This window comes from Ptychodera flava, chromosome 11 (genome assembly GCF_041260155.1).
Source record: "Ptychodera flava strain L36383 chromosome 11, AS_Pfla_20210202, whole genome shotgun sequence".
Lineage (NCBI taxonomy): Eukaryota > Metazoa > Hemichordata > Enteropneusta > Ptychoderidae > Ptychodera > Ptychodera flava.
Window position 1 is genome coordinate 15,632,805 of NC_091938.1, and position 61,914 is coordinate 15,694,718.

Sequence of the window (61,914 nt, forward strand, 5' to 3'; positions counted from 1 at the left end):
CTGTTTCAGGAAATCTTAGTGTAATTCTTGGGATATCACTTTGTGGTGTAATCATGCAAACTGCCTCTACTTTTTCGACCTAATGTTATGGGTTACGGATGGGTATGATTGCGATTATTTTCATCACCCATCTGTTGATAGACCACCAAAATGCCTATTTAAGTCCAGAAAGCCTTAGTTATTCCTATTCAGACTCATAAAGACAAATACATATGGTGTACAAATAGGTTCATGTACTCCACATCAATATAGGTTGTCTCGTCAAATGTATCCTTCGGCACTTCGATTGAAACATCTTTATTTGTACGAGATCTGAGAGTGCCTCCCTGTTTGTAAACTTTGAAAGTATCCTGGTAGGGTTTTGAAACAGCGAGGAACAATGACAGGTTGCTCACTTCAACTACAACATACCCGTCCTCCTGAGAAAAAAGAAGAAAACTGTAAAGAGTCTTGTATTATTGTATATCATACAAACTCAAAGAGCTGTCCATACCAGGAGATTTGATATTCATGTATATTTAAAATTTGAATGCAAGATTCATTTTCGCTTTTGCCATAATCTGATTGAATTTAGCTTTACATAAATCATTCGTTTCCCTTCATCTGACCGTCTACTGCAGGCGGTCTTGTTGACATATTTGGTATATTTGAAACTATCCTCGAAAAGGTTAAGCTCCGCTTCAATGTATTGCTTTTGCCTTGCAGCGATGAAAAAGAGCAAGCGGCACAGTCCTGTCCTTTTTGTTTTGCAAGTTAGCGACAGAAAAATGGTTGTCGTTACCCTGGAACAGCTGTTACAGACACCCATACATTGTTGCTTCATAGCAGAGATTTGTTTCTTTCATCAATATCGATCTACACCATTATTTGAAAGGACAATGATTTGTATTGCAAAACAATCTTCTCCAAAACCCTCTTGCACGTCGACACACTGTAGTCAGTATGAGTTAGAAAGTCTGAAATTTCACCTGGTCGTACCTTAATTGCGGAAAAATTGTCACACACCTCATTAAAGTCTGAAATAAGGCATCATTTCGTTCATTTTAATGTTCTGACATCGAGGGAAGATTTACTTGAGTTTAAAGATTTGAATTCAAACCGTCAAGCTGGACCTTATTTGAACAAGCAACGGGTCCGGGTGTCATAGCACTAAACTCTCACATATTTAAAGTACAGGATGAGCAATGATCAGTCGTAGCACCGGACAAAAGTATTTTTGACCGAGGCTTCTTGGCTGGATACCTCTTTTAAACGTTATCATATTATTAACGTAGTATGTAAAGTGGTGTTTAAAAACTTACCACTGCCATTTCTAGCTCATCCCAAATTTCACCATCGTCACTTTCTAAGATTTGAAGTATTCTATCAAAGGGCCCTACATTTAGGCACTTCATCATCAGGCGTATTGGTTTCTTTGAATTGACGATTTTGTGGTGTGAATTCAATTACATCGGATTGATAGCACTGATACTCTTGGAGAGACGGCCGATTGATATTTTTCCCGCTGATGATGACATTAAAGTCAATGTCTTCTAGAGACCCAGGTGGAACTTGGAGGACAAATCCACATGGCAGTTGATAGCGTTGGGGTATCTAGGTCAAGAAAATTCGAATATATTATGTCGTTTCGTTTTGCTAAAACAATATTTTTCGGAACTACAGGTGTAACAGTATTGGTAGGTTCCTAAGGGTACTTTAACTTTAACCTGTAAAAATTGTTGTCACAGTGACTCATTTTTGAGCTTTTTTCTCTTTCTTATTCAGGACATCATATTTTTCAAAAAATGCTATATAGTTCAACAGTTTTTCAATTTAGTTTACAGGTTGCTAAGTATGTCTGCGTTGTGCTTTGTGAAATTTACAATGAACTTGCATGCATGCTTTTCTACTTTTATTTGGAAAAAGTCCAGATATTCCTGATTAAGTTATTTCCATATTCTTATTCGTTTTTCACCACCAAAAATCATATGACACAGAAGGCATAAAAGTCTTACTTAGATTTCCACTACTCTTGCTTCTTATACTAACATTACTTTCCGTTTCTACTTCCGACAGCAAATTCAATACTCAGCATTTAGCTTTGTCAATGAATGCGCACAACATGAGAGATCAGATCAGTAAAAGTAAAAATGAAGCTTGTACTTGGTACTCAGAAAAGAAATTTCAAGGGCAATAAAATTCTCACACATTAGTCGAAAATATCGGGCTTTTTAAAGTTACGAGTAACCCTTCAAGAGTGCTTTTTATTGTATGATACTCATGGCTTTAAAGTGATTAAACTATTAAAAGGTATACGCTACGCAATTCACCACATACCATTTTGCGGATATATGATTATTTCACTCACAATAAGCAGTATGCACACTCTTTGAGAAGTCTCACTTGGCATAATATGTAAAATGTTGGCAAGGCAAGTACAAACTGATGAAATATCCATACCACGTTATTCCGTTGCCGATCATCTTCTTTTCCTGGTGAAGTGTCTAAAATAAGGTAGCGATCTCGTTCCTTTTCTCTTTCTATTTTCTCACGACGATAAGCGGGGCTTCCCTCCGCTCAGCCCACTTAAGCTCGCTGTGCATGTCTGTGTACTCACCGTGTTGAAACGACTTCGGCTGTTTTAATCCCCTGTAAGTTAAGAAGTACGGCGACTTGTATGTGAAACAAGTGATACTAACAATGAAACAATTTGAAATGCAATGTTAATCTTAACAGACTTTGAGAAAACCAGCAAACAACATGCACCATAAATCACATTATAGGGAACTTTTACGTTCATTTACATTGATGTATAAATGAACAATTTCCTGCATCCGTAAAAGCTACAGTCAGAAAATATCTTCGTACTTTGACATTATTTAAATGCTTAAAAGTAGTACTGCAGCGACATTATGTGAAAACAATGCTGAAGTTCTCAATCGTCCATACTTATTCAAAATATTTGAAGACTCTACAAAATAAAATCGATGGAAGTTACTTTCCGCTCAACTCATACATGCAAACGCATTTTACTGCAAGACAACTGAAAACGACAGATAACATGTCGTGGGCTCGATCTTACTCGAAAGATATTATGGTAACATCAAGTAAGTTAGCGCCACCAAACGATGCAATGACTCACTACGTACAGCTGTTGTTATGTGTCATTTGTCAACGATTAAGGGAACAAGCATTCTAAACGGCAAAGGGCACCGGAAGAGAAAATGGGGGCGAAAAAAAAACAGAATGTAAGGGGGGCGTAAATGGGAGCCTCCAACTTTTTCTCTCCATACAAATCATACCAATAATCCACTCTAACTGGGCAGAAAAACAAATCTTTCATAAATCTGTATTCTGGTGCTATCAATGAAACAGCTGTGTGTCATTGCCTGATTATCATTTATAGTTTGAACTTGTCAACAGTGAAATGCTGACTGTCAAAGTGTAGTAATGAGAATACCAAAGTCTAATTTCCTGTACACATTTCCAACTCAAACACTATTTTCTACTGAAATACATTCATATCAGTTTTCAAAGATTCATAAATGCACAGATATTGCCAGTTTTGATTGGGAAAAAATGATAGCACCATATGATAGACAACCATGTATACTGAAATGACACTTTAGGGTGAAATTCCAAAGGATACTTTCTTGTAAACAATTGCCCTCTAGATAATCATATTCTGGTGAAGTACATTCATATCAGTTTTCAAAAATACATAAATGCACAGATATCATCAGTTTTGTATTGGAAGACATTGCTCATATTTTGCGCCATAGACAACCATTTTACTGAAATGAATTTTTGGCATAATTCCAAAATCGAGTTTCTTGCATACATATACACTTCTAATAACCATATCTTAGTGAAGTACATTCCTGTCAATCGTCAAACAAAAATAAATGCACAGATACATTAAGATTTGTGTGGAAATAATATTGTTCATAGTTTGCACCATAGACAATCACATATAGTGAAAGCCGACTTTCAGGTGAAAATTCAGTGATATTTGATTTGATTTGATTTTTTAGCACTTTAAAGAAAACCATTCAATACAACAAGAAAAACGACAAACACACATACGGACAAGTTAAAAAACTTATTAACATTGTGGTCCCTCAAAAAACCTCTTGTATAAATTGCGCTTTAAGGTAGAACCACAGAGTAACATACACAGAGTGGCAACACCTATTGTTTAAGGCGTGAAGCGGTTACGTAAGCAATCCATGTTTGCCTCGCCTCACGAAGCTCTTGGCTCTCTTTTCCGAAGAGTGCCGACCATGCACCCTTCGGTAATTTTCGGATTTTCACCAATTGTTAAGCGAAAGTATGTTCGACAAAGTTTGTGTTGTTGTTGTCGTGTGGTGCTGATCGGAATTGATGTGCTGGCAAAAACGGGAGTGTTTTGAGCTTCAGGAAAGTGGGTTTTACCGTTTTAAAAATTCCTCTCATATTTTTATGAATATATAATGAGTGTGTTTGAACAAAATTTGAAAGTCTTTTATCGATACTGTCTGGTTTTACTCAATGGCTTACGGTCAGTCATACCGTCTTTTACACGTGCGTCAAGAAAGGACATGTTTATGAAACTGCTGGCGTGTTATGTTTTGATTGGCGTGAAGCAGTGTTTCTGGCCTGAGAGCTCACAAAGTAACTATGGTTGCTACGCGACTGGCAGTACGATGCCATCTCGTCGTATGTTTCGCATAATCTCGTGTAATTATCAACCACAAACAAAGCCTCCAAAAAGTTTAACACCTTTGAAGCTCATTTTAATATGAAAAGCCAATAGTCTACCGAGACGACCATGGAACAAAAGGCATGCAAGTGTTGCCACTCTGTTTATGTTACTCTGTGGTAGAACGCACCTCGGGGACAGACATTCGGACTCTCAAACTTTTACAATTCTCTTCTGATATACCACATGTGGGGGTTCATTTTAAAGCTCTTGGTGAAAGAAAACTTTTCACCGGCTTACTTTTTCGAAATTCGAAAATTTTTATTTTTCTCCATAGAGTTAACACAGGGATGGCGGCCATTTTGAATTTCTAATATCGGTAAATCTTGGGTAATTGTTTTCTCTAGTACCAAAATTTGCACGGTGACCCCCTATTTGTATTCTTGATTTTGAAAGAGAATGATTAAAAGATTCCTTGAGGAAAGTTATAGCAAAAGTTTAAGTCTTTCACTTTCGAGGTGCATATTACCCTAAATCACTGTTATTGGATAAGTTGGTACTCTTAAAATTAGAACATTTTGCTAACGTCTCTTCCGGCCCCCTGCCCTGCTCGTTTCCAAAAGTAAATAGTAACGGGTGTTTTTCCGACAGCTGTCTTAAGAAACTATACAACGACCTTATCGACCGAACGAGGACAGCTTGAAATTGATGAAGGTTTACTTGACATCCCAACAATTTTCTAAAACTTACATATACGTTGATTATCAGTCGTAGTTTATTTGTTATAGTACTTTTTAAATTTGTGCTCGATCTGATACTTTCATTCTAAAGTGAGAGATAGTGTGCGGTTGAGAAACATTTTATGTAATACTTGTTTGAAGTTATAACGACTGTCATTCTCGGACAAGCTAGAAGTCAGGACATTGTTGAAATGTAAATTGCTCTCTCAGCAGTTTCAAGAAATATTAAAACGTCTTAGCCGTCTGAACGGCGAATGGTCATAGTTTCAGTAACCTGTTTCCACAACAAATCACATAACTTACTGGTACATGGGCAACTTTAAAAACTCCCGTGCTGATACGACGCAGTTATTCTCCTCATAAGTTTGCAGTAAGTGATTCCACATTTTATGAGTTTGAAGCAGTTTCTTGTTTCCTGTAGTGCGATATGAAAAAGAGACAATGGGGTATATAAGATAAGGAACATGTCAAATACAGTGCAATTTATGGTATAGCAAACTAAGATTGCTGAGATAATGCCTTTACTTTTATTTGTCTATATTGCTTTATGAGGACTACATCCTTGTAGATATCGAAATAAAAATATAGTGATCAGAAGAAAAAAACATGGAACTGCTAGTAAATATACATTTAACACGATTGGAACTAATTTGGGATAATTGGATCTTTACATTTTTCAAATTTCTTAAAAATGTTAGGTGCCCTATAGCTGAATGTTGCAATATTACAAATAACTCATAAAAACAAGTGTATAACTTAACAAGAAAAGCAGATGAGCTTACATTTGCAGATTAAACCGACATTACTTCACCATCCAATTATCCCAAATTAGTTCCAATCGTGTTATTTTTAAACATTTCTGCAAATAAAGTGAACATGGACTTAACAGTGTTATTGAAATGACTCCTTAAGAAGCAACCTTAAAATTAGGCCACTGTTCAGTATAATCTATATGGATTGTATTTGACATGGTGTCAGATGAGTATAGTTAAACATTGGTGATACAGCAGGATTTCAACGTACAAAAATGTATTTACCAAAATATACAAAAGAGATTTTTGAGTATAAACTATGATCTCTATACGCTTAGGTCTGGAAATGATGTTTTTTGTTTTTAAGTGCCAATAATCTGTAATGGGGCTAGTATGCGGTACGGTGAGAGACAAATGAATATGGCGTGGGTCGTCTCCTGCGATCGAAGTATAAAAAAACGCTTTTCGTGCTGTTTCGAAGCACGTGAGTAGAAGAGTAATTGTCATTTCGATTATTGACCATGGTCTTGTAACACAAAAGAAGAATACAATCTCATATATTTCAAATCTTTTGTGGTAGCAGGCGGTTTTAAGGTCAGAGCAAACCAGTGCAGGTCTGCATCAAGCTGGACTGATGGAGGTAGAATTCTATGGTTCAACACCCCTGTACTGTGATTGCTATGGTGCAAAGCCGAGTTTCTGTGCTTTGTTTGTGCATTCATGGCACTGTTAAATATGAATAGCAAAACCATCGTTTACAGAGATAAGTGTGAGCATTTCTTTGAAATTCGCCAGTTGCTTCAGAGTTGTGACAAAATACTCAAATGTCATGTAATCTGTACGTGTGCCCACAGTGGCCAAGAATTAAAATAACACCAGGGCACATACAAAATCATTAGTTCCTTGTGGAAATATGCAGCTAAATATGCATGTATTTGTCTTTATCGTCAATGTATTCTGCGTGTAAGCTTTTTTAAATTATTATTCAAGGGAGCCGCCATAATTTACAGTCGGGGGATCGAGGTTCAGCTTTGTCCTACATCCTGTGAAAAATTTGAGTAACTGATGTGTGCAATAGTGAAGTCTGGTGCAATCTGAGAGGTGTTTTCAATTTGTTTTTTACTAGTAAATCTGTTAGAACCCCAAAGGGGAGAACACGAGAGGGGAAGTCCCCTCTCGCATCAAAAATTTTGAGAAGTTGATGTGCAATGGTGCAATATTAGAGGTGTTTCAATTTATTTTGCACCACAAAAATTGAGCAACCCCCCTCCCTTGAAGTTTTACATTTTTGAGTGACCCCAGGCCGTAAATAATGACGGCTCCCTCATGGTAATCGCATTGTGCATGTGTTTGATAAAGCAGTTAACAAAGTAAGTAGAACAAAAGAAGTCTATTCAACACCATGTTGGACACTACTTGCAAACAATCTACAGAATTTCATATTTGTTAATTGTATTAATTGCTATTATCAAACTGTTTCAGTGCTTTATCACAATTTTTGGCATAAACCTGCATTATGCTTGAATTAGAAAGATGCCATTTTGGTGTTGGAAGACATGTCTTCATTTCACTAACCTTCAATATTCATTGATTTTATTCTTTGTCGGTTTTTCAAAAAGATCGTGTCACTTGAGTGCACGGAGACGTCACGCTGCATTACCCTTACCCTAATAAGGCTCCAACTTCTCCGTTTCTCATTGGTTTTAATCTTTGTATGCTATCACCAAGTGATTAACGTTTTCAAATCAAAATGTTATCCAGTCATGTGCAGTTGGAGCATACTGAGTCAGAATTGTGTCACCTGGGTGCACTGAGACTTCATGTTGCACTTCTCTTACCCTCATAAATCTTCGACTTCTAAGTTTTCTCATTGGTTTTAATCTTTGTATGCTATCACAAACTTATTATAGTTGTCAAATCAAAATTTATGCAGTCATCTGCATTTTGAGCATGCTGAGTCAGAATTGCGTCACCTAGGTACACGGAGACTTAATGCTACCCTCATAAAGCTTCAACTTCTAAGTTTCCTCATTGGTTTTAATCTTTGTAGGCTATCACAAAGTGATAAAAGTTTTCAAATCAAAATTTATGCAGTCATCTGCATTTTGAGCATGCTGAGTCAGAATTGTGTCACCTAGGTACACAGAGACTTCATGCTGCATTTCCCTACACTAAAAAAGCTGTGACTTCTCCGTTTTCTTACTGGTTTTAATTTTAGTATGCGATTACGAACTGATTATAATTTTCAAATCAAAATTTATGCAGTCATCTGCATTTTGAGCATGCTGAGTCAGAATTGCGTCACCTAGGTACACGGAGACTTAATGCTACCCTCATAAAGCTTCAACTTCTAAGTTTCCTCATTGGTTTTAATCTTTGTAGGCTATCACAAAGTGATAAAGTTTTTCAAATCAAAATTTTATGCAGTCATCTGCATTTGGATCATGCTGAGTCAGAATGTGTCACCTGAGTACACGGAGACTTATCTTTAGCATTTCTCTGACAAACATTAAGTTTTGACCCCTAAATTTCCTGATTGGTTTTATTCTTTGCATACTATCACCAACTGGTTCAGGTTACAAATCTGAATTCCATCAATCTGTCTGCATTTGGAGCATGCCAAACAGGCACACATCAATCTTGTACAACTACAAGCCTTTGGGCCCTTGCAAAACTAACGCCCAACTTAACATGATCACGTGGGCGGGATTCTAGAATGCAACAGTTTCAATATGATCGTCTTACTCGTTCCAAACATCGGCTTTAAATTCTCGCAGATAGGCAGGCAGTATATCAGCTTTTCGTAGCCTATTGGCAAGGGCAACATGGTCGAATTCTTTTAGGAAAGTTTGAAGAAAGTCTTCCGTAAGTTACAACAGTCTTCCGGGTTACAACAGTTCGTACTTCCTTATAGTCATTTAAGAATATACTCTGCTCCATGGAACCAACTTCCCATAGCACTTGGTCTGCTCCAACACTGGAAAGCGTCAAGTCGAAACTGAAAACATACTGCTTTCAGAGAGCTTTCCCAGATTAACATTCTTACGCGCCAGTGAGCTTCCCTGAGGAATACTAGTTGCTTAAAAAATGCAATGTTATGTTATGTATATTATGTTCAAGTTCCAAAAAATAAACAAGGAGATATCATTCTAATGATGCATCACGTGTAGGGTTACTGTCAGTCAGAGCTATTGTCAGTCTGTAAACTAGATTCAAAGGACTGAAATTCTAAACAATTAAAAGACTGATATTCCAAACAGTCGTTTAGTGATGTTACACGATAATGAGAGGAAAAGATTAATTTATATATTGCAGCAAGGCTACAGCAACTAATACGTCAAGCATACGTACTATTAAACGTTGTTTTACATACAGCTAAAAGAGCGAACCCAAAATGCATGATTGAGCGGGTGATAATATTATTGTTGAAGTATAACATGAACTATGATCATATACCATGCCCACATTGCCTCATCCTAGTGACATTTACCGTAAAATATCAGCCGCAATATTTCACGGTAAACGTCGACATATGCACGATAAACGTCATCAGTTTTTGAGTATTCCCAAACTACATTTGCAATGCGATGGTTAACAACGTTAAGAAAATGGCTGCCGCTCTCCGCCTGCGAAGCGATGTCGCCGACGTAAAAATTTGAAGGGCTTTGAGAACACGGATATTTTGGGTTGCTAAATACGGAAATAACATGTTGAGTCTTGTAATATTTTCCCATGATTTTTCTGTTAAAGTTCTTGTATTTTTTTAGACAAGCTCTAGCAAACATTCTGCCGTTCGCACGGCACGGCCTACCTCCGAACAGGTAGTGAGCGTGTGGCGTGACAGCGATGTCGCGCGCGCGACACCTGTTGACATGGCAACTCTCAGTGTAAACAAGCAAAAAGGCGGCCCATCTCAGTGCCTTAAGATGACCAAGCGCGATCGAACTTAGTTTAATTTAAAGCAAATGAGATTTTGATCGGTTACAACTGTAACAGCATATTGCACCTTTAAAAAATCCCCCTTGTACGACAATTCTTGAATACCGGTGTATTTTTCTTGGGTTCATTGAGATATTGAGGACTCGCACGATGTCGTGCGTGATGTTGACTTCTTGGTATAGTTTATGAATGAAACCTGTTCACACAAATATGTTGATATTTATGCGCAAAGCATAATAAAGTAAAGCCAGGAAAATTTAAGGTTTTTCATAAGTATTAGTAAAATTCGGGGCATGGGTAGGCCTATATGATAAATCGGTTATTACCCAATATCGCCTGTTCCTTGTGTCGTATCAGCATTCGTGTCATTTGTGCTGCATCAGACACTTGACTTCGTCTCATGTGTGACGCAGCACAAATGACACTCATGCTGATACGACACAGGAACAGACGATATTGGGTATTATATAATACCAGTATATTGATGGCGCAAATACAGCGATCTGATTGGTCGAGACGCGAAAAGAACCGTGGTATATTGGCGATATACCACGGCTGGCATACGCACGAGCTCTCAGCTTGAGCAAAAATATGTTTTTTGTCGTTCCTCGCCAGAATTTCAACATACTGTTATGATATAATAGCAATAAATCACACCCAGCAACGGTATACCACTCGAGTTTGACCAGTTCTTAATATCACTCAAGTCCTACCAAGTGAACAAAGTTTTTATTATGAGATATACATACCTGCTTTTCAAGTGCCAAAAATCGATGTGACTTACCGACAATGATTAACCCAAGTTTGGCTCGGGTTATTGCCACATTGATTTGGTGTTCGTCGGTGATAACCCCAGGTTGCTAAGTAGCCATCCCTGCGATGGCTTCTCTTCGATCTCTACTCTCGGAAGTGATCTCACAGTTGAGAAGAGGACGTAATCCCACTCACTTCCTATAAGAATGTATGAATATTATATTGCTGAGACACAAATTGACTGCAATTACCCACTTGATAAATCATAGATGTTATGGTTTCAAGAAAAGTTTTCCAAAGACAATGCGACATAGACGAACGTTTGATGAGGTCCATTCGTGGACAAACATTAATATGTCCGTGTTTGATTTTTTCCTATTTTCAAACTCAGGGGAACATTACTTTGTACTTATTAATGGTATTTACTGAAGATTAATGTTACGCATGATGTTAGTTTGCCTGTCCTTCTATGTCTGCCAGCATTTCTGTCTTTACCAAATTATTAGTTCTGTTTTGCAAATCATACAAAAATATAATGTATAGTACCTAGCACCGACAGGATTGATGCCTAAACGTCAACCGCCATCAACATCAATTCATTTTTAATGTACGAATTTTACGATCGATTTTGTATTTGTCAGAGAGCCCTGCATTATGTCTTCGTTTTCAAAATATGGTGACGGTGAGAGAAAAGAACATAGAACAATTCAACGTAACTGCTGGAAAGTGTTAGAGATGTTAGAGAGCGACTGCATTTACTTTTGATATGCTATAGAAAACCTCAACAGTGTCAGTTTAAGCCTGTCATCAACTAACCAACATAGTGCTATGACAGAACTCGAAACAAACAGCATGCTGCTATTATTACCTTGACTTACTATAACTGTACTGACAGTTATATTTGAATGACCTTTGTCCTTTAAACTCTTGGTTATTTCTGAACATTGTGCCCTATACTGAGAAATGATGAGGATGGACGCTGGGTTCACCAGGTGTCGGACCACTAACGTTATAGCCATTCGCACCTGGGAAAAATAGCAAATCAATAGTCTTTGATTGAGTGCTCAACATATCTATCTCAGGTTCCTGAATAAATAGCGAGAGAAGACGGTGATGGAAGGAAGTTGACACAAACACCAAGTTAGGTTCATACGCACCAGTGATAAACAAAAAAAACAACTTACCCTCTTTTATCGCAATGTAAAAGCACGTCCTTTCCCATGTATTTTTTACAAATGTTCGCTTCGTCATTGTTTACAGCTAATATACATACGGTTGTTGTGGCCTCATTACAAAAAAACTGAAATATGTTAATAAAATTCTTGACGGGGCCGAATAGCTGCAGCCAGTCATTTCTGATTTATAAGCGATCTCCTGTATTAGATCCCGTATTGACATCCTAGTACATGTTTAACCATACGAAAGAAATTCCATGTTAAAATAAGAAAATCTATGAATGATAGGCATGACTCACGACTTGTTCGACTTCGTCCAAGTTGCTCCTAGACTGTTCACCTCCTTCTGCTGTTGACACCGTTTGCCGTTCCTCCGTACCCACTATGTGGCAAAACACAACTGGTTTCTCTTCACTACCCGGCCAAATATTCAGACCATGAGGTCGCTCCAAGACATTTTGAGCCGTTTCAAGCCTCTTCTGATAGAATTGGTCTGATGGAAATTGACAAATGCCAGGATGCTGTATGGATCAAGTAATATCGACTCGATAAGAAAACTCCTTTTTCAAAGTAGTATTACAACTTAACACCTTCACTGTTGAGTGGGCCATGAACTATATAGTAGGATCAAAGTCAAACGTTCATGAATATCGTCAATTTAGCAGTTCAGTCAGGTATATACGAGTCACAAATTTTTAAAGAAAATGTATTTGTTAAATAGTGTTGAAAATGCTGAAGGAGTCTTTTTGGCAATATAGAGCATATCCACAAACATCATCTTACCATTCTGTACTGTAATGTCAGCATCATAGCTTTCTTCTCGTATCGTTCTAGAAGTGATATCTCCATACCCAATTTCTTTGCCATATCTTCTGTGACGATTGGGCGCAGTTGTTTATGGTCACCGACAAGGACAACTTGCTGTGGCTGGTTCGTTACGAGTGGCAGTACATTCTCTGGCTCAGTGCACATGCCACACTCATCAACGATGCACTGTCTAATTCGGGTTCCAGCAGCTATGCGTTCGGTTCCACTGTGAGCGCATGTGCATAAAATGACATCACTTCGTCCAAGTTCTATTTTCTCTGCTTCACTAATGAGACGCAGATACTCTGATTTGTCGTCGTGGTATATGGGTGCCTTGATTTTTGGAATGACCTATCAAACTCTTTTATCTTTGCATGGTATTTGTTTGATGGTTGTCGTATCAAAAAGTGTAGAGCTACATCTTTGTGCTCCTCTGACATGGTAATTCTGTTACCTCCAGCCCTCAATGGATAAACCACCATCCATGGAACTGGGAAACTTTGATGTTCGATACTCTCACCATATACTCTCAGAATTTTTATCGCAGGAACGATCTTTTTCAAGTACGCTGCAAGGAAGGAAAAATCCAATATAAGCGACAGTGAATTTCCAGTGATTTTATTTTCTTCGAGTGCTGATCGAACGTCCGTCTTATTTGCACGGCAATGGCTAATGGTACTGTCAATTTTTATTGAAATGGCCATTAAGGTAGTACGTACCTCAAAACTGAAAGACTTTAACGTTTGTTCAAATTTTCTCAAGGAAATTTTAAACCATTCTTTTTGAAAATCAAAGTTACAGTGCTTGTCATTTGAGTTTGGCGTTTTGGTATTTGGCACACGGATTTCTCGACTGTAGCATACAAGTTGTTTTACTCTAACACACAACATCAAAGGATGTGTCGATTGTCGTACGTTCTCTTACCATACAAAACAAATAAACAAATTTTTCCTCTCGAAAAAGTCATTCTTTCTCAATTCAGGTGTATGGGGCGCCACGTACACACATACATTCGCCAAAACATGCATAAAAACACACACACTACACATACATACATATGATCTCTTGCAACCTCTGTGTAGTCTTCAATGAATCTCATATACTCTGTCGGCTGAGTGTCGCTGATTGACTGGTGAATTGGAATTTCTGATCATTTCTAATTCTCGTAAACACAACCATTGTATTAGCTCCATGCTCTTGTGTACCTCCATGCTCCTTGCGTCGAATGCCCCGAGGAAAGCCCAAGACCAAGAATTGCTGTCTTTTTACCCAAATTGACCTTCATCCATCATTGTGCATGGGTTTATTGCACCAATATTTCAGTATTAATTTTTTGTCTTTATTCGCTTAACTCTGTAGACCGCAAAAGTTGGTTGCACAGCTTACTGCAGCAGCCTCAGTGAACGAGTGTTGTATGGTCGACGCTTGTCCTGGGGCTATAGGCCCACTGCCTCCCGTCCACCACCGTATAACAAAAGGAGCACACAGCATCGTACACTGGGCTACTAGGGTCCTTCTATGGTCTATAAAACACACAAGCCTTGCTGTTCCAGTATGCAGCAGTGTGAGCGCGATGTCTTGTATGTAAATCCAGTTGTGACCAACATGACATGAACATTTGGAAGTCACTATCTTGTTTAGAAAACGAGGATGTATAAGAAATAAATATACGAGTCTGCATATAAACGTTTGTAGGTGTATCAGAACGAGGCCCTATATATAACTTTTGGCAGCAGTATCAGAACGAGGCCCTATATAAATAAACTTTTGTAGGTGTATCAGAACGAGGCCCAATGTATGTATGTATGTATGTATGTATGTATGTATGTATGTATGTAGTCATGTATGTAGTCATGTATGTAGTCATGTATGTGTATGTATATATATATATATATATATATATATATATATATATATATATATATATATATATATATATATATATATATATTCCATCTGTTCTATCTCTGAAATAAGCATGATGGTGTAAGTTAATTTTTTTTACATTTGGCGCCACATACGATGCATATGATTGGCTGAAAACATCGCAGTCTTGGTCAGCCATTGCATATTGTCTCTGAGTGTCTCTGCGCAAGTCTCAGAGGAAATGAAAACATGTGCATGTGGACGTTTGAGCAACGGTTGATCTTCATACCTCTCATATTTATTGCCTTACAGTAAGGCATCAAAAAAGGCACAATACACAGGGAACAAGTCATTGACAATGACATAGTCCCCACTTGTAATAGGAGTATTAGTCTTGATGGGGCAGGGAAATGTGGTCATTAAGAAGTATCACTGGAGTGTATATGTTGAGATCTATGGGCACATAGGTCTATGTCGTTGATCCCAATTTGAAACACATGAGGCATGTCTAAGTTATGGTTCTAAATCGGGAAAAAAGATAAGACCTCCATCTGTAATGGCAAGCCATGAAATACATATGCGCATAATAAATGAGGTACAAGATGTGACATCTTAAGGTCTAATATCCTATCAAAATTGGAGGGTATAGAACTTGTGGTTACTGAGTTATGCATATATATGTATAATCAAGGTCATCGAGGTCATCGGGTCACGTGACATTTGAAAAAACAAATTGTATTGCTAATTAATCCTATATGCCAAAAATCAGACCTCTAGCTCAATTCGCTTGCCCAGAATTAGTTGTGTGCATAATTAATGAGGCAAAGCATGTGCTGTCATAAGGTCTCCCATCCTACTAAATATAAAGGACATAGCACTTGTGGTTATTTATTTATTGACATAAACGTATATTTTAGGTAAAAGGTCATCGAGGTCACATGACATTTTGTCAAAAAACTTCTATCCTATAGTTTTCCCTATATACCAAAAATCAGACATCCAGCTCTATTGGCTTGCTCAGAATTAGATATGCGCATAATTAATGAGGTACAGTATGTGGCGTCATAAGGTCTCCATCATACCAAATATGAAGGGTGTACCACTTGTGGTTACTGAGTTATGGACAAATATGTATATTTCAGGTCAAAGGTGATTGAGGTCACGTGACATTTTGTCAAAAACATTGTATTGCTAAGTTATCCCTATATACCAAAAATCAGACCTCTCTATAGCTCTTTTGGCTCGCTCAAAATTAGATATGCGCATAACTAATGAGGTACAATATGTGGCTTCATAAGGTGTCCCATCATACCATACATGAAGGGTGTAGCACTTGTGGTTACTGAGTAATGGACAAATATGTATATTTCAGGTCAAAGGTCAATCAGACCTCTAGCTCTATTGGCTCGCTCAAAATTAGATATGCGCATAATTAACGAGGTACAACATTGGCGGCATAAGGTGTCCCATCATACCATATATGAAGGGTGTAGCACTTGTGGTTACTGAGTTATGGACAAATATGTATATTTGAGGTCAAAGGTCACCAAGGTCACGTGACATGTCAAAATATCTGAGATATCTGTGTGAACTGATGGACGAACGGATGGACGAACGGACGGACATGACCCAATCTATAAGCCCCCTGGACTTCATCCGTGGGGACTAAAAACTGTGTCACTGCATCCTTTTTGCAATATGAATACGATGAGAAACTAAATTTTTATTTTTCTTGGCCTTATACATGGGAGTCTATGGAGAACTGCCTTATACATGGGAGTCTATGGAGGTGTAAACTAAAAAGTCCTCTAACACGGCCAAATTTGATCGCATTGTGAAACAAATCGATGTGCATCTGTATTGGGTAGGGTACTATCCTTGTGCAAAGTTTGAAAGAAATTGACCAGGGCATGTTTGAGATATTTGCGTGAACAGATGGACGCATGGACGGACGCACGCACGCACTGGCGCAAGGACATGACCAAACCTATAAGTCCCCCCGGACGGTGTCCATGGGGACTAAAAACGTACATCTATGAAAAGGCAACAAGCATTGATCTCCGGTAATTAATAGCTTGCGAAGTAAAAAGACATTGGTGGTGATAAGGCAATTGGTTTAGTAGATCACATGTACAAACAGCAAATAGGGATATTTTGATTGTCAGCATCGACAGTAATAACTTTCAGTATTTTTTGCAAGACCAGTTCAGTAGCTCACCCTGAGAAACTACTACTACATTGCAGTGGTCCACAATGAGTATCACTCGTTGTTGACGTTGAGTTCATACACAGTCTCTACATCATGGGAATTGGTCACAACTAACAAATTAGAAGCACGCCGTGAGCTACGCTTCTATACATATGTAATTTTGGTGATTTCCATCACAATAGCTCCATTTCATTTTTTTTCATATCCCAAATAAAATAATGACTTATTGCTGCAAATAAAGCCCCTTGTTGTTAAAATGGTCGAACCCGGTGTGGTTGACCATTGAGGTAGCACACTGACACTCTGTAAGCTACCTCTATGGGTTGATCGGACTCAAGCCAATCTAACGCCTGAGAAAAAATGATTGCAACTGTCACTTCTGTAAAAGAGGTAAAAGCTCTGCCACAGTGTATTTATTTTGAAACATTCAGGATGATAAGAGAACGTGCGGTAATCTTCTCATCCTTTGGTGTTGTGTGTCAGAGTAAAAATCCTGTACGTTACAGTCAAGAAATCTGTGTGTGGCAAATAGTGAAACTCCAAACTCAAATGACAAGCGCAACTTTGATACAAGAGAGTCTAACATTTACAGACATTTGAAATTCAAAATTGCCGCCATCCTAGCATGTTCTCTGTTGGGAAAAATTAAATTTTCGATTTAAAACTTCATTTATTCCAAGTGCTCCAAAAGGAGCCAATGAAAGCAGTAGACTCGACAAGAGATGTAAAAACTATTAGAGTCTGAGTATCTGTCCCCGAGGAGGATCCAACCTTAAACAGGTTTTAGAATGATGTATATACATCATGGATCTTATGCAAATAAGCCATACTTACCAGTAACAACATCAACTGCTTTGTTTGAAGGACCACAGTATAGAACTTGATCTTTATCAGACAATCTAGATTGCTGATTCATTTTAACAAACCAATACGCTATATGTACACCAGTGACTGTTTTGCCAGTACCTGAAACAAAGGAATGAATAAGTATATATGTTGATTAGTAAATTTCTGCTTTAAAATGTTGAACACAAATGGACCAATTATAGAAGCACATGTCCATAGTTTGGTTATATAGTTTTAGGAAGGAAGAGAGAAAACCATCGACTATCTTCTGATTATAAATTTGCTGGTTTTCCTTCGTTTAATAAAGAATGGCCGTCCATCCATCCATCCATCCATCCATTCATCCATCCATCTATTCATCCATCCATCCATCTGTCTGTCTGTCTTTCTGTCTATCTATCTATCTATCTATCTATCTATCTATCTATCTATCTATCTATCTATCTATCTATCTATTTATCTATCTATCTATCTATCTATCTCTATCTATCTATCTATCGATCGATCGATCAGTCGGTCGATCGATCGACCGACCTACCTACCTGCCTACCTATCCATCTATCCATCCATCCATCCACCCAAATATATATATATATATATATATATATATATATATATATATATATATATATATTATATATACATACATATATATATATATATATATATATATATATATATATATATATATATATATATATATATATATATATATATATATATATATATATATATATATATATACATGGCAATGATAAATTCGACAGAGTTTAATTACCTGGCGGACCTTGGATAAGTGTAAATGGTTTGCACAACGCAGTTTTCACTGCTTGATCCTGGACAGGTTTAGTTTGTAGAATGGCCGGCGAGGTGATCGTATCTCAGTATCTGTAACTGCAAGGGCGGCTCTATTGTCTGTAAAAGAAGTACAAAATACTTGCATTTTTGAATCTGATAGAACGGGATATGTACAAGACATTTCTATTCAACTCAGTCTTTCTAATTTACATGGTAGAAGTCTCAAAATGTGTCATCGGATTTCAAATATATACAGGTTACCAATCAGCAATCTACTTTGACACAATATCGTACATTTCTTACCTTCTACAGTTATCTTTCGTCCGAGGCAAATGTCTTGTACTAAGTTAGATACCATTGGCAACTTTTCTATTGCTTTTGTGATACACCTGTAAGAGAAAAGCATACATGTATGCTTACTTCTCACTTACATATTCTACCAATTTGACACGGATCCGTGTCCATATACGTTGTCATTTGTTGGTTATGATACCTTTTAATAACTGTTAAAAATGAACTGAGGTTTTGACATCGTAAGCAATTTGATTTTTTTTCGATGCTCTTGAACGCATGCGTTATCGGAAGACAAAGAATATGTTAAAGTATCTGAAGTATATCCCTGACTAACAGTGCAACGTCACATACCTATCAGTCGCTCCTATAGGAATCCATTCTATGGTACATGGTGGTAATTTTTTGACATCCTGCTTTAGGAGCTTCTCAGGCATTGGGGTTTTGCTTTGATGTAGTATCACACGAACCTTAGTGCAATTTTTATCTCGTTCGACAGTTTTGTTTGTTCTTTTCTTGTAATTGTTTAAGCTTTCCACATCAGTACACACACAATGTGCTGTCCAACAGAATACACCCTCTTGAGCGGACACTGTAGTATTAACTCTCGATGGTTTGGCTGTTTCATCATCATCATCATCATCATCATCATCATCATCATCATCATCATCACCATCGTTCATATGATATCTTACGCATGCAAAGTCATTACAATAGAACTGTATGTGTCTATTTATACAAAAAGTAGCTGGCAAACTGAAAATTCCCTCGTAAGTATTGCTGTGGTCGTCACGTTTCGACCATTTGACTTTGACATCATGAATTGTCACAGTTTCACCAGCTGCAACACCACCATTGGCTGACACCATGCCAAGCAGATTTCGCCAAACCCTTTTGTAGTCCACAATATTTCGTCTGCTTCTCAAGATGGCTGTTCTTTCATTCGCAACTTTTGAAAAACAATGAATAGGATCATTGCGGTGTTCAAGACAGATATCCAACTTAGGTGTCATGTTAAAAAGTTGAACAACTGGTGCTAATATTCCTTTCTTCATGCTCGTAGACAATTGGATCTGTACGACATCGCCACAAGAATAAGTATGTTTAAACCTACAGAATTGTTTTCGATTTTCTGGCTCATCTGAAGACATTCCTTCTGACGTCACTTCGGTGCAATAATTAACTTTTGTCTAAGTCTCGGCTGTGCCCTGACTGAAGGATTGTTAAGAATTACACTTATCCGATGAAGGACTGTACGAAGGGTCGATCGTCTCTCCCTGACAATGCTTGCCATCATTTCTCGCCACATACTACCGGGGATGTGTTTAACATATCGTTCTGGTGACAAAATAGGAATACCATATAGCCTAGTATGAAGATAATCTCGCTTGGCTTGAAGATCATCATGTTGTAGATCTCCCCTATAGGTATATATCCGTTGTTTCCACTCCAATGTTACTGGGGTATTCTCACTCTTGATAACTGGTTTCTGACAAGGTTGCAGTGTACTGAAATTAATAGTACGCTGTGCAGCAGGAATTTGCCTGTTGTACTCCGGAACATGCAATGTAAGACCTTCATCAGTTGTTGATGAAATGAATGCCAACGTTTGAATTGGGTTCTCTCTCAATGTTGTCGCAACATGCAACACCATGGTAGCTTGTTCAAATTCTTTGGCAAAAGAAGCCTGTTGATTACAGCTGTCACAGATCTCTTTTATTTCTGCCTCACTGTATGGTGAATTCTTTGAGGCCAGATATGCAATCACCAGTCTATGAACGACGATATCAATATATCTTCTTATTGGTGAAGTAAAATGGGTATATTCTGGTACATTCAGTGAGAAATGCGATCTTTCATCCCTTGTATTATTGGAAGCTATGTAGATAGCCCTTTCCTGTATTTCCCAGTAATTGGTCGACATTATAGCCAACTGTGGGTGATTCAGGTCATTGAGAAGCAGTTTTCTTAGCTCAACCGTATCATCAACCTGAATAGCCGCCACTATCTTCTCCCATGTAGTATTTAATACATCAACATCGCCCGCTTGTTCAGATTGAAGGAATTCCTGTAATTGCAACAACTCTGATTTTGCAACAATGTCCAAACTGTTAGGAATCTGGCTTCTGTGCTTCGTCTTCCAATCAGTCAATTTGTTTTCCCTTGGCGATTTCTGTCTCCGAAGTGGTGTACAATTAGGAAAAGCTGAAACGAGCAGATTTGCCACCTGCATGTTCGCAAGCAGCAATAATTCTTCTACCATGGAATGTGATTGTGGTGATACAGCCACATCATCGGTTTCATATCTGCAACAAAACTGTCCATCACCAAGACGTTTCGCTTGAAGTTTACATGTCAACCTGTGTAAAATGCCTATACTTTCCTGAACGCTCTGAGGTATGGCATTTGTACCTTGGACACCATTTATGACATTTTCTGCATCTTTGTATGATAGGTTTGCCCTCGATTTGATGATCGAACGGCACATGCGTGGTGGCTCACATATTACAGCATCGTCTGACAAAGTCAAGAAAAGAGTCAGTGCTAGTCTATCTTCGTCAGGAATCAAACTACACAGTTTGGTGCTCAGCTGTGATGGTAACATATGAATTGGATTCTGCTTCCAAGGATAATGAGAAGTTGCCCTCCGAAAGGCATCTTTATCCAACTCACTGTTACAATGCACAAAGAATGACACATCAGCTATGTGGATGCCTACTCTGTATCTGTTCTCACCCAGAGGCTCCATGCTTAAGGCATCATCAAGATCAGTTGATTCTGCGGGGTCTACTGTAAACACATCTAAGTGCTGTAGGTTTTCACGATGACGGTATTCAAGTGGAGGAACGGACCACTTGTCAGGATATAGCCGTGCCAGCTCTTGTTTTGCTGCTGTCTTGTAAGATGCTTTGACACCATAAGCCATCTTGAGTATTTCAGTTCCAGTCGCTAAAGTGTCCCCATATGGAAGAACATCTATAACTACACATACGGGAAACCGATATCGTGGATGCCATCGAAGATATCGCACCAGGAACACTTTATTTGGTCGATCTCTGTTACTCACTTTCTCATAGCGTTTCACATTTAACTTCCTTGCCTTTGTGAAGGTGCAAATCGGAATGCTATTTCTGGGTTTTGCACGTTGATCACTGCGAGGAGTGACCCATATCATTTTGGGAAGGGTTCTATTTAGAGGTGCCATGAGCCTGGGTGAGTGTTCATCAATAATACAGGCTATCTTTTGTAATGTAGGATCCATCGCTCGCTCTAAAATGCCAACAACTTTGCCATAGATCTTTGATTTTCTTTCATCACCATCTGTAAAGTCATTTGGCAATTCAGAATTTCAACGGCAACTTTGTCATTGTTCAGAGCACGTCCACGTTTCAACCGGGTTGTGATTTCAATCTCAATGTACTCAGATTCATTAATAGTGACAGCAAACGTTCTGGAAGGTTCAACATACAGTTTGCATCGTTTATATGTAAATGAATCCAATGACAGTTTTTCCTTAAGTTCGTCGTCACTAAATTCCGTTATGAGTGTAGCGTCATCTGCTTCAAGTGTTTCATTTTCGTATGGATACCATACAGGATCATCACAATCAGAGTCTAACCATCATCATAATCAGCACCATATAACTGTCGTCGTGTTCTGTTTTGTGTTGTACTTGGTAGAAAACCACCCTCAGATGGCCTATTCTCTAGACCAGCAAACACTCCTCGTGACTCTCCACTGACTTCTTCTTCATCACTATCAATGACATCTTCAAAAGCCCTTCCTTCACTGTACCTTTGTCTGGTTTCATCTAATTGCCTATCTAACTCTTTCAATATCTCATCCATACCGATGGCTCAAGAAAGTCTTCTTCAACATCAGACGCCCACTCATCGTCGTCTAAAGCACTGTCTGTGAAGAAGCTGATATCATCAGCTACACTGCTGGTGTCAGGATTTTCTGCTTGGTTCGAATCATTATTCCAGACGATAGTGTCTAGGTTTGGTTTTGTCTTGTTGGTCATAAAGATGCTTGAATTGCCTCCAGTGGTTTCTGCTGTGTTAGGTAGGCTCGTACTCATTGACACAGGCAATGAAGTTTTGTATGGCAGTCTCTCTTCGGCAACGAGTCTTACACCAGGCATATTAGTATGTGACGTTCGATGATTTGTTCCAAGGTGTCCATATTTTACTGTTTGTGTCCTTGTATTGGTTGCCCTCTGCTGTTGTGACACTTGCTTGTCATTTTTGTTTCTGGGAATAAACTCTACAGCTTTGGGGTTCAGTTTGACGCGATTGGACATCACCTGATGATCGATGCTTTGAAGAGTTACTGTGTCAGGATGTATGCTCTGGTTCTTCTCACACACCCGATATGAACTTTCTCCAGTAATTTGAACATTTACCAATAGAACACAATGCCACAGGATCACCGACTACTGCAACCAACGACTGAGCACGGGTGAAGGCGGTATTGAACATTTTACGATCAGATAAAAATCCTAGGTTCAAACTTCTTACATCAATATCATCAGTCTGGGTGACTTTGCGGGTTCGAACTGTACTTATGAACAAAGCACGGTATTGTTTACCTGTCAAATATATCCAAGTAAGTGAAAATAGGGGCAAGGGTGTAATTATTAAAAAGTGTCTGAGAATGAATACTAAGAGGTAGTACAAAACAACATTATCCTTGGGAATATATTGGTTGGTAGTCATTTACTATTAAAAGCACCTTCAGACAGGCATGATAGCTAATTACAACAAGGAGGATGTGATCCAAAGTCCTTTAGGTGTTCCAGTATCTTTTCAGTGGCGAATAATGTCTGAAATATGTGCGCATCATAGCTTTCATGACATGGACTGAAATGTGGGCTGATAATTTATTGTAGCTTGAACAAAGGCAAACACTAATTTGCGGACACATAATTGTGATATGAAGCATGTCTAATTGTAAATTAAATCTCATACATGTCAATCTTGAGAGTGATCGGAAAGCAGACCAGTTTACTAATAATGAGTATTTATGATGTATTGGACAAAGCATCAATGGAAAAAATAAAGACAAATTAAACATGGATAGAGAAAGTACCTTGAATGTTGTTGATACTTTCGACTGTCACTTCCTGTAGACCTAAATTTCGCAGACTCTTTCGAACTTGTTTAACCTGCAAAGATTATTTAGTACATCAGACGGTATTGAACATTACTCGTCCATGTTGTTTGTTATATATTTCTCCTTTTTGCAATTCTCTTGCAACCTTGAGAACGGCTCAGCAACTGGGTGTTGCACTCCGATGTTAGAATATATCAAATCAGTAGATCTCAATTTGTATATTTTGTGAGTACTGGCTGCGGAAACTATAGGATTTGTATTGCAACTGTACTTGGTACAGAGTGACTTGTCTGCTCTCTTCCCGAAGATACGTTTGTGGACATTACCTCTTTTCCCTATATTTCATGATGCATTGAAGAAGTAAAATTGCACAAAAGTTTTAGAAGGTAATGAGATATCTGGACTTGTGTACCCTAACATTGATTATTTTGACACAGCTGATATCGACCAGACGTAGATGCAAGGTATCAAGACTTTCAGTACCTGAGCTGGATATGATGACACAACACCTATGCGGTTCAGTTCTGGCAGGGCCCCATTCTCTTGGCCAATTCCGACACAACCATTTAACTCTTTCTACGAGCTCCTGTGCCTGGAATAGAGTGACAAAATAGGTGCATCGAAAATAACAGAGACACAATATATTACTAGTACAAGCAAAATATACATCTCTGAACTCCATTACACTTGACGACTCAGTTTACATTTTTTGAAAGAATTCTTACGTCAAATCATGTTTACAATGTTCAAACACCTATTATCTCTACTGGTTGATTTGGTACTTTATGTCATAGCGTCTAATTCACTAAGAGTACTAAAATTTCTACCCTCTTGTGGCTGGCTTTACTTATTGCCAACATGTTATAGCGGCTATCAAGCAACGAATGTGTGCGACCTTTACATTGTATTGCGTGACTGTGATCTTTGGGAATGTGTTTTTCTTTGTACTAATTTGAATGGTTCAGGTGCAAAAGATTTCGATAAATTAGAGAAGGGTGCAGGATGTTGAGAGTATGAAATCCTTATTTTTTCAATAGTTACTCCCCATAGCATTTCACCATGACTGGACATTCACAAGGAACTGAGTAGGTTTGTAAGGTCGAGTATACTTGTAATATTTCTAGGTATTGATTTTGTCAATTATGCACGTTTTAGTGGGAGTTGTTTGAACATAACTATTGCGCCTGTGACTCACTAACTGCACAATCCATTTACGCATACCTCGGCAACATTATGATATGAAGTCCCCAACAATTCCTCTTTACCATAGCACTATAAAACACCAATGGATAAATCTCAGGATGACGTTTCTGGGGCGGATTTGACGATGCAATCAACTCTTTCCCGTAAAATAGCGGAGATATAAATGCAAGGATGTTTTCATGACACCTGTAATTTTCATCCAACATAACACGGCAAGTTTCCCCCTGTTTGCCTTCTTCGCGGTATATGTCAAAAAGCCGCTTGAGTAAGGAGTGGTGGAATTTGTTTTCTCTGGCATATTCTGAATACACCTGTTAAATATATAGAGAGAAAACATAACATGAACATTATATATGGAATACTTATGATACACCAATTGTTGCTTTGGCCAGTTCTGGTTAGATTTCATGGATAGTGCAGAATGTTATCATTGTCGTTTGTCCACAGCGTTTTGCTATAACCAATGTTGACTAGACTTTGGGAAAATTCTAATAATTACTCTTATTTTATTACGAAACATTGTTCACTTGATTAGTCGACAGCAGAATAGTACTACACATGACTGAAGTGGCATTTCAAGTTTCCATACCAAAAACTGTCGAAGAACATTCACATTTTCGTTGTTTCCATGCATTTATAGTCCGAATTGACGTATAAAGTAATGTAAATATTAAACTATTAGCGCAATGTTTAAACAAAAGATATAAAAAATATAATCAGGTCGATTGAACAAAAATCCTCTGCAGTTTCAGGCAATTAGCATAAGATGATTTTGCACATCTATTATGATAGAATTTCACTATAAATATATTAGACTATTTATGTGATAAAAATTGGCATACGTGAAACAATAAACCTAGTAGATTTTATACCAACCACTGGGCTCATCTGCCTGTGATCTCCTGCGAGTATTATCTTTGTGTTTTCCCCTGCAAGAGTTAATGGCATAATAGCCTCGGTCTCAAGTGCTTGGCCAGCCTCATCGATAAATATGTGAGTGAAATGACCTTCTAACCCAATCCTTTTCAATATCATAGAACTCGATAGTGTAGTGACAACAACGGAGTAATCCTTTATTTGGTTGACGTCATCTGTAGTTGGCATGCGTACTTCCTTATATCCTCCAGTCACCTCTTGTAATTGGCAGTACTTGGCAACAACCGGTGGAATTGTTTGAACACGACGATGTCTAGCATAAATTCGTAGTGGCCGTAAAAGTGTACACCCATCACTAACCATTTTGTCGATGTACTCTGTTATGTACAAGTCAGCAGCACTGTGGAAGACAAGTAGTCGTAAACAAAAGAAGCATTATCCCCACTCAGAAACATGCCCCTTGTGAAATATTTAATTTTATGGGTCATTAATAGGATTTATTAAACGTTAACCTTTGTCTCTATTGCCACTAGAAAACTTCATTTGTTCATGTTTAACTTGCGGCTGGCTGTAAAACTGTAGTGTAATATTGTTGTATTCCATTTACCTGTTTGACACTGTACAGACCAACATTCTTGCATCGGGTTGTGCATTCACCAGTTGCTGTATTGACATGGCGATGGTGAACGTTTTACCCGTTCCAAATGGTCCATAGATGATCAATGGATTCGAGATACCTGGGGTTCTTTCAATGACCAACCTCGCAGCCAGCAATTGATGTCTATTCATCTCAACACCTTTTATCTTCTTAAGTTTTCGTTGGGTGACTTCTGGTTTAGGATGAAACTGAGGGAAGATAACATTCAACTGATGTGAAATTATGGCATCGATTGCAAAGTGTTGACGACAGAATGGTAGACGATTTATGCGAAACTGAATTTAACTTCGATCTTCTGGTTATCTTGAAGCTCCATGGCCTTGCAGGATTGCTCGCTTAGTTGTATGAACACACTTTGTTTGTTGATGCCACTGAAATCCTGATCGCTGACGACAGTCGCCTCGTACACGACTCTAGACTCCGAGTTACATGGCTTTATGAGCACTGCGTTAACACTTCGTAGCATGATTCTACCAGCTTCGTAGTCATCAGATAATTCTTGGCCAACTTGAATAATACTGAAGAGTTGACCGCCTTGTGCAAAACGAGTTGCGGTTCCAAATCTGGTCTCTTGCTAATGGAGCGGCATGCTGTTATCAATGTTTTGCAACTGAACCTAGAAATAGAACGGATGGAAAAACGATATTGGCAAAGTCCCCCTTTAGTGTCACAACATGACATCAAGACTAGTCCAATGGTCAAACCTATTCAAGGTAAAACATAATCGGTTTGACATAATTTAACAGTGTATAGTTTGACCGTTCTGAACCACTGATAATAAGCAGTCTATCTATACAAGGACACACCGTTATTTCTATGTATTCTACATTTGTATTACATGTGTCTATTCATACTTTACGTAACATGTAATGACTATAACGATCACCCAGCAGGTTTCACTCGCGGATTCAAGGATATTTAGCCTTTGCAGTTACCGACGTAGTCGATTTAATATTAAATTAAGAAAAAATGTATTAGAATTAGCGACAGAAGCTCACGACAAGCGCCTTTTCAACGTACCTCTCGATTATTTTCATTTGAGATAATTCCTCGATATTAAGCAGCCGATGCATCTGATGTCCGTATGTTTTCCTTGTGAGTTCAAACTTTGTCAACTGTACACATTGCTCCTTGAACAATGAAGGATCTTTGTACTTCTTCAAAAGCCCATTATCAAAGTCATTGGAATTAGGATCATCATATTTTACAATGTCACTGTTCATGAAATTCCACGCAGTCACATCTATCTGATGATGCATGTCGTGGACTTTATTCAGTGCATCGGAACTGCCAATATGAGCTGTCAGCTGCTTCAATAAAACAGGCTCGGATCCAAAGGAAAATACCACCCACTGGTAAAAGCTGCCAAATACTTCAGACTCAAAACCTATACAAACTTCATAATCACCCACTATGGAGGCAAATTTACTTCCCGAAGCGATCTGAAGCTTTCCCTTGCCCTCTTTTAGATAGAAATGCTGACGATGGACATCAAATAGCAAACCCACCCGTAGCAGTTGCACCTGAAAAGACAACCAGCACGATTCTTATGATGAGATATTCTATTCTGCTTGAAATTGAACCTTCTAGAAAAATATGTAAATGATATAACACGAAAGAGAAGACTGACAGCTCAAGGATTACCAATATTTGTACAAAGAACTGTTCTTCCCTCAGACTGAAAGCAATATACACATATTGGCATATCATTCGGGTATCAAAATACGTTCGTTTGCCCCAGAGTAGGTTAAGGGAACCATAGACTCTAAAGCGCTAAGGAGAGTCAATATTATGCATAAAGTTTCAATGCCCCATTTAATACGATGAGAAACAGCAGTATCATCATGTACGACGGACGTGGGTATTCTTGTTATATAACATCACTTTTAGTCAATATATTTTAACTGCAGCTTAACCAATCACAAGATGATTGGATAAGGGATACGTAATGAAATACACTATGGCATTTGATAAATGAAGAGACGTTGCACTTACTTTGTCTGATGAAAATTTGAACTTCCAGTTGTGTGTTGTTTTCTGATGAATTCCTGTTTTCACCAGTGAAGTACTCATTTCTGAATTACACTCATATTCACGTCTTCAATGTTTTCGCTGAACTAAAAGTATAATTTAATGCAACGAACATGCTTAGAATGGAAGGGTGATCAGTATCATAAAGTCAAACAAAACGACTTTTCTCAGAGACAAGTGCTTGGCTTGTAAATACAACGTGCGCATCGTGAAGTGTCAATTTTGACAAGTACTTTAAGGTACGAACTGGAATTCTCTTGGCAACTATCATAGCAGAAGGTAAGAAACTGCAGCTGTTACATCGAAAGAACCTGACAAAATCCCAAAGATGGATGTTATTACAGTTACTGGGCTTTTAACTCATCGATATCACAAGACTGTATTGTTAACTAGTCATCTGCACACAATGGATCACCTTCATAAAGGTTTGTATTGTATTGTAGTCATTATGTATATGCAACATACTCTAGCCATTCTCTAAGTAATTCGATACGTTATGCGATTTTATTCTTCACTTTCAGATGATTGGGAGGGAGTCTTTGGATCTTTGGATATGCACATGGTAAGAAAAGTGTCACGTAGCAAGATCTTTAGACTTTTCATAATTAATATCCATACCAAGTTATGTGCCTGCACATCGTTGTATTTCTCTACTAAATCGTCCACAAAGGAGTAGACATCCTGTTCCTTGGCCCTCTTTATTTTCATGCGACGATAAGGGCTCTTTCCTTCCCTCGTGCAATTCTTCTTCGCTATGTGCGTATGTACACTCACCATATGGACACGACTTAGGTTGTTTTAATTCCCTGTAGATCATTAAGATTAAGTCATTGTTGTTCAGTAAAACAATATAAATTGTAGTTTGTGCTGAGTCAGTGTACGGAAAAGGTAGTTAGAGTGGAAAAGTCATGTCTATGTTACCAGGCACTGCGAAAATGAGCAAATGACATGCCAGATAAATCGCATTTCAGAAAACAGTCTACCCTGAGTGGAGGGACTGTGGGAAACATGTCTATAATTGCTTTGCCGGGTAATAAGCGATCACGATTTGGCACTGTTCAACAAGCTAGAGTCATAAAATTCAATCATATTGGATACTACTTTGACGTTTCAGAGTCCCAACACGCGGACGAAGCAGCGACATTATTTGAGAACAAGGCTGGGTATCTTTTTTATTCGTTATACATGTTTCAAAATAATTACTAAACCTCGATAATAAAATAGATAAAGGATACAAACTTTACATTCACGAATGTCGTTCCCTTGATCTTAAGCTCAAAATGACTTGGACAAACATCGAGAAAATAAGCGTAACCTACCCTGCAATATTCCGTGCAATGTCAACCAACTTAAACTCTGCTTACAGGTTTTTTTATTGTTTTCGAAAATCGCACATTTATGGCGAACAACATGGTCATACGTTTACTGTTTGTGATGTTTTTTTTTTATGTGCACATTGGAGAATGATGATAATTTCCTTGGCGAGTTCTTAAGAGATTCAGAATTCTGTCACAACTGAAGCTTGGAGAGCACATTCATAACAAAGCATCATGTATAATAAAGTACTACATTTGATATGCTCATATAATAGTGTTTTGACCCTTTTTTCTATGAAGAAATGGTGATCAATACGACTAGCTGGAGAACCTGTCCAGTTGATCATTCAAGTAATAAAGAGACCTTATATAGTATACGACCAGCAATACGTGTTAAATTCAAGCCTTACCTGGCACACAGTTTGAGATTGTCTTCACGTAATTTCCACGGTGGTGGTCTATGTTTCCATTCATGCTCTCGGTCTTTGTCTGTCATTACTCTGTATTTATGACTTGATGACGTGAAGTGCTGCTGCAGCTGAAAGCGTGAGTTTAACTGTTTGTTGCAGTATTCACAGTTGTATGACTTCGGTCTTTCATGAGTTAAGTCCATCGGAACAACGTCGTCACTCCGAATCTGCCATGTTTTCGATTTCGAATTTTCAAATCGCTGTTTACGAGCTCGTTCGTTTTGCTGTAGTATCGTTGCCAAAGCTTCGAAAGATAACACTGCAATAGACGTGTTTACATGATATTAGTACGAATCATAGACTGCATGGATTTCTCTGATGACTTTTCTGAAAATATGTCGCCATTTATCAAAGTTACAGATGACTGCAATTTGACGATCGATGTACTTTGGTGCCGCGTGTTATAAATCATTCCCTGCAACGTCTATATTTAGCGAATTTAGCGAATTCTATTCGAACATTTGATGTGCATGACTTTGATAAATCCGTTCGAAATCAATAGGTCCTTAAATTGCAATCAATGTTGATATCAATATTATCTACTGAAATTGTTTTCCTACCTTTGTTCAGCCTCTGCCAATTCCAAAGCGCCATCTCCTCCTCTGAATGTGGATTTGCACAGTCTCTCCCAGTCATTATTTTGTAATGGTCTTTACCTTTCCTTGCATGATCGCACATTCTCAGCACACTGGGATTTTTGTAAATTACTACTTTAGGAATAGAGTTTACAGCTATCCAACGCCCTGTTTAGATCTTATTAGAAATTCCTTCACCAGTTTATTAGCGCATATGGTGCACGTCTCGCGTCTATTGGTAGTTTCACACAGCATTTCGCAGTGGAGATTCCCAGCATGCTTTACATACTATCTTTAGCTGGAAAGGTAGCTTAGTTTCTTCCACTTCATATTTAGCTTTTTGGGTTGCATGATTGGTGTGTGAATTGTGGGAGTGCCAGCCGGCCTGGTCTCAGGAAATCTGCATGCAGTATCACTGGACATGGGAATGGGTTTTTGCGATGGAGGAGCTGTAGTATTTGACACTGGTGCTGGCCATACTGTTGATGCTGCTTTAGATATCAATGTCCCATCGCCAGCATTAGGATCGACATCTGCATTAATGTTCGAATTTAGTGTCCGATAGCTTGGCAAGTGTTTCAGATATGTCTCTAGTTCCGACCTCTTCAATTCGTACTGTCTCTCCTTTGTCCAGAAGTCAATTTCTTCCTGACTGTGAGGAAAATGGCACCTATCTTCTCGAACCTCGCACTTTTCTTCATTCTCAAATTTACTGCACAACCAGTAGTTTCCAGTGTATTTCTTATTTACGCGCGCCTGATCTTCTTCCAGCAGAAAACCCTGGCCCCTTCCGCACACGAGAGGAGTATGTCTCCCCAACAAGTGTGGTCAAGAACTGGGTTGAAGGAGTAGCTTCTTTGACCAAACTGACCTGGTGTTTGCGTGAAACACTGTTTACATGCAAGGGCGAACTCATTGGTCTCCAGGAGCTGACGGAATGCCATCGGGAGACTGTCAACACTTGCCGCGTTGGAAGATACTGGGGATGTTTGTTGAGATTTGTATGGGGACTGTGGTGATCCTGTCTTCTTCAGAGTGCCTACGTTATCACCTGGCAAAGGTTAGGAGAAGCCGATTACTTCATAGTATTTACATGGGCATAATAAATAAATCTCTAAAGACTTGCAGGACAGGTTACATTATGTCTGAATCAAAACATGTTGATTTTTTGTTCGCCCAGTGTTGTGTGATTTCGCCACATTTTCCATGAAACGCAAAAGAAAATCTGGTCATTATTAACAAAATTGGCAATTCTTGTGTAATACGTAAAACGTAACTATCCTAATCTCTTGTAACAAACTAGCCGCAATTGAAGGAACTTCATAACTTGTTACAGGCGGCTAAAGTGTAAACAATTACCTTGGTTTCCTTTACTTTTAGGCCTTAATGTAATGCTCAGCATTGCAGATTGTGGGGTTGGGATTTTCTTAGTAGATGACTGTAAATAAACACATTTTAATAAAGGTTATGACTGTAGTGTTCCGACTAGTAGCAGGATATCCATTTATCTTATTTGAAGATGGCAAATAAAACAAATCCTACGTTTTTACAATTTAATGTCAAGGTTGGTATATTTTCACCCGCACTTGCCAGGAAGAGGATCTTTCAAGTGTCTTACCTTCTTTGATGTTACAAGTGTCCAGCCACTATCTTCTTCTGTTTTGGAATCCTCTACCGTCGGTTGTTTCTGAGAATGCGATTGAGGCTGAAGAGGTGTTGTCTGTTCAGAGCTGGTACCACCACCACCTTGATTATACGATTGAATCGAGGAACAATGTAATGGAAATGAAAATGTGTTTTCAGAAGGCAGAACTCTTTTTCAACAGCTTCTTACTTATATACTTAGATATTTTATCGATCGTTAACACAAGATAAACGCGACGCTTGCATAACAGGTATGATGACGGCAAAGAGGTCTTAATTTGAAAATCACCAGCAGATAGGGTCAGCACTTTAAGGTTGTGTGCCATGCAAGAACATGAACCATTTATGTCCAGCTTGTGAAGCAAGTACCTCATCTCTTTGAGGGTTGAATTGCACATGAAAGGAAAGCTACTTTCCTTCATAGGTCAATGGCAACGCTATATTTTAAACGTTAGGCAGGTATCAGAAATCTGAGTTACGAATACGACGTCATTGTTCATTATAAAAATGGATTAAAAACAGCATACCCTCTAATTTATAAGTATCTATATTTTATACAGTGCTTTTCCTTCAGAAATTAACATGCCTCTAGGTTCGTATACATTATGTTTGTCAATAGCTGTTTGTGCGAATTTATTATGTAATTGATTTTAATTAATTCTAATTAATTGATTATTTTTGTTGTTACATAAATATATGAATGCCACGATGATTACGACTCTATGAATCGGCATGATTGCCTCGCTTATTTACTAGGAAAGGGAATGCACTATCGAAGAGCGTACTGGCGATATACCAGTTTACCTGGAGTTGTTTTGATATCTGGCCTCTCTGTAACAGCTATAGCTCTAGGTGTTTGCCCCATCGTGTCCTTTGCTGTACCCTGTCGATAGATACATGAGGAGAAATAAACAGTGATGGCAAAATCAGAATGTTTCAATTGAAATGTAAATCCATACATGTCAGCACGTTTTGTACACTGGCTTCCCTATAATAGTGTATTACTTTTGACTGGTCTTACCTTTTTCGAAGTTACAGTAATCCTTTTCAATTAGTAATTAATCGACAGGAGATCAACACCACGTTTCATCAAATTGATGAAGTATTTTTGGACATATCACTCTAATTAGGAAAGTTCAATAGATATTTAGATATTCAAATGAAAAATTAATTAATAATCTTTACTTCATATAAAGTAATGTGAGCTCATCTGTACCAAATTTAATGAATTTGATGAACCATATCTAAACATATCAGGCTAATAACGAAAATTCATTAAATGTGCAAATCAGCAGTTAATTGACACGATAGTAGTATAGAACGGCACCGTACACTCTCATTCGGGTCCGTGGCGCGGTGGCGCGTGTGGCGCGGACCCCCTAGCTTACCCCAAAAAGTGTGGCGCGCCCAATTTGGGTCCGTGGTAAAGTGGCGCGGGAGGCACCTGACCCCCTAGTTTACCCCCAAAAGGTGTGGCGCGCCCAATTTGGATCCGTGGCGCTGTGGCGCGGTCCCCCTAGCTTACCCCAAAAAGTGTGGTGCGCCCAATTTGGGTCCGTGGCGTGTGGCGCGGACCCCTAGCTTACCCGAAAAAGTTAAAATGTGTCACCTAAGCCCTTGGTTTGACTGGAAAGCTTGCAATCGTGGCGCACCCTCTCCTCCCTCAAATTTAGGAACAAAGCAAGGGGGCGCGTGTGGTATCGGACCCCCTAACTTCCCAAAGAAAAATCGTGTGGCTCCCTTTTTTACACTTAATCCTGATTGCTTTATTTGAATTTTGAAAGTTGAGATAGATGGTCCTCCATTACCTAATATGTAAAGTTTGCACACGTCCCATTTCAAACTGATCACCTGATTGGTTCATTTGAAATTATGCAAATGAGGACAATTTTTAAAAGAGATCAGGGCCACTCAGGGCCTCATTCGAGCTCTGACCTTTGACAAGTGCAGACACATACAGCTATGGCAACCTGTGACCTTACACCGAGCCAGTGTCAGCAAGGATGGCGCAAATGTTATTCAGCGAGGGTCGAGAAGCCCTATTACTTCAATATAAAAACCAATGAAAGCCGATGGTCAATGCCTGGTGTCCCAGAAGGTTTTGATGAGCCTGCAGCCAGTTCCCCTGGCAACCACAGTCCCACTCTTCCTGAGCCTGCCCAAGAACCACCATCAACACCCCTTCTGTTCGATTCTCAAAGTACAGATGTGACAGATAGCCAGTCAGTACTCCCAAGTGCACTCCAGACCCATCACCAGTGATGTCAACACTCAAACAGGTGAGAAGGAGTTTCGATTTCAACTTTCTTCAATGGACACATCTGCTAGGCTTGTTAGTGTCAAGATGTACAAGGAAGTGCCTATGTTGGAATTCGTGAGTTCTTTAAGCAGGAGAAGACTGAGCAGTTGATACAACCAAGAAAGGTATTACATTAAGACTGATGAATGGTGTCAGTTAAAATGTATCATAGGGAGAGTTGATGATGCTGTCCAGATGCTGACCTGTAGTTAATTCATTCTATTCCAGAGTACACTCCACCCCCATCCCCAACGATCTGGATAGGAAAGTGGCACGCAAGCTGGTGAAATACATCTATGCGAAATTTATCTCACAGGAAGTTGATAAACTCGTGAGTGAAAACTGTGAGGGATGTCAACATGACTATCTGTCCCAGAGGGAACATGAGTGTCTACATTATGGTTGCACACCTGCTGGACAGAGGGAAGTGATTTCCAAATACTTTGGAGCTGCTGCTGAACGGATCGACATGTCTGTAGTGGAAAGATCTGTCCAGGAAGTTGCAGAGATCTGTAACCTCCAAATGGACTTTGGATTGATTGACCTTGACGAATTGCTGCACTTACTGTGTTATCGATGGGCCGATGATCCAGAGGGATGCTTTGAAGCCTTGATGGACAATATTACTGTGTACGGAATGGTTCTCTGCAATGACATTATCGAGTCCATGTGTGCAACAAATGGATCTTCTAGTTGTTAGGATTTCGGCGATGTTTTCAATTGTATCAGTCAATGTTCAAAGTTATTTACCGCATCTTTAGCTTCGAGTTGCTATTTTTTTTTTTTTGATGTTCTTTTTTTTTGAAAGGTTAAGCATGCAATGAATTCCTTGAAGTTTCTTCTCGGACTTTTTCAGTATAACAAGAACACTGCGGACACTTGCAACTTGTTGTATTCCGTTTCATGATTGTGTTATATAAAGTTTTGCATTTAAGAAAAGAAATGTGCTGTTCAGACTTAAAAATGAAAAAACTTGTCAGTCTACAGTCTTTGTGTGAGAGAGAGAGAAGTGTGGATGATTGATTATGTTTAACTACCCCCTTACCCCCCGTCCGCTAAACCAACCCTTGAAAAAAAAGGGGGGGATAAAAAATGATACACACTGGCAATGTTTTCAACTGAACAACTTTTTAAAAATTTATTCAAATGCTAACACCAATGCAAATATACAAAGAACAACTAACTTGCAATGAAAAGCAAACAGCAAATTCTAACGCTTCTTTAAAAAGGTAACATCATAAACATCAAAATCAAAACCTGTCAGTTTCTCGATAAAATCATTGACAAGAAAGTCATTGAAAGTCAAATCTTCAGTGAATTGCTTCACAATGTTTGGCATGGACCATCCCCGGCACCGATGCAGCAGATAATAGAGAACGTACTGTCCACATACTGAAGAAAGGGGTCCTTGGAGTCTCTGCCTGTTATAGATCCAGTCAAGAGAGTTTCTTTTCAGGAATGTCTCGAAAGGTGTCTTGATGGGTGGACATCCATAGGAATCGAAATATTCCCCATTGTTGCTATCCACAAAGTAGAAAGCCACCCAATGTTTTCCTGGTTTGGTACTGGGATCCACATTGGCAACAAAAGCGGCAGGAAAGGATTTGAGTTTGGCCTGGGTAACTTATCAGAGGCTCTCACCCCACCAAAAGAGGATCCGTGTACTGATCTGCAAGCAAGATCTCCCTGAGCTTGAGAGTGTCCATTCTTCTCTCGTGTGATGTTCGTCCAATGATCAGGGATCAAAAGTCAAACAGGACGTTGCGATCTCTGTCAATTTCAATGACATTGTCCAGCTCGCCATACACGAGTAAATTCACCGTATTTGGCAGGGCTTGTCTGAACTGCAGTTCGATGCCCAAGTTGCCTTCTTTGACCAGGTTCAAAGGTCCTTCGTCAGCAGACAAGTCAGGTGTGAGAGCAAAGGCAAACAGTGTGTATCCATTGTCGTATTCATAGCAATTGGTGTTGATTCCTTCATCCCGACCTGTTTTATTCGTCGCTGTAAACAGGGAATAGTAGGCCATGATGAATGATTGGCTGCCAGCTTTGGTGAAGTCCAGTTTCAGAGGTTTGCTTGGCACTTGTTTTTCACTCACATTTACGACCAGCGATGTCATGTCGTAATGTTTGAAGTTGAAAGGATTCTTCTTGTATGAACCGTTGAAGGCATCGTTGTCTACCAGACCCAAGACCACTCGTTTAGGTAGCTGTCCCAGAAAGATGTGGTCTTTATTGAACGACATGGTGTCTCCGGGAATGGACAGAACCTTCATCACACAACGATGTATAGGATACTTGGACGGTCCCTGCTTTAAAGCTTCTGCATGGCCCAGCTGTACCGACGGACTGAGTTTTATTTTCCTGACCAGTAGTGTGGCTTCAGTGACTACAGCTTTGAAGCCTGGATTTTCTGCAGAGCTCACAAGGGAGAAGGCATTCTTACTTCTATTGAGTTTGAGACGTAATTCGACACCATTCATTAGATATTTGGGCTGAAAGAAGAGATCCGAATGGATGGGTCCTACCATATCGACAACTTGACTGCCAGATGTGAAGGCATATCGGTTTTTCAGTCCCTTGTTCACTTCTCCACCTGCTTTGGTAGGGTCCACTTCATCCATTTTCAAGTGATAGTCCTTGAAGAATAGGGCTGAACTAATATTGGTGACTTTGGCCTCCTCACCATAATTCAACAAGGTCTCCAACATCGCTCGGTAGGGGTAAGTAGGGGAGGGGTTGGATATCATTTTGCCATTGAGGTGTACATCCACTTGGCTGAACAGTGAATGGAGCCACAAGTTGACGGGACCCACTGCTGCATCTGCACCGATGTTAGTACCATCGGCTTTTGTAATCTTAGCCTTGATCAGAAGGAGTGTTGAGGACAGATCGATGTAGTCTTCCCCTGAACCCGAAATCACAAATTCGATGGGTCCCGATTCCACAATGTGTGTCAGGGGATGCACTTCTTCCCATTGTCCCTCTTCCACACTGGTCTGCGTTGGAGGAACTGTGAACAAGTCAAGTTCACTCTTGGTACATTCGCAGGAGTGTTCGTGAAGAAATGCCATGATAAAAAGCGTCAGTCAAAAATGTCGGGAGATCTTCTCTGTCGCTTGGCTTTGGAGGAAATGACCCTTCTGCGTGGTGCTCTGCGTTTTATACCACCACCATTGCCTGGGGAGACAAACTGTCTTAAACCCCTTCCTGTCATCAGGTCTTTGCCAGCCTTCAATAATCGTCTTTTTGCAGAACGCTTCACGTTACGTCCGCTCAGTGCATCGCCTGCAATGTTGAGTCCTGTTCTCAACATCTGTCTGCCAAGGACTTTGGCGCCTTGTTTGAGCAGTGGCGTGGCTGCGCGGAAGAGTCCACCGAGGATGCCGCCCAAACCATATCCTCGTTGTATGGCTGCTCCCTGAAACGATGCTCCATTTCCAACCTGATCCAAATAAAACTGCTTGTATGCGGCAGGGTTGTTTTCGTAGACTTTCCCTCTGCGAGACATGTTCATAACTACAACAGTGTTGGACATCGTTTCCTGAAGGCTAATGTCACAATCACTCTCCCACCTTGAAATGGCACTTTTAGACCCATGTCTTCTCCTATGTAGACTTCTACTGTATCAAATTCACGATGTCTAAGGGGAAGAAAGTATGGAGTGTGGAAGGTGCGGTTGATCATCTGGCCATGGATCCCTTCCACGTTTTCTATTCTCAGCAGGGGTGCATACACATCTCCGACCAACTGTTCATCCACTAGGTCGCAGTACACATACAGAGAAGAGAGGTTTCGAACGTTGAGCATGAAAGTTGCATCACTCTTCTGTCTTAAGATGGTATTGGGATAAAATCCCATGAGTTCGGCCAGACCTGGGAGAAAGTGGAGTCTGGCACCCTCACTCACATCAGCAGTTACTTTCCTGGATACCGAGTCGAAAGTCAACTGGACATTGTCGGGTAAGCCTTGCCCTCTCAGAGTGGTCAGTATACTTCCAAAACCATCATAGGAACCTGCAGGTATTTTGACAAGTGTCTCTCTATGGTCCTGATCATTGTACAGGAGCAAGTTCCTACCCTCGACCACATTATACCAAGTGAATGGGTAGTGTATTTCCATCAAGGCCACTTCCCAGTTCCCCTGCAGAGAAATGTGTTTGGGTAATTTCACAGTGTAGCCTGTCACAGTATTATCCGGAAAGACGTCCATCGATGCATTGCTTGGCAACGTCTAGAAGAAGGGGTATTCAGCCATGATGACCGTTGAGTTCCAAATGTGGTGATTGGTCAGAGCACCTCCTTATTATATCTTTGCCAAGTCCGTCACCCAACTGTTAAACTTGGCTCGCCAACCGTACCACTTGACCAAGTATTCTGTCTTTCCCTTTCTCTGTCTCGTCTTGAGTACCTTTTCCACTCTGAAGACATCGTCGTCTTTCTTGACCACTCTTTGCAGTTCTTGCTCATAGAATGTTCCTTCTAACTCTTCACCATCGTAATCTTTCAACTTGTACAAGGGTGGTCGATCAGAGATCCGTCCTGATATGGTAAAAACCTCTTCATCCAATTGGGGAGGTAGCCCTTTTTGAACATACGTTTGGCTTTGCTGATGCGTACTTGATCCCCAATGTCATATTTGAATCTGACGGTTTGGGTTCAAAGTGACTGTACAGTGTATCCCACACTTCCTTCTCGTTGGTCTTGTTCACATTGGCAGGTTTTCTCTTGATGCTGTCGGTGCCAGGTGTTGTTGTAAGATTGCATCAATTGAGGAAGAATGGAGATGTAGTTCAGGGTGTTGTTTCTGGTGAAGTATTTCCACATTTTGGTTTTCAGGGTCCGATTGAACCGTTCGACCACGGACGCTTTTGTTTCATTGCCGGTGGTGAAGAAATGAATGCCTTCACCCTTGAGAAATTTTTGGAATAAGTGGTTGACAAACTCTTTACCCTGGTCCGTCTGCAGTTTCTCTGGTTTTCTCCCACTTTTTAAAATCAGTTGGAAGGCAGACACCAAGGTGGTTCCACGTTTATCTTTCAAGGGAATGGCCCAGGCATACTTGGACAGGATGTCAATGCAGGTGAGGATGTATCGATACCCTCGGTTGTATTTCGACAGGGAACTCAAGTCGGCAAGATCACCTGCCACTGCTGGTCCATACCCCCGACGATTACTCTAGCCCTTGGAAACCTCCATAGCACTGGCTTGTGCAGTGCGTAAGTGTCCTGACGTTGCATCCATTCCCTCACTTGCTGACGGGTGATTTTCACCCCCCTTTCTCTTGCAGCACGGTAAACAGCATCGATTCCTCCAAAACTTGCAGAATGACTTGGTTCGTAAAACACCTGGCTGAGATGTTGGTCTAAGTCCATCGATTTGGTCGCACGTTTCATGTTTGATAACGATGGACCCAGAACAGCAGGCACAAAGACACCTTACACGTTTGAGAAAATCACTTACAGAAAGAGAGGGGGGACAACACTCCATGACCACAACCTCCTGTAAAATGACCAGCAGCAGAATGGGCATTGTTTTAAAAGTCGATCCAACTCTTTGGATGATGCCGAGGTCTTCTTGCTGTTGAAATGACAGGAGACACCCTCTTCTTCTTGACAGGCAGCTGTTCGCTAAACAATTCGGATCCACCATCCCTGTCATCGCTGTGAATTAATCCTTTGGATTTCTTCCAAGACTGGATCCAGTTCCACCTATCTTTGTTGCAAACCAAGTCTTGGGGACCTTCATGGTAGACAATACCTGTGCAAACTGTTGCCATCCCCTAGGAGTGAAAGTTTTCCTTCGACGTAAAACATCATTGACTAGATCTACCATGTGGGTGCCAGGTACGGGACTGCCATCGTACATCAGTCCCCCTTCTCATTCCAGTCAATCAGATCGTTCTGTTTCACTTTCTGCAGGAGTAGTTGTGCCTTTTCTTCATAGATTTTGGTACACTTTCCATGACATCCAATTACTACATCTCTTGGCTTTGGATCTCGATCCCTTCCCCCTCTGCAGTCAGGTTCAATGAAGACACTGTAGAGGAAGTTGAACCAGTTTTTCTTTCGGTTGGGACGATGCTGATTTTCACGGGTTCATTCCTTTTGTCCATAAAAGCCCTATACTGCTGGAGAGCTTGTTGGTACAGTTTGGTTTTTTCATCATCAGCTAAATCTGTTCTCTCCAAAACCTGTTGCATCTCCCGATCTAATGAGGATAATACCTTGGTGACGGGATGTGTAGCCTGATTCTGCTGCACTTGTATTGTATCCAGCAATTCCTGTGGCACAAGTGCCATCTTCTTGGCGTGTTCCATGGGCATGGTGCCTGTCACTTAAACAAGAGACTTCCCAGCACAGACAGCACGGGTCCCAAACAGCGGAGAGGAATCCTCCTTTCTGAACCAGGATTTTCTTCTTTTTAGATGTTTTAACCTTTCTATCTCTCAGCGTGCGAAGCTGATGTTTGTATTTGCTCAATGTCTTCTTCTGACTCGCCGTCAATGGAACACTCCCCCTCAGGATGTTCAAACAACACTCACAGAGACAGTGAATCAGATCGTTGCTGGCTCCTTCAATAACTCCTTTCTGCTGCTTCGGGTTGCCTCTGGCTAACACAGAGAGAAAATGGGCATGCTTTCTCATTCGCTGAGACATGATGAATGATGAGATTTCTTCCCGTCATATCTATTTTAAGTTTTCCTCACATAAACGAAGGTAGTCTCCCCAGGAAAAATGTTGGAACGCAGACAAAGGACTTCCGGCGTGTTGGGTTTTAGGTCAATAAGAAGATAGCCGTAGGGTTTTTGGGTAGCGTCGCTAAATGCTTCTTGAACAAAACGAGTGTGTCCAGGATACATCTGTTTGGCCAGGTGTGTGATTTGCGAGCCATCTCTCGGATTTTTGAAGAGGACCAAGTACTCTGAATTGCGCGACAAAAAACGTAATCTATGGAATTGAGTGTTCATTGTGCGGGCTCATTTATGTTGGTGAAACAGGAAACAGCTTACGATCTAGAATGAACGGACATCGCAGTGGAGTGAATCGATCTTTGGATGTGCAACTTTATAAGCATTTTAACCAGGACGATCACTCCACTTTGTCTATGCGTGTCCGTATTCTTGAAAAATATACCATCCAACCAACAGCCCCACACTTAGTTCACCATTCCGTAGACAGAGAGAATACCACTGGATTAGACAGTTAGGTACCGCAATGCCTTATGGTTGTAATGACAACATCAAAGATATAGGCAATCTCTCGAGTCCTGGTTGTTCAGAAGTGAATGTGATGGGCCTATTTGAGTCTTCTGTCCGTAGAAGACGTAGTCATGGACATAGGCGTTACCATCGGCCTAAATTGGATACATCAGCTACATCCAATTGCCATGACAAATTTCATGAACTGCTTCTTTTATTGCAGAAGCCTTTAGGTCTCCATCACATTCGTACTTCATTATTTGCTCTTTCCATCAAGGACTTGAGAAGGTTGCATGTCTATGCATTGGGATTGTCTTTGACAGATCCGAACAAACACCGTACAGACTGGTCAGTATTATTGCTGACATTGCACTATACAGACTATACAAGCCTGTTCGTGCTGACCTATGACTGATGATCATCGTCATTTCATACATCTTCCATTTACTAACAAAGGAATTGATGCCATTAATATCAGCAATATACTACACAACAAAAAGGTTACATCAACTATACCTGTATACTTTAAGAACCAGTCTGTACCTATTCTGTCATATCAATACACCAAGACAATCTCCAATAAAATATTCAATTACAATAAGGCATTGCGGCACTTAAAAATTGATGAATTCCTTCAAACACCAGCATCCTGTGACTGCTCTACATCTCCCTTCAAATATACTCCAGTTGGCCATGTCATCACTGGTGATCTGAACTTGGTTGAACATCACCACCTTCGTAAGATATTATCTTGTGGACCCAAGTTCAGAGAACCTCGCAGGATCAACTGGAACCATAATTTTAAGATCATTATGGACTCAGTTGAAGATTATGCCAGGAAATGGGCTAAAAGGGAGGATGTAGAGTTGGACACACTGTCAGAATGGGTCAAATCTGTGAGGAAAATAGTGCGTGGCCGCATTGGTCGACTAAGATCACATGTTTGCAGAAGACCCTATTCTGTATTTAAAGATCCTGATGCTGTTAAGTGTTTGAATGATATCCATGACAAATATGTTGTCGTCCCTGCTGATAAAGCTGCCAATAACATTGTATTTGTCTGTAAGAAGTATTATTTTGAATGTCTTATAGACGAACTTGGTGTAACTAAGACCTCAACCAACTCCACTTACAGACAATCAATGTTCAACAAATCTGAAATTTTGGCAAACCATAAGTCATTCATGGATAATTTTAATATTACAACAAAGGATGACCATAATAAGTTGCCTAGCTTATACTGGATACCAAAGCTCCACAAAACACCTTACAAAGCTAGGTTTATCGCAGGATCTTCAAAATGTTCAACAACAGAGTTATCGAAGATACTGACTTCTGTTCTTTGTACTGTTAAACGGGGACTTCAATCATACTGTGATGTTGTCTTTTCTCGGAGTGGTATAAATCAAATGTGGATATTAAAAAATTCGAAGGAACTCTTGGAAAATTTGAAATCAAGATCTGTTTCAAAATAACATCTATTAAAACTTTCGATTTTTCCACATTGTATACCACAATACCACATGATAAATTGAAAGAACGCTTGAAAAACATCATCAACCAAGCATTTTTCTACAAAAACGGTTCACGCCGTTACAAATATGTGGTATTAGGGTATAATTCTACATATTTTGTTAAAAATACAACTAATGCTAAAGTGTTTTATACCGAGAAAGACATTATCAGTATGCTTGATTTCCTCATTGACAACATATTTGTTGAATTTGGAGGACACATTTTCCAACAGTGTATAGGAATTCCCATGGGCACTAACTGTGCTCCCTTACTTGCCGACTTATTTCTGTTCTCATACGAGGCAGAATTTATCCAGAACCTTATCAAGCAGAAAAAGGTCTCTGTAGCTCGTACTTTCAACCTAACATTTAGATACATAGACGATGTTATTTCATTGAATAACTCTGAATTCAGTAAATATCTCGCTATGATTTATCCTCCAGAATTGGAGATTAAAGAAACTACAGAAACGGCCTCTTCTGCTTCATATCTGGACATTTTACTTGAATTTGACTCCAATGGTCACCTTTCTACTAGGCTATATGACAAGAGAGATGAATTTCAACTTTAGTATAATTAATTTTCCACACCTCATCAGTAATATTCCACTCTCACCTGCTTATGGGGTATACATTTCCCAGCTTATACGATATGCAAGAGCATGCAGTTCATATGGTGATTTTGTAGAGAGACATGGCCATCTCTCTTTCAAACTGTTAAATCAAGGTTACACCAGAGCAAGACTTGTCTCTACATTCAAACGCTTTTTTGGCAGGTATCGCAAGCTGGTAGATAAATAAAATATCTCTCTTCGACAAATGATCACTGATGGCATCGGTGACATTGGGCCTTAGTTAGTGACCACTACCTATCTGACTTACAGATTGATATATGGCGGGTGCCACATGTGGGGCAGGATGCGCTTACTATTTTCGAAACACCTGACATCACTTCTTGGTCTTTTGGCCAGAGGTCCATATATCTTTCTTTCATGAATTTGACTTTGTTTGTACCGTCTATTTACTGTCTGTTCTGTGCTGTTTTGTGTCTATGTTTACAACTATTGTCTTACAAATTTTGACCTAGTGTTATTGGATTATGGATTGGTATGATTGCGATTATTTTACTACGACCAGGTCGATGCTCCTGCTGGTGGACATATTGTCCCCGAGGGCATCATCCACCTGGTACTTGTACATGATAATGAAGGACTGTATAAGAGATATATTCATACCGGCTGGGACGTCGCCCGGGTTAACAAGGTCCCGACCAGCTACACGGGGCACAGTAGCTCAAAATCCGTGTGTCCCTCGGATTATCCTTCGGGATGTTACTAAGACATCATACGTGCAATCAGAGGGCAATTTTTATCACAGAAATGGAGAAAGCTACCAGACAATTAAACCATGCAAATTGCTACTGACGGACTGTTTAAAGTCATCTCCAGCTTGTGATTATACAGGTTCTATCACAAAGTGTGGTATTAAAAACTGCAAAACCTGTAGTATGCTCATCACTACAGAACAGTTCAGTAGTAGTTTGACAGGTAAGACCTATTCTACCAAATGTCTGGAACCTCTGAATTGCACGACAAAAAACGTAATCTATGGAATTGAGTGTTCATTGTGCGGGCTCATTTATGTTGGTGAAACAGGAAACAGCTTACGATCTAGAATGAACGGACATCGCAGTGGAGTGAATCGATCTTTGGATGTGCAACTTTATAAGCATTTTAACCAGGACGATCACTCCACTTTGTCTATGCGTGTCCGTATTCTTGAAAAAATATACCATCCAACCAACAGCCCCACACTTAGTTCACCATTCCGTAGACAGAGAGAATACCACTGGATTAGACAGTTAGGTACCGCAATGCCTTATGGTTGTAATGACAACATCAAAGATATAGGCAATCTCTCAAGTCCTGGTTGTTCAGAAGTGAATGTGATGGGCCTATTTGAGTCTTCTGTCCGTAGAAGACGTAGTCATGGACATAGGCGTTACCATCGGCCTAAATTGGATACATCAGCTACATCCAATTGCCATGACAAATTTCATGAACTGCTTCTTTTATTGCAGAAGCCTTTAGGTCTCCATCACATTCGTACTTCATTATTTGCTCTTTCCATCAAGGACTTGAGAAGGTTGCATGTCTATGCATTGGGATTGTCTTTGACAGATCCGAACAAACAACCGTACAGACTGGTTAGTATTATTGCTGACATTGCACTATACAGACTATACAAGCCTGTTCGTGCTGAACCTATGACTGATGATCATCGTCATTTCATACATCTTCCATTTACTAACAAAGGAATTGATGCCATTAATATCAGCAATATACTACACAACAAAAAGGTTACATCAACTATACCTGTATACTTTAAGAACCAGTCTGTACCTATTCTGTCATATCAATACACCAAGACAATCCCCAATAAATATTCAATTACAATAAGGCATTGCGGCACTTAAAAATTGATGAATTCCTTCAAACACCAGCATCCTGTGACTGCTCTACATCTCCCTTCAAATATACTCCAGTTGGCCATGTCATCACTGGTGATCTGAACTTGGTTGAACATCACCACCTTCGTAAGATATTATCTTGTGGACCCAAGTTCAGAGAACCTCGCAGGATCAACTGGAACCATAATTTTAAGATCATTATGGACTCAGTTGAAGATTATGCCAGGAAATGGGCTAAAAGGGAGGATGTAGAGTTGGACACACTGTCAGAATGGTCAAATCTGTGAGGAAAATAGTGCGTGGCCGTATTGGTCGACTAAGATCACATGTTTGCAGAAGACCCTATTCTGTATTTAAAGATCCTGATGCTGTTAAGTGTTTGAATGATATCCATGACAAATATGTTGTCGTCCCTGCTGATAAAGCTGCCATAACATTGTATTTGTCTGTAAGAAGTATTATTTTGAATGTCTTATAGACGAACTTGGTGTAACTAAGACCTCAACCAACTCCACTTACAGACAATCAATGTTCAACAAATCTGAAATTTTGGCAAACCATAAGTCATTCATGGATAATTTTAATATTACAACAAAGGATGACCATAATAAGTTGCCTAGCTTATACTGGATACCAAAGCTCCACAAAACACCTTACAAAGCTAGGTTTATCGCAGGATCTTCAAAATGTTCAACAACAGAGTTATCGAAGATACTGACTTCTGTTCTTTGTACTGTTAAACGGGGACTTCAATCATACTGTGATGTTGTCTTTTCTCGGAGTGGTATAAATCAAATGTGGATATTAATAAATTCGAAGGAACTCTTGGAAATTTGAAATCAAGATCTGTTTCAAAAATAACATCTATTAAAACTTTCGATTTTTCCACATTGTATACCACAATACCACATGATAAATTGAAAGAACGCTTGAAAAACATCATCAACCAAGCATTTTTCTACAAAAACGGTTCACGCCGTTACAAATATGTGGTATTAGGGTATAATTCTACATATTTTGTTAAAAATACAACTAATGCTAAAGTGTTTTATACCGAGAAAGACATTATCAGTATGCTTGATTTCCTCATTGACAACATATTTGTTGAATTTGGAGGACACATTTTCCAACAGTGTATAGGAATTCCCATGGGCACTAACTGTGCTCCCTTACTTGCCGACTTATTTCTGTTCTCATACGAGGCAGAATTTATCCAGAACCTTATCAAGCAGAAAAAGGTCTCTGTAGCTCGTACTTTCAACCTAACATTTAGATACATAGACGATGTTATTTCATTGAATAACTCTGAATTCAGTAAATATCTCGCTATGATTTATCCCCTCCAGAATTGGAGATTAAAGAAACTACAGAAACGGCCTCTTCTGCTTCATATCTGGACATTTTACTTGAATTTGACTCCAATGGTCACCTTTCTACTAGGCTATATGACAAGAGAGATGATTTCAACTTTAGTATAATTAATTTTCCACACCTCATCAGTAATATTCCACTCTCACCTGCTTATGGGGTATACATTTCCCAGCTTATACGATATGCAAGAGCATGCAGTTCATATGGTGATTTTGTAGAGAGACATGGCCATCTCTCTTTCAAACTGTTAAATCAAGGTTACACCAGAGCAAGACTTGTCTCTACATTCAAACGCTTTTTTGGCAGGTATCGCAAGCTGGTAGATAAATACAATATCTCTCTTCGACAAATGATCACTGATGGCATCGGTGACATTGGGCCTTAGTTAGTGACCACTACCTATCTGACTTACAGATTGATATATGGCGGGTGCCACATGTGGGGCAGGATGCGCTTACTATTTTCGAAACACCTGACATCACTTCTTGGTCTTTTGGCCAGAGGTCCATATATCTTTCTTTCATGAATTTGACTTTGTTTGTACCGTCTATTTACTGTCTGTTCTGTGCTGTTTTGTGTCTATGTTTACAACTATTGTCTTACAAATTTGACCTAGTGTTATTGGATTATGGATTGGTATGATTGCGATATTTTTAAACTCATGGTGCGAGTTTCTTTGCCTTGGTGAAATAGATTTTGTAAGATGAGCATCACAGACAGGTTGCGATGATGAGAGCCTTTGGTGAAAAGGTTAGTAATTCTCTGGTTGTTGCCAGTTTCTGACATCAGATCGTCAATGATCAATAAGTTTGTTTGCGTGGGAGAAACAGTGTGTCCAAGTCAACAGGAATGCCCTCCACAAAACGAATACCAGGAATCTGGGAAGTCAGTTCTGCGTAGGCAGGTTGATACTCACCATAGCACCAGACGATGTTTTCTGGAGAAGGAACAATCAGGGCTTGTCTTTCCTTCAGAAGTCGTTTCACAAATTCTGTTTTGCCTGACTGTGTTGGCCCACACACGAGTGCAGTGAACGGATGGTGAAGCCTTGCATCCATAACTTAGTTGGACTGATCTCCTTTTGTCAAAATGTGTACGATTCGGATCAAGTCACGCAGCAGTTGATGGGAGTTAGATTTCTCGGCCAGTTTTAAGAATCTATGTCTTTCTAGTTTGTCTCCGACGTTATGCACTTGAACAAGATGATTTGCCAGTCTGACCAGGTGTTTTGCAGGACATCCAGGATAAGGACAATTCTTTCTTACTCGTGGCATATCAAACGGTTGGCTTACTTTCAAATTCTCCTTTTTTCAATCAACGATCTTGACATTACCTTTGGTTTAAAAAATTTGTCGTAGATGATGTAAGGTAAAACACAAAGGTAGACGAAGAACATGGGCTTTGAAAAGTCTCGATTGTTCACGATCAATCTTAACAATGTTTGCAGAATGACACCCATCATGCCAACTGAGTGAATTACATGAAAGCACTCTCTTACATAAGCAAGGAATACCTCATTGCACGAAAGAGGAAAGGGGGAGAGAGGGAGGAAATGGCCCGAGGGGCAAAGGGGCCTCCTTCTTTTCATGGAGGGCCTACATGAATTGCATCACAGAAAGGCAAGGGGGAGTTCAATGGGTTACACATCTTCACTGAAGGCCCTCGGGGCGTGGGGGCCTGAATTTTGGCCCTGGGGGCAAAGGGGCCATGCTTTTCATACCTTGCCATTCCTCAACATCTGCACACGCAAACACTCTCTCCCACACATACAAAGACAAAAACACCATTTTCTTCTTTCAAATCAATCCATCGAAGTGATGGATTCTTTAATGCCTGTTAGAAGAAATAACTTATGTAAACATGTTCCAAAACATTGTCAAAGAGTGATGTAAAAATTCACAATATTTTTTTTTTTTTTTTTTTGTATTTAACTTCTTATTCTATTTGTTCGGTCATCTTATTTTTTTTATCTTAAAGGCCAATGCAGATTAAATGAAAATAAATAAATAAATAAATAAATAAATAAATAAATAAATAAATAAATCTAGCAACATATTTATATAACAATTGCAAGTTCAAAGGAAAACAAAAGACAGAAACATCTCATAATCTTCTTAACACCATAGTTAATCCCAATGCCGAGCCTTTTCTCCCGGGGATTCAAAATTCAACTTGAACAAAGAAAAAAAAAGGTAAATACTCAGTGTCCATTAAAGTTTGAATAACAAATTCAACGATGATTCACATACTTTGTTTTTTTGAAAGAGTCCATTGTTTTTTGTTTATTATTTTTTTTTACTTTTAAGGGTTTGTTTAAAATTTGCGTCCGAGGGAGGAGGATACAACATTTACAGTTGCAGTGGTTCTGTGGAAACTCCATCAGCCAGGAGTTTTCGCTTGATATAGAGGTATGAAAATCCACACTTCAGTTGTTGATAAGTGTACATGTGGAGTCCATGTAGACAGAATCCCCTGTTGGTCACACTCTGGTCACATTTGGAATGGAGGACGTCCATATACAACTCTTTGGTGATGGGGTTGGTTTCTTGTTCACGCCCTTACATGAAAACTTATCTCCTTATCTCCACCAAAGCAGTAGTAGCATTTGCTGTTGAGTGCCACAATACCATCGCCTTCCCACTCGATCTTGAAAAGGCCAGGAGTTCGTTTGTCATACTGGTAGTGATCAGAGCGTGGAAACCAATGATGACGTTCAGCTTCATACAACTCTCTCATCTCTGGTTTGACCATTTCTTCGAGGCTGTTGGCCGCAATGGCGATGTATGCCGAATCGGTATCACTCTCCACATACTGGAAATCAGATTGCTCGAAGAATCGACACATGAAATCGTAGTAAAACTGCAACATTCGCATCTTTGCATACTGGTAGACAAAGAGGCCAATCTGCATAGGTTGGTCAATGGTAATGGTTTTCTTGGTGGAGGAGACTTCGTATGTGTCGTCGGCAAAATCAACCAGGCGTCGAAAGTGTGGGGAGTTGACCAGTTTGGTTGCCTTGGCCAAACCACAGATATTGACGTCCAGATGTTTGTCTTTATTCATGAGTGTTTTACCGGTAGGCACTATCCAAGAAGCTTCATAGTGTCTCCAAGTACGGCTTTGGTGGGATCTTCATCACCGAGTCGACGAGCTGTTGATACGGACTCTCCAAACTCTCGAAAGCAGGTTTTGGGGTGAATTCTAGGACCTGGTGAACTTTTTTCACAGTGAGACCATGATTCAGGTACCATTTCAGTAGGGGAGTGATAATGAGGAGCTTCTCACCGTGCAGACTACTGATCAGTGATCGTCGAGGACTTCTCAGTTGATCGTGATTGACTGCATGTGAAAACATGTGTTCCCCAACATCTGACCTGGTGATGGAAATGTTCTTGAATATAGGACACATTTCTGAAAAGTATTCCTGCAGATGTTCAGGAACTTCAAGGTCACACTCGACCATCCCGAAGAGCTCACCGTCCTTGACTGCTTCGATGATGTCCTCTTCAGTAACTGTGTAGCTCCTGTCAAGATACCTGGTGTTTCTCTGATGGATCAATGCTCTGAGATCAGGATCTGTCCGGCGCATGGTACGGTAGTGACATTCCCACATGGTGACCAGGTTGAACCCCATGTCTCTAATGTAGGTATCATTCTTGGCAGTCTCTTCCTGAAGCTCTTGCACAGACTTCCTACAAACTTCATTGACTTCTCGCTTTCTGTTCGCATCACAATCATGCCCATGCCAGTAGCAACCATGAAACTGATAGGCAGTATCAACCATGAAACTGATAGGCAGTAATGTTTGCCTCACAGAAACCAACAGGGAGGCGACGACCACCGAGACGTATTTCTCTGGCATTGCTCCTGTGCTGGATATGCAGGTCATCTTTTGTTGCAAGGTAGTCGAGCCACTGGGAGGCGATGGGTTCAGATAGTGTCCGACGAAAGTTTTCACATATCTTTTGTTGAACGTAGAAGCCTGTGGGCATGTCTTGCATTAATGCCCACGGGTACAGTGCATTTGCATCATATCCTACGATATGCTTGCAGGGTTTATCGTGGTAGAAACGGAATATGATGCTGGGGCCTCCGATTATATTGGACTTGAAGGTGTCATACAAGTCTCTGTCCTGTTCGCTCAGAAGACAGAAGTTGACATCAGGGTCAAGCCGCTTGAACTAACAGATAGCGCATGGTTATGCCAGCAATGAAACAGCCTCTTTGAATGGATCAACCCATCGTTCCCTATAAAATTGGTACATGTTACCGATGGCTTCTAGAAATGGTTGTACATCGGCGTTATTGTACCACACCAGAAAGTCTCTGAAGGTGGTCATTCGATTGGTCTACCACACTTGCTGACACAGCAGGTACTCTTCTTCACTGATATTTCTTTGCTTGAGTGTGCTGTAGAATGCTTCATGTGGTGGAAGTGATGGGGATCCCAGCTTTTCGAGGCAGTCCATCCATTCATATGGGAAGAAACCTTTTCTTCAGTGGCATTGTACGCTTTCAGGAATTGACTGTAGCTACAACCATGTGACACATAATTGGATATGTCGAGGAATCGAAGAGTGTCAGTCTCCAGAGTCAGGTAGTCTGAACATCGCTTGATGACGAATTTTACTGTACTCTCCCGTAGAAGCTCTGGCCACATATATGCCTTGGCTGCATTGAGATCGTAGCGACCAGAGTTGAAGCCAAGGACTGGCAGTTGTTTCAGGTGGTTAATGAAGCGGTTTTAAGTCGACACAAGGGGTGATCATCATCCTCTTCTTCGCCTCCTTCTTTCTGAATTCTCTTGCCAGTTCTTCAAGAAATTCCTGGAATCTAGGTTTCATGATCTCGTAGCACCGTTCGCTGATGGTTTGTAAGTATTGTAGCATTTCAGAGACCAGATGTTGCGGGTTGCCATCAGTGATGAAACATCGTGGCTCTTCATAGGATGGCACATTGCTACAGACACTTACACTGAGTAACTCATGCTTGGATACAAAACGGAGTTTCTCTGCATCATTTGAAGGTAAGCTGTCCTTATCCAAATAGCATTCAAAATCGAATGTTGCTCTGTAGGGATAAAATCGCAATTCTTCAGGTACCATGATTCCCACATCGTCCAGAGATTCAAATACTATTAGGTTGAGCTGAAATACACCTCCAGGAAAATTGTGTTTTGTCCCTGCAGAGCATGTTTTTTCATGCTTGGCTAAGTTTCTGAAGTGGTTGAAGAGTTTATCACAGGAGGAACACTTGTATGACTGGGCATAGTGGTCAAAATCTTTAATGTATGAAAAATGACCTTCATAATGGTTGACATACATAGTGTCCGTGTGTTTTCTCATGGATCTATAAACGTGCTTGACGATCCTTTCACCCCTTGTCATCTCATCTTCTTCCTCGATACTCATTTCACAGACTTCTATATTGATGGAAAAGAGGTCTTCCAGAGTTGGAAAGTCTCGAATGACACACCACCAAAGTTGACACTAACAGTCTGTTCCTGACTTTGTGTAAACTGTCGTGAGTATTGCTTTGCCGCAACTTCCAGATTTTTTTCTTCATACCCTTTGGCAAGAGCAAGGCAGCGGAAAAAGCAGAACTTGTCATTGTAAGGACGAGCTGTACGAGGACAGTGGATCAAAGGTACAACACTTTGAGACGTCATCAGGTAATCTGGGAGGGTGACATCACTGCAGCCGATGTAATGCTTTGGCATTTTGACGATGTAAACAGTGATATTAGTGATCAGCTCAATCACCCATTTTGAGTCTGGTCTATTCTGTTTGATGTGTTCAAGTATATCAGTGTCTTGCAGACGGGTTAGAAAGTCATTCAGATCATCCTGATCCTGATGAGAACAGGCGCATCTAGCAGGTGATTGTTGTGGGATGGATAAAAATACCTCAATGCTCCCGTTTCGACATGACGCATGATAAAACCAAGGGCAAGATTTACCTTGTATTGAGTGGACTGTCTTTGATGAACTGTCTGAAGGTATCGCGCTATCTCATTACGATGAAATCCACCATGGGTTCGGAAATTGAAGACGTCCAGCAACGGGTTTCCCTCACGATGTCTCGATCGAATGTGGAGCCAATTTTCCCTGTAGAGGGGTAGAATGTCAGGCTCCACATTACCATCGTCACTGTCATCAAAGATTGGTTCCAGTGGATCAACAGGTAATCTGCCCGAGGTACGTGTGATGCTTTCCTCATTGCTGTCAACCTCTCTGCTATTACTGCTGCTGTTACTATTGCTGGCATCATGTTGCTTTTGTCGATGACCACCTGCTTGTACATTGTCTGCATCATCGTTGTCAGAACAGGACGAAGCAGAAGAAGATGAAGAAGAAGAAGAGAAGGATGAATGGTGCGCATCTTCCCGGTGGTTGTGACTGTGCTTTTTCAATGCCTGAAATGATTTGAATCGGCGGGAGCATCTAGCACACTTGTATGAGATGGCCTTGGATAATTTTTGTGAATTTTAATATGGTTGGTGTAGTGGGACCTTCTGGTGCATACCATATCACATGTTGAACACTTGTATGTGCTTGGACGACGATGGCAATCATGGATATGTTTTCTCAAATAATCCTTGCAGGCCAAGCTTTGATCGCACACAGGGCAGGTGAAGTGATGATCTCGAGATTCAGCATGAACAGTGTTTTGTGTGTCTCTTTAGGCTATCCTTGCGGCTGAAAGATCGATAACAGCATGGGCAAGGGAAACGAATGTTCTCACCGTGGACAGTACTGACATGACGCTTGAGATCTCGGTGTCGTACAAATGATCTGTTGCACTGGGAACATGTGCGATCTTGAGCCGAGGACTGATTTTCAGTTTGTCCAAGTGCCTGCATAAATTCAGGTGATGGTTGATGATTAGTTGTCTTTAATGTCAGGCTTGCTCCTCCTATATCAGAAGGACCCGGCTGCATAAATTCAGGTGATGGTTGATGATTAGGTGTCTTTAATGTCAGGCTTGCTCCTCCTATATCAGAAGGACCCGGCATCATTCTGAATAGATATATAAAAATAAATAAATAAATAAAAAATAAATGATTTAATAAAAACATAATTTAATCAATTGTGACTCTATTAATATATGTATGATCACATTTACAAACACACGAGGAAACATTGTAAGACAGTTACAGACACACATACATACATACGTACATACATACATGCATACATACATGCATACATACATACATACATACATACATACATACATACATACATACATACATACATCCATACATACATACATACATACAGGCATGCACGTATACATACCGGTACATGCATGTTTTACATACATACATGTGTACATGCATGCATGTATACATACATGCATAAATGTGTACTCTTACAATGAAATAAAATAATCAATTCAAAGACATGAAAATAGTTAATTACCTGGATTTCTTTGCAGATGAGACTCCTCCATTACCTGTATCATCTTTTTGCTCTGTTGAAGGAGCAACAGATTTTGAGATTCTGTTGGGGAAAATATTTTCATGTTACTTTGAGGGGAAAAAACTTAATATTTCACATATGTGCGTATATATGTATGTATGTGTGTGTGTGTGTGTGTGTGAGAGAGAGAGAGAGAGAGAGAGAGAGAGAGAGAGAGAGAGAGAGAGAGAGACTTACCTTGGAGTTTGTGGAGGAGTAAAATAATCCAGATTGCCTTTGCTTGTTTCAGGCATTGACTCCCCATTTCTGTATGATTAAAGGAAAGACAGAAAAAAAAATCCGGTATTATATCAGATGAATTTTGAACTCATAAATGCACAACAATTATAATCTTTGATGAACGAAGGTAAATGAATTTTATGAGTAATTATCCTCTAGCTTACCCATTCGAACTTGGACATTCACCCCCGTTATTTTCCTCGGAGAGGTCAGCCACGTCTCCATCGTATTCTTCGATTGGATTCTGAAATAAAGAGGCAAAGGGGAAAACGTCCTCAGTATTTTTTATGACTGCAGGAACAGCTTCTGCCAGTTTACAACTGAAAGGTAGTCATATTCTTACACGGGTTCTCAGTTCAAGATTCAGACACGACACGAACGCTGTGACCTCTAGAGTGTAAACAACCGTCGACGGTTGAATGACGTGACAAAACAATGTACATTGTAACAGTTACCAGCTCTACAAACTGATCGATCGGTAAATATCGCCGGTTTTGTACAGTTTAGGCACTCAAAATATATCAGTGTATGCTAGCATATACACGAATTATCTCTTTCTTAAGCTCTAGAGTATTTAGTTATGAAAATTCGTTTATAAACGTTTGGAGCAAATACAGTGGCATACGCAATACACAGTTGACGGCCGAGCAGCGTACGCTTTCACACATTCCCTACAGCAGTGCGGACGCAGATATGCGATTTTTCCGTTGTTGCTAAGCATGCTTATGCCAAATTCCATCGTTGCCAAGGGGTCCTGGCGTGCGCTTCAGAGCAACATCAGATTGACTGGGTGACGGTTCAGGTAGGTGAGCCCTCCAAATTTTCGTTTAATTTCGCCAAGTAAGTTTGAGATCGAATATTTTAAGTAATCTTATTTTAAGAATACTGGTCTCCGATCAAAATTGACCGTTCATGCAGTAATCCTCCTCTAAATAATGTAAATATGCCCAAAGAAAATTGACATTGCTGACGATAGTGGATTGCATCGTAAGGAGAAAGTTGTCAGTATTATGTCCTGCTTTCTGATGTTAACATTTCCGTCTCACGGCCTTATCTTGAACAATTTTGGTAATTTCCGTAACAGTTTATGTATAGGAATAGATTTTGTGAATATCGCTTCTGGAGGAGGTCATTTGACAGGACGATAGCGTATGAAATGCAGACACCTGAAAACCGGAAGTACATCAACTTTCCAGGCGATATAATTGATGATAACTTCGTTCACAATATTCATATTTAGTATCATGGTCGTTTAATCCAGTTATTTGTTAGGGAAGCATTAAGTTGACAATCTTCTGTCGCTTACTTAATGTATTATCATGCAGAATAGCTATAACCGTCGCGGTATTTCAAAAACAATACCCTGCAAGTTACCCTCGAGCCACAGTCACTTGCTGTTCGATATACGGCGATGGCCGCTTTGGTATGCATAAGAAACATAGAAAGTCGGGAAATGGAATAGCCGCTATACGCACGTACAGCCGAGTTTGGAGACGGATTTTCCTGACAGAAAGCCATAATTTACTTAATAAACCAGCATCGATGGCTTCCAATACGTCTCTGAATTCATACCTGTTATAGTCTATCGTCAATAACGACCTTCTTGCATTTTGGTACGATTTCCGATTCTTCTCTCGATTTTTCTCTGACTGTCTACAATGTGACGTAGTATATATTAAACATGAATAAACAAAGTCCCCTTCCTATGACCCGTCTTTAGCCATAGCAGTGACTATTTTTTAGCTTCACCAGTGTACACATTAGAGAAAATGATAGTCTAGAGCTAGGGCGATGCAGAATACTAATTAGGCTGAAGTTCATATCAAGCATAGGAGTCTATTGGGAGTTCACGTCGGATGTGCATTAAGTTTGTGAGATGAGATCCTATCAGAAACAAATGAGAGCATTTAAGTCGGACGATTCCACAGAACAGCTGATATGGAAGGATGTTTTGTGAAAATCCTGTTTTATATGACAATATCTGCTACTGATATCTGTTAATATATCATGCATGTATCTGTTATCCATTGAAGTGATAATTTTCAAAGAGTGTCATTCTTTATACAATTTACGCACTAAATTGTCCTAACAATTGACTGAGGACTTGATAAATAATCATTGACAAATACTTTTAAAACATATGTATAATAAATGATAAATTTGCTGGTTTTTAATATGCATGTATATTAATAAGTGGTGTGAACTTATTCTTTCAGATCAACACTACATGGACTGACGGCCAGTGAACGTTATGCGTGACAAGACTGAAACATTTAAATTTCTTTTTGACATGTCATTACAACAATGATTTATTGCCATTAAAGACATTAATCATTATTACAATCTAGATTTGCTGCAATTTTATGAATTTTGTTTCAACGTAGTACAAATATCCACAAAGATTTTAAGATTTATTAGTAATAAAGCTCTACAAGTTACATTTGCTAGAACCGAATTATTTAAGCAGTCTTTTTGAGTAATTACCCGTACAACAATTTGCCTTCAGCAATAAGAAGTTGTACAAGTGTTAGAGGTTTTAAGCAGGCTTGTTACAAATTTTATCGACAAAGCTTTTTCGACACTTTTACATGAAACCTGTCTGTGTTGTAATGTTGTTGTTATTCTGTACTCTGTCTTCTGTGTATAAGTTTTCTTTGTGTTTGACCCTTGTGAAAAGATGCGTATACCTATCATGGCTATAGAGTTAAAATAAAGTTTATAGGGCATATTGTTGTTATATTATTATAAGATACTTATTGCATCAAATTGTAAGAGATTTATAAAAAATACGTATTTTAATTTAGGTAAATCGCATAACCTCATCATTAATTAAACCTGTACTTTTAGAACAATAATTGTTAAAATGAACTCATGTATAGCCTTGAAGCTGTGATACTTGTAATTTTTTCCCTTTCTGGCTCAATATGCAAGTGTGCATTTCAGAAAAATCAGTGACAATCAGTAATAATTCATTTATGCTTTTTTAGTATATTCATATTGGCCACTTTAGAGATACAAGGCTTCAGTAAATCGCCTCATTTTTTATGCTTAATTTTCTGCACTTTTATAGGGGAGATACTTTCTCAAGCGCAAAAGTTCAGGATGAGAAACGGTAAACGGTAGCCGACTGGTTTTGTGTGAGGCCTAGCAGCTAGGCGATGTTGCTGTGAGTGTGTGGGGGTTCGAATCCCGTTTGGGTTATAGTAAAAATTATATTTGAGAAGCGCTACAATGAGTATCGTCGCTAGAGGGCAACCTTCACGCATGCGCTCTAGCTCTTATTTTAGGGATTTGCAAGGACAACCTGTACCCGCCAGTGCTATTTTAAGTTAACATTTCCGTCTCACGGCCTTATCGCCAAAACTGAGGGCATAGCGTTTCAGTTTGATGTCTGTGTAAAAGGAAAGTGACAAAATCAAACTTGGAGAAGAAACATGTTATGAGCATGACTGGAAAATTCAGGAGTGAATGAGTTGTATTTTCTGTCAAAACGCACGAGACAACATTTTGACTTGCGATTTTCAGCGATATAAACTAATAAGACACTAAATAATGTACGATTTGGTAAATCTAACTATTTATCTTTCAATTCGCCTAGTTATAATTAACATAAGTTGAATTCTCGATGAACTACAGGCGATATTTCTTGACAATGTGTAGCGCTAGATTTAATGATTTTTTTTGAAATTTTCGCGTTCCATACCACCCACGAAGGAAAATCGATTTTGCGCGTCTCGGGTATCTGCGTCCGCACTGACAGTATACAATCTACCGCCACTGAAATGAACAGATTTGATCGGCAAACACCTAAGCGTTTTTCACCCCTTTACACAATTCACCAAACATTCATATATACACCTATATAGCTGACACCATATCAGTGTTTATCATGGAAGAAAAATAAGAAACTATTCGAAAAAATCCATTAATACTCAAAAACAGTGATTCAGCGAGTATGTAAACAAACCGTTGCAGACGATAAATGTACAAGCCGCGCGTCCACACACATAGGCACAGTGCAAATCGCCAACACGGCGCCCAGCGTAGAAATCCAACAACACAATTTTCCACATTTTTGTAAACATTCATTTCTAAGACATCAAACCATCCTTGGATGAGTAGTATTCAACAACAAGAAATGTGTACATTCAGCGCACAGGAATTTATTTGTGTTTCATCCATGAAAGTATGTTAATTTATCGTATAGACACTTGCCCGTAGCATTGACTACACAGTGTACATTGCCGAGCAACATCGACTGTATGACAGTAACACAGATTTTAGCAAAATACGGGCGGATGTATTATTCAAATTACATACCTGGTTTTCTTCTTGTAGCTGCCTTCTATATTCTTCCTCAATTTCTGTGATCTTTTGCCACTGGCTGGCTGAAAATTCTGGTGAACTGTCCCAGCTCATGACGGTTACGTACTCGACGGGCGGCAGGCTATGACGGACAAAAGAATCTTATCAGCTGGTCGATAGATGGCGCACGTCTTCATCATAGACCATATCAGCAGTGTGAGCCACACTGGAGTGAGAAGTGCTTTATCTACCCTTCTTCATTTGCATAATTCCTGTTCACACCAATCAACTTTGAACTTGATAGGGTCATAATACATATCAGCCAATCAGAAGAACGATGGATGGGTTGCCATGGTGAAAAGATCTTATGTTGACACATTTTAAAATGTTTTGGGTAAGTTAGGGGGTCGGGTGCCACCGCGCCACGGTCCAAAATTGGGGGGGGGAGGCGCCACATTAAAAAAAAGATTTTAGCTAAGCTGTGGCTTTGCCACATGCCACCCACCCAAATTGGGCGTGCCACACTTTTTGGGCTAAGCTAGGGGGTCCGCACCACAGGCCGCGGACCCAAATTGAGTCCACCACACTTTTTTTGGGTAAGCTAGGGGGACCACGCCACCGCGCCACGGACCCAAAATGGGGCGCGCCACACCTTTTGGGGGTAAGCTAGGGGGTCAGGTGCCTCCCGCGCCACGGCGCCACGGACCCAAATTGGGCGAACCACAGTTTTTTTTTGTAAGCTAGGGGGTCCGCGCCACACGCGCCACCGCGCCACTGACCCAAATGAGAGTTTACGGTGCGTTCTATACTAAGATTTTAGATAAGCTGGGGCTTTGCCACATGCCATCCACCCAAAGTGGGCGCGCCACACTTTTTTGGGTAAGCTAGGGGGTCCGCGCCACACGCCACGGACCCAAATTGGGCGCGCCACACTTTTTTGGGTAAGCTAGGGGGGCCGCGCCACCGCGCCACGGACCCAAATTGGGCGCGCCACACCTTTTGGGGGTAAGCTAGGGGGTCAGGTGCCTCCCGCGCCACCGCGCCACGGACCCAAATTGGGCGCGCCACACTTTTTTTGGGTAAGCTAGGGGGTCCGCGCCACACGCGCCACCGCGCCACGGACCCAAATCAGAGTGTTACGGTGCCGTTCTATACTACTCACGATACTACCACATATCGTTGCATACCATAACACTACTGGGTCATCAACATCTGTACCACGCTTAATCAAATTTGATGCAGCATTTCTAGACATATCATACTAATTATGAAACTTCATCAAATATGCAAATTGGCAACAAATTGACATAATGCTATTTAATGTTTTCGCACAGTATTAGAGTACTGAAAGATAAACATATGTATTATTTCTGGACGTAACCCACTAATTAGGTAAGTTCATTAACATTGCAAATTGGCAATTAATTCCAATGACAATGATTAATGTCTTCGTTAAAATTTTAAATAATGTGAGATCAACATCTGCACCAAATTTCATGAATTTGATGCACTATTTCTTGACATATCAGGGAAATTACGAAAAGTCATTAAATATGCAAATCAGCAGTTAATTAACATGATACTACTACATATCTACGCATGTCTTACACTTCCGAAAGATCAACATGTGTACCATATTTCATCAAGTTCGATACTATATTTCTGCAGATAGTCTTTAAATTAGGAAAGTACATGAAATATGCAAATTCGCAATTAATTCACATGACACTGCTAAGTGCCTTTTTACGCTACTGTGAGACTGTTTGCTAAAGATATGTACCAAATTTGTTGCAGTATTTCTAGACGTATCATCCTAATTACAAAGAGTCATCAAATATGCAAATTAGCAATTAATTCATGCAATACTGACATATCTCATCGCGTGCTGTCAGAGCTCTTTGTGAGGAACATCTTTAAAATGTTTCATCAAATTTAGTGCGGTCGAGTCGCTCTAAAAAGAGAGCTCTTTTTCTTAATCAAATGGCCGTCGACGTCACACGGCCATATTCGATCGGATCAGAAAACAAGTTGAGTTGCATATGAATGACATAAAAAGTAATCTTTGTACCAAGTTTGAATGAAATTGCTCAAGGCTTCTCTGAGATATCTGCGTGAACGGACGGATGGACGGACGCATGCACGAAGGCACGCACACAGGCACGCATGGACATGACCAAACCTATGAGTCACCCGGACGATGTTCATGGAGACTCAAAAAGCAGCTTTTGTCATTATTAGCTGTGCTGTGATGGATTTAACGATATAAGGAAAGGTCCTCTCAGACACTTTGTGGATCAGATTTAGCTACAACTTATGAAAGTAGCTCTCT

At 39.8% G+C, this 61,914-nt stretch overlaps 4 protein-coding genes across 5 annotated transcripts; all 4 read right to left on the bottom strand.

Annotated features, from left to right (window-relative positions):
* Positions 1-242: 242 nt before the first annotated feature.
* Positions 243-19,995, bottom strand: LOC139143607 (3'-5' exoribonuclease HELZ2-like). Of its 2 annotated transcripts, XM_070714072.1 has the most exons (12): positions 19,191-19,995; positions 18,849-18,934; positions 18,526-18,662; positions 17,736-17,867; positions 12,803-13,394; positions 12,319-12,540; positions 11,713-11,869; positions 10,876-11,042; positions 5,704-5,815; positions 2,440-2,628; positions 1,302-1,593; positions 243-419 (listed from the first exon to the last, which is right to left on the bottom strand). In XM_070714072.1, the coding sequence occupies exons 1-3, from the start codon at positions 19,985-19,987 to the stop codon at positions 18,571-18,573; spliced, it is 975 nt and encodes a 324-aa protein (XP_070570173.1). In that variant the 5' UTR covers positions 19,988-19,995; the 3' UTR covers positions 243-419; positions 1,302-1,593; positions 2,440-2,628; positions 5,704-5,815; positions 10,876-11,042; positions 11,713-11,869; positions 12,319-12,540; positions 12,803-13,394; positions 17,736-17,867; positions 18,526-18,570. The 2 variants fall into 2 exon arrangements, with proteins under 2 accessions (XP_070570173.1, XP_070570174.1); XM_070714073.1 differs by lacking the exon at positions 19,191-19,995 and having other exon boundaries at positions 18,849-18,976.
* A 3-nt stretch (positions 19,996-19,998) lies between these two features.
* LOC139144378 (3'-5' exoribonuclease HELZ2-like) lies at positions 19,999-22,098 on the bottom strand. Its single transcript, XM_070715079.1, has one exon. The coding sequence runs from the start codon at positions 22,096-22,098 to the stop codon at positions 19,999-20,001; it is 2,100 nt and encodes a 699-aa protein (XP_070571180.1).
* A 2-nt stretch (positions 22,099-22,100) lies between these two features.
* Positions 22,101-32,850, bottom strand: LOC139143608 (probable helicase with zinc finger domain). Its single transcript, XM_070714075.1, has 12 exons — positions 32,699-32,850; positions 32,440-32,518; positions 31,066-32,131; positions 30,446-30,764; positions 29,338-29,525; positions 28,684-28,805; positions 27,709-28,211; positions 26,638-27,304; positions 26,031-26,430; positions 25,173-25,465; positions 24,435-24,543; positions 22,101-24,003 (listed from the first exon to the last, which is right to left on the bottom strand). The coding sequence occupies exons 8-11, from the start codon at positions 26,817-26,819 to the stop codon at positions 24,528-24,530; spliced, it is 891 nt and encodes a 296-aa protein (XP_070570176.1). The 5' UTR covers positions 26,820-27,304; positions 27,709-28,211; positions 28,684-28,805; positions 29,338-29,525; positions 30,446-30,764; positions 31,066-32,131; positions 32,440-32,518; positions 32,699-32,850; the 3' UTR covers positions 22,101-24,003; positions 24,435-24,527.
* A 21,281-nt stretch (positions 32,851-54,131) lies between these two features.
* On the bottom strand, positions 54,132-55,577 carry LOC139143052 (uncharacterized). The gene is made up of 4 exons (XM_070713227.1): positions 55,445-55,577; positions 55,239-55,307; positions 55,002-55,082; positions 54,132-54,596 (listed from the first exon to the last, which is right to left on the bottom strand). The coding sequence occupies exons 2-4, from the start codon at positions 55,292-55,294 to the stop codon at positions 54,230-54,232; spliced, it is 504 nt and encodes a 167-aa protein (XP_070569328.1). The 5' UTR covers positions 55,295-55,307; positions 55,445-55,577; the 3' UTR covers positions 54,132-54,229.
* Positions 55,578-61,914: the final 6,337 nt, after the last annotated feature.

Coding starts and splice junctions, on each gene's coding strand:
- LOC139143607 (XM_070714072.1), bottom strand. CDS start 19,987: ATGTCTTCAGATGAGCCAGAAAATCGAAAACAATTCTGTAGGTTTAAA. Junction 18,935..19,190: donor CCTATAGGAGCGACTGATAG/GTATGTGACGTT, acceptor TTTCTCTTACAG/GTGTATCACAAAAGCAATAG. Junction 18,663..18,848: donor ACGAAAGATAACTGTAGAAG/GTAAGAAATGTA, acceptor CTTCTTTTACAG/ACAATAGAGCCGCCCTTGCA.
- LOC139144378 (XM_070715079.1), bottom strand. CDS start 22,098: ATGGATCCTACATTACAAAAGATAGCCTGTATTATTGATGAACACTCA.
- LOC139143608 (XM_070714075.1), bottom strand. CDS start 26,819: ATGAATAGACATCAATTGCTGGCTGCGAGGTTGGTCATTGAAAGAACC. Junction 26,431..26,637: donor GTCTGTACAGTGTCAAACAG/GTAAATGGAATA, acceptor TGTCTTCCACAG/TGCTGCTGACTTGTACATAA. Junction 25,466..26,030: donor ACAGGCAGATGAGCCCAGTG/GTTGGTATAAAA, acceptor TATATTTAACAG/GTGTATTCAGAATATGCCAG.
- LOC139143052 (XM_070713227.1), bottom strand. CDS start 55,294: ATGCCTGAAACAAGCAAAGGCAATCTGGATTATTTTACTCCTCCACAA. Junction 55,083..55,238: donor ACTCCTCCACAAACTCCAAG/GTAAGTCTCTCT, acceptor TTTCCCCAACAG/AATCTCAAAATCTGTTGCTC. Junction 54,597..55,001: donor TCATCTGCAAAGAAATCCAG/GTAATTAACTAT, acceptor ATATCTATTCAG/AATGATGCCGGGTCCTTCTG.